Source organism: Odontesthes bonariensis, chromosome 8 (genome assembly GCF_027942865.1).
Source record: "Odontesthes bonariensis isolate fOdoBon6 chromosome 8, fOdoBon6.hap1, whole genome shotgun sequence".
Taxonomy (NCBI): Eukaryota; Metazoa; Chordata; class Actinopteri; order Atheriniformes; family Atherinopsidae; genus Odontesthes; species Odontesthes bonariensis.
In genome coordinates, this window is record NC_134513.1 from 29,570,477 (window position 1) to 29,642,565 (window position 72,089).

Sequence of the window (72,089 nt, forward strand, 5' to 3'; positions counted from 1 at the left end):
AGGACAAAACCAAATCCATTTTATTTACTAGGAAAAGGACAAGTGATGCATTTAAGCTGAGGCTGGCTGGGAAGGAGGTGGAAAGGGTTGACTCCTTCAAATACCTGGGTGTGTGGTTTGACCGTCAACTTACATGGAATGTGCACATTAATAAGATGGTGGACAAATGTAAGAGGGTGCTGAATGTTATGAGATGCTTATGTGGAGTGGACTGGGGTGCATGCAGGTCAGCACTAATAACCATATACACAGGACTGATAAGGTCAGTGTTTGACTATGGGTGTATGGCGTATGGGTCAGCCGCTATGACATCGCTTAAGCGATTAGATGTAGTCCACAACAAAGCCCTCAGAATATGTTGTGGGGCGGTGAAGACAACCCCGGTAGCGGCGCTACAAGTTGAAATGGGGGAAATGCCCCTCCACCTACGGAGAGAGCAACTCGCCATAGTATATTGGGCAAACTTGAGGGGGCATAGTGACGGCCATATGACACAAGCAGTGCTGATACACACTCAAGAAAGAGAGAAGGAGGCGAAGAGCTTTGGGTGGACCATTAACCAAAAGGTGAATGAGATGGAGCTGAGTACTGTTAGTATATCCCCCACAGTTGTGTACCCAGCAGTCCCTCCTTGGCTATATGAGGAACTCAGAGTGGATCTATGGTTGCTTGAGGAGAGACGAAACAATGAAGTGGACAGCGGCACAGTGATGTGGTACATGAGGGAAAAGTACACAGAATCGGTGGCTATCTATACAGACGCCTCTAAAATTGATGAAAAGGTTGGTGTAGCCTATGCCGTTCCAAGGGCTCAGGCTGTAATGGCAAAACGAGTAAGTAATGACCTGGCAGTGTACACAGCTGAGCTAGTTGCGATAAGGTTGGCAATACAATGGATTGAGGTCAATAAGCCACAGAAGGTGGTGGTTGCATCTGATTGTAGCTCAGCACTCATAAGCATAGGGAATGCTCAGTCTGAATCGAGGCAAGACCTCATATATGACATAATGCAGAGAGCAAATAAGCTGAAAAAGGCTGGAATAGAAATGGTCTTCCTATGGGTACCAGCCCACATAGGTGTCAGAGGCAATGAGTGGGCGGACAAACTGGCAAAGGAGGCTGTAAAGAAGGAGAGGGTTGAGCTCGAAATACAGTACAGCAAGGCCGAGATAAAAAGTGTTGCCAAGGCCAGGGTACGGGAGAAATGGCAACGCCTATGGAACAATGGAGACACAGGACGGCAGTACCATGCCATTCAGAATGAAGTGGGGAAGGCTAGGAACACAAAAAGAGAGAAGAAGGTGGAGGATGGGTTCTCCAGAATGAGGTTCGGTCACACAAAACTCAACAGCACACTTAACAAGATGAAGAAGCATGGTGATGGGACATGTGAGTGCAGCGACAGCCAGGAGACTGTAGAACATGTTTTGATTCAGTGTCCAAAATACCAGACAGACAGGCAACTACTCATCAGCCAGCTACAGGAAGAAAAGGTGTCCTTTAACTTACAGAACTTACTGCAGCTGAGCACAGGTCATGTGGGCTTTAACCACCTTTGCAGGTTCCTAAAAAATACAGGGTTAATTAAAAAAATTTAACAGACAAATCAAATGATCTCTCTTTTCTTTTTCTTTTTTCTTTTTCTTTTTTTCCCATTAATACTATTTTGTTTTGAGGGAGGGTAGCTATTCCTGTCTCACACTCCAGTCCAGAGGTGGCGGTAATGCACCAACTAAGCTGGTTTGCCAACTGCCATAAAACCACAAAAAGAAGAAGAAGAAGAAGAAGAAGATCTGCTGACTCAGGTCAGATAGTGGAGCCCAGAGTTCAAACTGAACACGGTGAAGCAGCTTTTAGCTTTTATGCTGCACACAACTGGAACAAACTACCAGCAGAACTGAAATCAGCCACAACTGTAAGCACTTTTAAATCCAGGTTAAAAACATTTCTCTTTCGGTGTGCTTATGGTTGAGTTTATATTTTTCTTTTTCCCCTCTTCTTTGATTGCTTTTAACTGTGTTTTTAATTTTTATTCTATTTTTTTCTCTTTAAATTGCTGCTTTATTCTGTTCTTTTAAATGCCTTGTCTTTATGTAAAGCACATTGAGTTGCCTGTGGTATCGCAGGGAATCGCAGGTGCAGGGCTCATTTAAATATGATTTGCATATTTAGGTAGGGGCGTGGACCAGGAGAAGTCAGGTACTCCAACATGTGCGCTCAATTCCACGTTGATGGGATGTACAAAGGAAATGTGCTTGGATTGATGCGTACGCACAGATTCATACATCCGGATCTTTTTGTGCGTAGGAAGGCATTTGGGTTTGAGCCCCTGGTCTACTCCAGCGACCTCGTCTTGGCTAATAGTTATATCATTTGCCGTTGCCTGTTATACGTCTGTAGTGGGTAAACATGAAAGATAAGCAGTTTGGGGTACATTTAGAAAGTGTTTATCCATCCCACAATGTATGTATGTATTCAATTCAATTCATTTTTATTTATATAGCGCCAAATACAACAAATGTCATCTCAAGGCACTTAGATAATAAAGTCCAATTCAAGCCAATTGAAATTCAATTCATTGTAATCATAATTATTCATAAAATAATCCAATTCGTTCATATAGAGCCAATTCAAAAATAATTTCCTAGCTAAGGAAACCAGCAGATTGCACTGAAAACTTTTTGTTTTTCGGTCCAATCTCCCGTCCTGAGCGTGCCTGAGGCGACTGTGGAGAGAAACGACTCCCTTTTAACAGGAAGAAACCTCTGGCAGAACCAGACTCAGGAAGGGTGGCCATCCGCCGTGTTTCCCTGTTGGAACAGGGAAACACGAGTTAATGTCCACAATAATGTCACATATACATAAAGAGAGTAAAGTGAGGAAAGGTGTGACAGATGAGGCCCCCCAGCAGTCTGGGCCTATAGCAGCTTAACTATGGGATGTTTCAGGATCACCTGAGCCATCCCTAACTATAAGCTTTATCAAAAAGGAAAGTTTTAAGCCTGGTCTTAAAAGTGGAAAGGGTGTCTGCTTGTCAGACATTTACTGGCAGCTTATTCCACAAGAGAGGGGCCTGATAACTGAAGGCTCTGCCTCCCATTCTACTTTTAGAAACTCTGGGAACCTCAAGTAAACCTGCAGTTTGGGAACGAAGTGCTCTGTTAGGAAAATATCTTACAATGAGAACTTTAATGAGATAAAGAAGAGATCAAAGTGCTCAGTTGAGCAGGATTTGTAAGGCACACTTCAGAATTAGATATTTTAATTTTCCTAGAGTTTAGCAGTGGATTAAATTTTCTGATAAGTCAGCACATATGAAAATAAGTGCATGACACATTTCAGGTGGTGCCTCCACTATGCCTGTAAAAATCTTTTTAATGCAACAGAAATAAGAACATACAGACTAAAAACTGAAAATGTGTTGTTTACATAAACCATCTAGCATCAATTTTATGAGGACCTGGGAGTACCTGAAGGTGACCTCATGAGAAGATGAGAGCTGACTCCAAAGCTCCACCGTGAGCTGCGGAATCCGCAACTATGATAATGAGGGGCTTTGGCCATATTTAAATCCTCCAGATCACATCAGTCACAGATACTTCATTTTACCATAAAAAAAGTGGCTCACCTGCTTGACTGAAGTGCCGTTAGATATTAATCACCCTGAAAATATCACAATGTAAATATTCATTTACAGTCACTTCTAAACATGGCTGCAATATCTCATCTGATTGTGCTCGTCACAAAAAGAGGTTAAGAAAACTTCATAATTAAGCCGTGGTTAAAGATTAGAACAAGGGATCTCTGTAGACCTCGGTCCAACCACCGAACCAGCTGAATTTTATACATTGTTCAGTTTGTCCAATATATACAAATTCAACTGTTGCAGATTTAAAAAAAAAAAAAAAATTCATTCCAATTTTTTTTTTCCTCAAACAATTATGGCTCCTTACTTTTTAGTTTAACTGAGCTGTGTGGTGACCCCCAGTTGAGCAGTACTGGCGTGGTGTTTGTAGAGACAGGACAAGTGAGTGTGAGCATCTCAGTAGTATTTAATTGTCCATTAGCAACAAGAATGAGGCTGCAGTCTCTGAAACTGAGTACAACTAAATCACCTCAGCTGAACACCTTGGTTAACATTTCCAACTGGAGTCCATGATGTGTGCAATGTAGGGAAAAAAAAAAAAAAAAAAAAAAACTAAAAATATCAAATGCACATATAAAACTGCGTTTCCTATAGTCATGCATATTTGAGGGGATGTTGATCAGTTTAGCCCTCAGACTGTAAAGAACGCTATGGATAGGATGTTTCACAATGCTTGCATGGAGGCAGTCACAGGGCACATAGTACACCATACAAAAGAGCACAAAGTGTAATGAGGACATTTGTCACAGTACATGACCAGGAGGAGAGTCAAGACTCAAGGCAGGATTTAGAATATAAAATTTAAATTTTATTCTTATCCGTTTAAAATAAATGTATGGAAGGGGATTTCTTGAACCATTAGAATGACAGATACAAATGGGTTGGTCACTGAACAGAAACTACAGAGTTATTCTCTGGCGCTGGCTGAACCTGTTCCATTTGGATTCTGGATTAAAACCTGGGAGCTGTGGCTTAAATTGCACCATCTGCTGTGGCTTTTGGACCTTCACTTTGTTCTGGTCTGCAGGTTCTCTCAGCCGTCTTATAGTTGAACCACCGAAGCTTTGAGGGATCTCGTAGGTGGAGACCGGGGCAAAGCCAGGAGCAGAAGCTCCCACTGTGCTGCTCCTCCTGGGAACAGGCAGTTTGTGAGCTTCCTGAACTGAGAACCTGCTGCTGGGGTTCTGCACAGTGGAAGCAGAGCGGGATCTGTAGCTTCCTTGGGTTTTTGCACCAGTCCCAGAATATGGCTGGCTCATGTGCAGTTCTCCCATCCAAACCTGAGAAGAGAAGCCTCTGGGCTTTGGTTTGTCAGCTCTACGGCCTAAAGACACCTTTCTTGCAGGGGCACGAGCATATGTCTGCATCCTCACAGAGCTTCCTGGTGGTGCAGCACCAACTGGGCTGAACAGTGTGGAGGATGAGCTCAGCTGACCATGAGGAACTTTAGCAGAAGACAAACTGGAGAAGCCTTTCCCAGGACTACGAACAGATGTAGGGCTGCTGGATAGATACTTGTTGGTACGCGGTGTACCCTGCTGGACTGGCTGAATTCTTTTCTCACGGAGGTCCTTCTGGTTCTGACTGCGCTGACTCACAGAAGATCCACTTGAGATAGCAGTAGAAAGTGGAAACGACTGCTTTGGCACAGTTTGAGCATTAATCCTGTTTGAATATGGGCTTTGCCAGTTAGGTTTTGACACCAAGCTGCTCTGTATTCTCACTGTACTCTGGGCTGGCTGTGAAGGAGCTTGTATGTAGCTACTAGCTGAAAGTCCTTGGCGAGAACCTCTTTTGGCTGCAGCTTGTGTGTCGAGGCTACTACTCTGGACTGAGCGTGGAGAAACCACTACTTGTCTGACTTGATTCTGGGGATAGACACCAACATGTCGTAGTCTGCCAGCTTGTTGAGTAAAGCCAGCATATTTGTTGCCATTTAGGGAGCTCTGTGCTGTAGGACAGAAAGAGACATCAGTCTACTTTTGTAGGGAGTTACAGTAGCAGGTTAAATGTGTTGTGCTCACCTTCTGAAGCCCATAGACAACATACATGCTCTGCTTGAGCTAAAACCAGCAAGACCCTGCACAGAAAATAAGACACTACAGTTAAAAGAAAGACAACTCAACACTTCTAAACATGGCTGCAAACACTTACCCCAAACCAAGGCCACAAGTCATTTCTGTGCGCCTACAGTCCAGTCAAAGAAACCGTAGCCTAACTCCCCTAAAGCTACCTGCTCTGCATGTGTATCCAGCAGTGATTTGGTATTTATTTCAACCTGCAACCAATCAGTGCTTAATGAACTGATTGACTGCAGGTGCTTCTGCGGTGGAGTAAGGGTGATTGCTGATGCTTCGAAATAAAATCTTCTGTCCTTTAACAACATGGCTGCAAACTTTTGGAGCTTTCAGTATCTAGTCATTGACTGGAGGTTTAACATTGATAATGTTAATAAATCCATCTAATATGACCTTTCTTTGAGCCAAGCTTGATTTAGAGAGGATAATTATGAGGAGATGCCCACTTTAAATGGAAGTGTCAGCACTCACCTTTGGGATTGTAGGAATGTCACACACACACACACACACACACACACGCACACACACGCGCACACACAGACAAACACGCACACAAACACACACACACACACACACACACACACACACACACACAGACAAACACGCACACACACACGGACACCTGTGTGACGCCAGTCATGTTATGAGGTCGTTAGACTGAGAAATAGTTTGGGTGTATTTGATGTAACATAATAAAATAATTTAGGTGTCTTTGAGGTAACATGAAAGCACCCTCGTTTGTCAACGACAGCACCAGCATGAGAATACATAAAAAGCTGAGCACATTTCTCATTCTCCTGATTCACCTCAGAGAAGGAAGGTTGGAAGGCATGGCACAAAAATTCAGTGTTGCCCAAGCCGTGGACCAGGGCACAGCGACTCTCTCTATTCATCCTCCTCTGACTCTTCAATTCAATTCAATACACTTTTATTTATATAGCTCCAAATACAACAAATGTCATCTCAAGGCACTTCGACAATAAAGTCCAATTCAAGCCAATTAGAATTCAATTAATTGTAATCATAATTATTCAAAAAATAATCCAATTCGTTCATATAGAGCCAATTCAAAAATCATTTCCTAGCTAAGGAAACCAACAGATTGGACTGAAACTTTGTTTTCGGTCCAATCTACCGTCCTGAAGGTGCCTGAGGCGACTGTGGAGAGAAACGACTCCCTTTTAACAGGAAGAAACACCATTCAAAGGATATCTGTTGGAACAGGGAAACACGAGTGCCACATATCAAAGAAATGTTTCTGAGATTCAGTTCTCACAGCCTGTGGATCTATCAGCAATACCATTATTTCCCTTTCTTGTAAATTTGTGTGAGTTTACAAAGGTTTTCCATAGGTGTGCTAGGAAAAAACAAAGGATACTGCTGTAGAAATAAAGTTATTTTTATTTATATTTACAAACACACTGACAAACATACACACACACACAGACACGCATGCAAACACGCACACACGCACAGACACGCATGCAAACACGCACACACATACACTCACACGCACACACACACACACGCACACACACACACACACACACACACACACACACACACACACACACACACACACACACACACACACACACAATAACAGTCAATGAAAAGAATGAGTACATTTTTTTTTCTGCCCTCTTCCTCTTCATCTCCTCCATCCACTGGTCAAGTGGCACAACAGCTGTCTGTGGGCAGTAAATGTGGCCATAATACTGGCTGTGGCCAGGGGCTGGTAGCACAGACTACACTTGTTTTTCTCCACAGTGCGGACATAGGGCTTACGAGCAAGTGGTGGAGAGGGAATGGGTCCAGCAGGAGCAATCTGCCGGACAGCAGGAACTGGAGTTGGACACACAAAAACAAATGGGCCAGAGGAAGGACTGGGGTTGGGGATGACAGGTGAAGGAGCAGAAAGGTGTGAAGGTGTTTGGACCATGGTGGGACATGCAGGACGGGTTGTGGACAACAGGTACGGGAGCGGGATCAGCAGGGAACAGCTGCCTTGGGCTTGGGCCTGTTTATCAGTTAAATAAACACAAAAAGTGATGAGAAACCATCAGTTTCAGATGCGTTTCAGATCAAATCAGCCCCAGTTTCTATCATGCATTTAGTCGTTACAGAAACATATCTGGCATCTATCTGGGAAAGTCTCCACATCGTCCAACACAGATGTTGATCCTCAATATACCCTCACATTGTCCAGCGCAAAAGTCCAGCCTTTTTGTTTGGTTCTTTTTTGTCAGGTCTATCCATCCATTCTTTTGGCACATGATTTTCATCTTCTGTTGTTAGGATGTTTATACTTTGGGTGTGGCGGTGTGTGAAAACCCTCCCTTTAGAAGAGCTAAAAAACACAGAACATATGCGGCCTTGGCGACTCATTAAAAAGGCACTATTTCTCATTGGGGCCTGTTTGATACTTTGACCCTTTTTATGCTCTTTAAATGGGCAGACCTTCTACATTTGTGCTGTTTGATTCTTTCAGACCTTTGATACGGGACAGAGGCCTGTAGACAAAATTATTTTTTTAAAACGTATAGGAACTCCAAGTTGAAAGTGGGATCTTTTTTCAGCGATGCAAACAATTTCGGTCGGGGGGTTGCCGTGACCCGGATTCGAACCGGGGTTGCTGCGACCACAACACAGAGTACTAACCACTATACGATCACGGCCGGTTGTGGGTTTTTGTCGTGTGTGGCTTTGATGTGATCCGAAACATCTTCGTATCCCAAGGACTGCATATGTAGCTCTGCGGCATGTGGCTGGCAGGCATGTTTTTTTTTTTTTTGTGTTTGTAGCAAAATCATTGACAGCAGAGATAAAGAGGAAGACGAGCTTTCCTTACGGTGTGGGGTCAGCCAAATGTGTTGCAAGACGACACACTGTGAGGTATTTTTGGGGCGTAAGTGAGCTGGGATACCCAGGGAGTAGAAGGTTTAAATCGATCCTGTTCTAAAGCAGTGGGAGAAGTGAGAGACTAAAACCAGCGTGTCGAGCTAGCCAGGAGTTCAACCTAGAATCTTCTGATCCGTAGTCAGACGCGTTATCCATTGCGCCACTAGCCCTTAGCAAGTTCGATAGAGAGTGGAACAGTCTTTCGTAAAACTGCATATTCCAAAAGCTTTGAAAGGATTGACGGAGTTGGCCAAAAGAGCCTTTGTATACAAAAGGTTGGCACATCCTTCGAGCCAGAATTGAACCAGCGACCTAAGGATAACTGTTGTTGGGCACCTACAGTCCTCCGCTCTACCAACTGAGCTATCGAAGGGAGCAAAGCTAACATCCTTTTCATGAATCCTGTATGAATGCATGTAACCAGGCTTAAGATGCGTATCATGGGACACCTGCAGTTCTCTGCTGTACCAAATGAGTTATGGAAATGAGCCAGGGGCTTGGGCCTGTTTATTTGTTAAATAAACACAAAAAGTGATGAGAAACCATCAGTTTCAGATGCGTTTCAGATCAAATCAGCCTCAGTTTCTATCATGCATTTAGTCCTTACAAAAACATATCTGGCATCTATCTGGGAAAGTCTCCACATCGTCCAACACAGATGTTGATGCTCAATATACCCTCACATTGTCCAGCGCAAAAGTCCAGCCTTTTTGTTTGGTTCTTTTTTTGTCAGGTCTATCCATCCATTCTTTTGGCACATGATTTTCATCTTCTGTTGTTAGGATGTTTATACTTTGGGTGTGGCGGTGTGTGAAAACCCTCCCTTTAGAAGAGCTAAAAAACACAGAACATATGCGGCCTTGGCGACTCATTAAAAAGGCACTATTTCTCATTGGGGCCTGTTTGATACTTTGACCCCTTTTATGCTCTTTAAATGGGCAGACCTTCTGCATTTGTGGTGTTTGATTCTTTCAGACCTTTGATACGGGACAGAGGCCTGTAGACAAAATTATTTTTTTAAAAGTTTGAGAAATCCAAGTTGAAAGTGGGATCTTTTTTCAGTGATGCAAACAAATTCAGTCGGGGGGTTGCCGTGACCCGGATTCGAACCGGGGTTGCTGCAACCACAACGCAGAGTACTAACCACTATACGATCACAGCCGGTTGTGGGTTTTTGTCGTGTGTGGCTTTGATGTGATCCGAAACACCTTCGTATCCCAAGGATAGCATATGTAGCTCTGCGGCATGTGGCTGGCAGGCATGTTTTTTTTTTTTTTGTGTTTGGAGCAAAATCATTGACAGCAGAGATAAAGAGGAAGACGAGCTTTCCTTACGGTGTGGGGTCAGCCACATGTGTTGCAAGACGACACACTGTGAGGTATTTTTGGGGCGTAAGTGAGCTGGGATACCCAGGGAGCAGAAGGTTTAAATCGATCCTGTTCTAAAGCAGTGGGAGACTAAAAACAGCGTGTCGAGCTAGCCAGGAGTTGAACCTAGATTCTGCTGATCCGTAGTCAGACGCTTTATCCATTGCACCACTAGCCCTTAGCAAATCTGATAGAGAGTGGAACAGTCTTTCGTAAAACAGCATATTCCAAAAGCTTTGAAAGGATTGACGGAGTTGGCCAAAAGAGCCTCTGTATACAAAAGCTTGGCACATCCTTCGAGCCGGAATTGAACCAGCGACCTAAGGATAACTGTTATTGGGCACCTACAGTCCTCCGCTCTACCAACTGAGCTATCGAAGGGAGCAAAGCCAACATCCTTTTCATGAATCCTGTATGAATGCATGTAACCAGGCTTAAGATGCGTATCATGGGACACCTGCAATTCTCTGCTGTACCAAATGAGTTATGGAAGGGAGCCAGGGGCTTGGGCCTGTTTATCAGTTAAATAAACACAAAAAGTGATGAGAAACCATCAGTTTCAGATGTGTTTCAGATCAAATCAGCCTCAGTTTCTATCATGCATTTAGTCGTTACAGAAACATATCTGCCATCTATCTGGGAAAGTCTCCACATCGTCCAACACAGATGTTGATCCTCAATATACCCTCACATTGTCCAGCGCAAAAGTCCAGCCTTTTTGTTTGGTTCTTTTTTTGTCAGGTCTATCCACCCATTCATTTGGCACACGATTTTCATCTTATGTTGTTAGGATATTTATACTTTGGGTGTGGCGGTGTGTGAAAACCCTCCCTTTAGAAGAGCTAAAAAACACAGAACACTCGACTCATTAAAAAGGCACTATTTCTCATTGGGGCCTGTTTGATACTTTGACCCCTTTTATGCTCTTTAAATGGGCAGACCTTCTGCATTTGTGCTGTTTGATTCTTTCAGACCTTTGATACGGGACAGAGGCCTGTAGACAAAATAATTTTTTTAAAAGTTTAAGAAATCTAAGTTGAAAGTCGGATCTTTTTTCAGCGATGCAAACAAATTCAGGCTTTCCCTATTTCTTCATCTGTTATAACATCAATTGTTGATTTGAATGAGGGCTGGCCTGCAAGATATTGAACAAAGTCTTCCGACAGGAAATGGGGTCCTGGACCCCTCATGTACAATTGACACCGCAATCATCTTTCCTGCCAGGAAGTATTCATCCTCCCTAACAGCTGTGAATGAATTCACATTGCAAAATAAAAACATGCAATACATTATATACTTTAAGATAGTGGAAAAAAAACATTTGCTGTGTCATATACATGTTTGATGATCTTAAACCAACCATTAGTATGGCACACCACAAAAACCTATGCATACCATTTGCATTGTACACCAAGAACCGATGACCTTCTGGTCCATCAAAAATGGGCCGGTCTTTCAGTTGTTTCATGAGGAGAGTTAAAAATTCCCGCCGTGGACCACCAGTGTCAATCCCCTCCTCAAAAACGCCAGCATCATCCGTGAATCTGACGAGCATGTCACAGGCTTCAGAGTACGTTGAACGCTTAAAACCTCTGACGGCTCCATCCCATACATTGGCCCTTGTAATGTTGAACCTGCTGACTTTTTTTTTATCAATCGGAAGCGACAGGTTGGCAATAATGTCAGGCAGTGTACTTCCCATCTCCTCCCTGTAATGACCAAAAGTGATTTAATTAATCGATATCCCATAGAGTGCACACTTTTATTTAAATACCAGCAATATAGTACAGTGAAAAACTTGAATGCCACACTCAAAAGCTAATTTTACACTGCTGTGTGTTGGATATCCTCCACATTGTCTGCCAGCTCCTCATCCTCTTCCTCAACACCTGGTGAATACAGGTCTGTGTATTTTCTGTTTCGAAATAAAAAATTCATGTTGAACCATCTTACACACAAATTTCTTCCCCATGAATAAAATTGAAAGTATGCAAGTCATCATTTTTTTTTACCTGTAGCAAGTCTGGTCGGAATGTGTTTCAGATGGATCCACATCCTCAGCATCTGATATGACAACAGTGGGCCCAATTGCCTATCCAGGCCAAATCGCTGATGAATGTCCTGGTTCATCTCTAAAACATGATAATAATAATAATAATAATAAATTATTACATTTATTTATACTGTTCTTCAGGCCTACAATAGTCATCTAGTAATGTAAATACAGGCAAGATTCCGACTGGTTGATTACCACTAGAAAGGACCTCTCATTCAAATTCTTTGACTGTGACAAAGATTAGATCCCTAAATGTACCAACCTTTCATCTCCAGGTTTGTGCTTGGGAGTACTTTGTTTTTGTGGTTCAAAAACCTGAGGGGGACAGGCATACATTTATCAACAATTTGTAGCAGCTTCCATAACTGTTCCCTTACCACATACAGTGTTTATATATCTCAATGGTGAAAGGCTGTTAGTATTGTCATAGATAAACAAATAAATACATTTATACGTAAATAAGTATTAAAATAAATGATAATTGATGTACCACTGTGTCAGCGCGATTGAATTCCGCTGTGCTTTTTGAGGCAATAACAATTTCTGAATCAGATGATACTGAGGTATCATCCACTACTGTAAAATCAAACAAATAACAGCTCATGTAGATAAATACTTCAGTAGAGTATCCAAAATGTCAAAATATTTAAAAATGAGATCCACAAACCTCCTCTAAAATCCATCTTTCATGCAAAGGAAAAAGGTGATCCTGTTGTATGGCCTTCCAAGTTCCTTTTTGTACTCAGACAATTTAAATGGCCTTTCTGATCCAGGCACACTGACCACTTCCGATCGGTCTGGATATAGAAGGATGAATTTTCCCACTGGCATGTCCTTATTGAAGGTTCGCATTTTCTGTACAGCTTGAATGAGCAAATTAGGTGCCGCTAGCTCTGGTACCACAAGTAACGGGAGAGTTTTTGGTTTCCGGTTAGCTCAGCTGGTCAGAGCGTGGTGCTAATAATGCCAAGGTCATGGGTTGAATTCCCATACTTGCAACGAACATCCGCAAAAACAGCACATAAGACATGCCTTTTAAAGATATCAATATATTTGATGCTGCTTGTCCTGGAACGGATCACAGGGGAAGCAATGTGAGCAGACATCCCTAGCCCCGTTTCTCACAGGACATAATCTACACCTCTTCTCGGGTGGACACACAGAAATAACAATTCAAGACCAGCATGGTTTATTTCTTGTGAGTCCTGGACCTTCCCTCAGGCCTCCTTACCGTGCAACTGATCCAAAATATCTCCCCTGGGGGGAATCTACATGATATTCTGACCAGATGCCCATACCGCCTGATCTGGCTTCATTCAAAGAAGAGCGGCAGAGACTGTATTCTCAGCGTATTCCAGATGACTACGCTTATCACCCTGATCCAAGAGGGTGAGCCTAATCACCACAGAGTGAAAGATGATTTCATCCCTTATGCATTCGCAATCTCATTCATTTAGTCACCACTCATAAGGAGTGACCAGAGGTGAGCGTTGGAAGGAAGATCGACTGGTAGAACGAGATCCTCCAGTCGTGGTCAAAATGGTCTGATCCCTAAACTCTTCCACTTGAGGCAGCAACTGGTTCTAAGCAAGGAGAGGGCCCTCAACCCTTTTCCAACTGAGGATCAGAGCCTCAGACTTGGAGGTACAATTTTATTCCTGACTATTTCAGACTTGGCAGGAGACCACCCCTGTACCGGCCGGATGACTCAGGTGAGACCATGTGGCCTAACGGACAAGGCGTCTGACTTTGGATCAGAAGATTGAGGGTTTGAGTCCCTTCGTGGTTGTCTTGTTTAGTTGTATGCTGTCATTACTGTACAGAAATCAAGAGCACTGTACTGAGTACTAACCAAATAAACACATGGTGAAAGCTGGTAAGTACTTTTCTAGTTATACTCCATGTCAGAAATCCTCTGAATGGAATGCCATTAAAGTCGGAGGATTTTACCAGTCTGTTACTGATAAAAAATTCAAAGTTAAGCTGATGTTGCGCAATGATCTTGGCTTCCCCATACTGCCTACACTCAAGCTATACAAAAAGATGAGAGACTTGAATAAGTAAGTTCTATCACGTCAAGTCATTGCAGCATATAACAAATGGTAAAATAATTGCATTGAAAGCAGTTTTTTAAGAAGTAAAAGTTTTTCAACTCACCTGCTGATAACATCCAAATCCGCAATACCAAAGGCAAGCTGTATAGAATGTTTGTGTGACTTAATTAGGTAACAGAGAAAACACTGAGAGCACTTATTCTGGCACAAATTTGCTCCTTGGGAAACTCAAAAACTGGTTGGTTAGCTCAGCTGGTCAGAGCGTGGTGCTAATAAAGCCAAGGTCATGGGTTCAATTCCCATGCTGTCCACAAACATCAGCAACAACAGCACATGTGAAAGGCACCCTTCCGTAACACATGACTTTTAAAGATATATCAATATATTTGATGCTGCTTGTCCTGGAACGGATCACAGGGGAAGCAATGTGAGCAGACATCCCTAGCCCTGATTCTCACAGGACATAATCTACACCTCTTCTCGGGTGGACACACAGAAATACCAATGCAAGACCAGCATGGTTTATTTCTTGTGAGTCCTGGACCTTCCCTCAGGCCTTCTCACCGTGCAACTGATCCAAAATATCTCCCCTGGGGGGAATCTACATGATATTCTGACCAGATGCCCATACCGCCTGATCTGGCTTCATTCAAAGAAGAGCAGCAGAGACTGTATTCTCAGCGTATTCCAGATGACTACGCTTATCACCCTGATCCAAGAGGGTGAGCCTAATCACCACAGAGTGGAAGATGATTTCAGCCCTTATGCATTCGCAATCTCATTCATTTAGTCACCACTCATAAGGAGTGACCAGAGGTGAGCGTTGGAAGGAAGATCGACTGGTAGAACGAGCTCCTCCAGTCGTGGTCAAAATGGTCTGATCCCTAAACTCTTCCACTTGAGGCAGCAACTGGTTCTAAGCAAGAAGAGGGCCCTCGACCCTTTTCCAACTGAGGATCAGAGCCTCAGACTTGGAGGTACAATTTTATTCCTGGCTGTTTCAGACTTGGCAGCACACCACCCCTGTACCGGCCTGATGACTCAGGTGAGACCATGTGGCCTAACGGACAAGGCGTCTGACTTCGGATCAGAAGATTGAGGGTTCGAGTCCCTTCGTGGTTGTCTTGTTTAGTTGTATGCTGTCATATATGTACAGAAATCAAGAGCACTGTAGTGAGTACTAACCAAATAAACACATAGTGAAAGCTGGTAAGTACTTTGCTAGTTGTACTCCATGTCAGAAATCCTCTGAATGGCATGCCATTAAAGTCGGAGGATTTTACCAGTCTGTTACTGGTAAAAAAATCCAAAGTTAAGCTGATGTTACGCACTGATCTTGGCTTCCCCATACTGCTGACACTCAAGCTATAAAAAAAGTATCGGCCATCGATCTTGCAGATGATTCTGCCTTCCCTGATAAACGTGTGTTGACATTTCTCCTTGGCATACCAAAAGAGCTTATACCTCAAGCGTGTGAGGTCATCACTGATGAAGATATCCTTGTACTTTTCCTTTTCGCTCAGTTTCGCTTTATTCCTCATCAGTTCAGCTTTTTTCCTCCTGCTCACGAATCTTACAATAGTTGGTCTGTTCATGCTTTGCTTTTTTGCGTCCCCCACGCGATGCGCCGTGGAGATGTCACTCTCGGTGATGGCTGCACCTGCCGCTGCAGCAAGTTGACACACTTTCTCCACGAGTTGGTCCTCCGTCTCATCATTAGTTTCCTCAGTCCCATTGATACGGACATTTTCTTTCCGGCTGTACTGCTCAAGTTCATCTTCTCTGTATCTGCTTTCCAGTATACTTTTCTCGAGCTTGTAGCAATCCACCGATGCGCAAATTTTCTTCTGCACCGCTTTGACTATTGCTGGCACTGCTGCTTTGATAGTTATTAGCACCACTTTACCCAGATCTTCAGTACCGAAGTTAGTCAGAACTGCGTCCGATTCCGCCTCGATTGCTGCCACTATATCCGCATGCATAGCTTCGTCTTCTTCCTCGCCTCTCATGACTTTGATCAGCGCCTCCTCTACTTCGCTTGTCTCAAACCTGTTGGTTGTAGGGAGGAATAACCCGCGATTTGCGACAATACATCTCCACTGGGATGATTTTCTTAGGATTCATTGCATCAAGGCTTTAAACAGTGCAGTATTAATGGTTTGCCCTCTTAGTCATAGTGTACAAATGTTAGACCTACTGACTGACCACCATAGCATCTCGCTGTCCTCAGCCATATACATGACCTGCATTTACAAAACCCCAAAGAGTAACGGCCAAAAACAAACATGAGCCTTGGAAAAGATAGCTTGCCAGCCAGCTGCCACTGTCACAGTGGTAACATCCATTTTTTTTGCATGTGCTGTTTCACTGTTTATTCTGTGACCCTGAAGGGACTCTTTAGTTGTGTGTGACATTAACATATAAGCTTTATTAAGGACTCTCTGTAGTTCCACATATAAAAATGATTTCTGACCAAGGTCCCCTTTATCTCTGGCAGTAGAAGAAACTGAAGTTCTTCAAAATGTCAGTAACAAGTGAGACTGGGTAAAATGAGCTTTCTTTCTGTTGTCACACATTAAGACTGAAAGGGGCACCTAAAAGGATTTGGGATTCATGTTTGAACCTTATCAGAGGATGAAAGTGGAAGTGGACTTGACATATGGGTTACCTCCCCAAAGGACCAGCACATGTGTATGATTTCCTGTGAGTTCCATCTTCTTCATGGCGATGTTTGTGGGATCAAATAAGGGTCAGAAAGATTTTGTACTTGTACAATGATGTTCAAACGTGTAATAAAGTTTTGAAGTTGTAAAAGTATGTTGTGTCTATGTAAAAAACATTTTGTGCATGTGTAACAAAGTTTTGAAGTTGTAAAAATAGTTTGCGTATGTGTAACAAAGTTTTGAAGTTGTAAAAACATTTTGTGCATGTGTAACAAAATTTTGAAGTTGTAAAAATAGTTTGTTTATGTGTAACAAAGTTTTGAAGTTGTAAAAATAGTTTGTCTATGTGTAACAAAGTTTTGAAGTTGTAAAAACATTTTGTGCATGTGTAAAACTAAAACCTTCAAGTACGACCCTGAAGTTACAAGTTTACAAAACTCAAGTTACGAGTACGAATTTTGACCCTGTTTTGACGCCTGAGTGAATAGCCAATCAGCACGTTGCTTACTGACTTGCCAATCAACCCGGTGCCCACCCACGCGCCAACCAACCATCCAATCAAGGAGCAGCAATTTCTGCCGGCCGGGATCTGAGCGCCAACGACACTCAGCGGGCACACGTTGGTACTGATGGAGGAAAAACAGGATGGAGTCAAACGCTTCTGCTCAGGTAAGTTCATTAAAGATGTCGGCAATTTCACGATGTAGCAAAAGTTTCTCAATGTCGTCATATAAGCGGTCATATAGGCCTAACGATGTGAAATGACAGCTCTTCTGACAAAAACTGTAGTTTCATGCGCGCGTGCGAGAGGCGCTAGTCCGTGTCACCGTGTCAGCCGACTGTGTGAGTGTATGTGTGTGTGTCCGTGTACGTGCGTGTGTGCGTTCTTGCACTTACTGCTGAGTAAGGACCAGCTCAAGTTTTTAACCGACAGAGTGAGGTCATTTTGACAAAGTGAGGACATTTTGACCGGTCCTCACTTTGTTTCCCTCTAGATGACCTCCTTAGGTTATATAGATGCTATCCTCTAATTTTCTCAAGACCTCAGAATGTCCTAAGTGTGAATTTTTCACCCCTAAAGTTTCACACAGATTTTACTCTCTGGCTCCCCCATCATGCGGTTCTCATATTGCACAGATTTCGCTCTCTGGCTCCCCCATCAGGCGGTTCTCAGATTGCACTCAGATCCCTTATACTTGTCCGTAGCTCAATAGCTCAGGAAATTAGCAGTTTTGTGCCAAACTTTTATAGTTCTTAAATCCTTTTGAATATTCTTAGAAGTAATATTTTCATTCTTTCAACAGGAAAATGAATGATTAATATTTGTATTAATTACTATTTAATAATTAAGGTATTTCCAACATTAAAAATTGTTAACTAAGAATGAGCAATAATACCTGAGGCATAAATCTTTTCATTTAGTAAATGTTAATCATTTTCATCTACAGATACAAGTTTTTTTTTTATACAAGTAATAAGTGAAACTCCTTTTTTTCCAAATTCTATGCTTCTTAAAAGGTTATGACTCACTATGTGAATGTTTAATATGTTTGTAGTTATGTTTTTTATGTATTTACACTTTTCATGAGTTACAACCATTTTTATACCCAGAATCCCACTTTCAGGGCTCAGAAGTAAAAATGATCAACGCAACTGTTCCATATCTAAATGTCAATTATTCCCTCATTAGTCTATTTGCAAGAAAGCAAATAAAACATTTAAAACTGATATCCTGTAAGTATTACTATCTGAAATCTGTCAACTGTCAATATGAAGTCCACAAAGCTGTCACTACCAGTGAAGTATGACAGTATTGAAATATTAAATTCCTAACCCATCAGAAAGAAAAAAAAACAAACATGAACTCTTACCAAATAAACTACTTGGTACATTATAACATCAGAGGGTTACAGATGTTAAATTCTAAATTTCACATTCCTGTGAATGATTGTTAAGGACTGTGTCTACTTTGCATACATATATATATATATATATATATATATATATATATATATACATATATATATATATATATATATAATTTTTCTGGCTTCATCTTCATCTAGGTCAATCAGTTGAAACAATTCAACATTCATGCACAAACTATATAGTTTGAATTGTTTCAACTGATTGACCTAGATGAAGATGAAGCTAGACAAATTTTTGGCCCTGAAAAAAAATCTAAATCAAATCCAAGTCCTGCGACACAACAATAGCATGATGTATGAAGACACCTACAAGGAGTCTGGAGTGAGACAGCAGCTTGCAGGAGGACAAGAAGCTAACATCCAACATCAAAGTTTCCAGTACAAGCTGTGGAGCTGCAGGTCAACCATTATATAGTAAAAACAAGCTGCAATACAACTACACTCTGACAAATTAAGGGCCACCAAAGCCAGACTTAAATCGGATGAAGAAGATGTTCAAGCCATAGATAAAACACCTGATGAATTTCATTAAAGAAGGCAGGGTGCCTCAGAAAAACTATGTTCAGTGCCCCGAGGCTGAGTCACACATGCTAAGGGCCCGGTTGTGGAGAGGTGTAAAGGACTACGTCAGACATAGGATCACTACTGTACAGAAACAGAGGGACTCTGCTCAGCTGCGGCTGCAATGGCTCCTGAGAAGATTGGACATTTAACGGAAAATAATTTTACAAAAAGAAAATACTTACTGTACCTAACATTAGTTGAATTGGAAAGAGAATGTATATTAAAATAAACACCAAAGCAAGAGAGTAAAATACATTAAATTAAACATTCAGCTCTTCATTTGAAATATGTTATTAACTAAAACAGAGTAGTTAAACAGTATAAACTTTTACCAGGTGCATTTAATTATATTCTAGTCCACTGAAATGCATGTTAGTGACCCCATTTTCGACACTAACAATATGCTAATTGTGTTAGCATACGTCTATGGGGTTTTACATTGTAACCGTTAGCCTAGCGGCTATTAGACATTCTTGCTTCCTATTTACCTAAAGTTAAACTGTTATCAAAGTTTCCTGACTCTACATTACTCACCAGTGAAGAGACTCTCTCTGAGTAATGGATTTCATTGAAACGTCACTCCGTAACTGGAAATAATGAAGATTCAATCAGGCATGTCTGTAGTAGTAGTATGCATTGGAAAAATGCAGACAGTTGCTTAACATGCCAAGTTTCTCAGGAAGGAATTAGCAGCTCTGCTCTGCTTGGTTAGATTGAATTAAAACAGACTGCATTGAGTGGCCCATCCGAATGTCAATCATGTAGCAGTTTGAATGAAAAATGTCAGGATGGTCCTGAATCCAGTCTGATATGAAGCAAAACTATACTATAATACCTCGCATTTTTGTGAACATCATTTTTTTTTTTTAGTTTTGTAATATAATTTGCATTATCTATAGATTGTTGCATATTTTGAATATGATAATATGGTTGTCCTTCTGCATCATATCAGTACAATTTTGTCGCTTTGTTGCACTGTTTGCTTTAGTTGTTTATGTTCAGTTGACGTGTCAAATTATCTTAAATGACATCTGTCATGATATGATAATCTTGGGAAAAAATGGAATTATCTGGACTTAAACACAAGGTTTTACTGAATTAAATTATGCATAGCACTGATACTAGCTGCCTAAATAGGTTAGACAAAATTGATTCAATAGGTGACAGTTAGCTGCCCACAAAAAGTCCTAGAGTTAAACAAGTTATAATATTTTTTGACAATTCATTTTTTTGAAATTGTAAAAATTAAATATGTAACCTTGGGTTAGACTGTGTTATTTGGTATCTCTGAACATGATGAAATGGAATCATCTGGCACTAACGTTTTTGTGCTTTGAATGTTGTGTGTGGTGGTAGTGGTGATATGAATCATAAACCTTCCTCTGAAATGCCCTACTATATTCCTTTACGTAGACCCCAGATGAAAAAAAAGGCATAACATTCTTATTGTGAGTCAGAACACTATCTAACTGTTACTATTTCCTCTCCCTGTGACCTGAAGAAGTTGTTTCAACTTTGCAAGTTCAAACATCTCACTTGCTGCATAAGGTCAACCAAAGGAGTGAGAATGTGCCCATCAATGCATCAACAGCAGAACCACGTTATTTTGACCAGTTGAATGTGCATAGCCAAATGCCTGTGAAGGTATCTGATAGGCTAAGTCAGACTAGATAAGGATGACTGAGGACCACCTGGAGAGCAACAACAACAGGCAGGTGTGGACAGGTGTCCAGCGTATTGCCAACTACAGGACCAATTTTGGAGTTGTGGGAGGTGACATATCACATCTTTGCCAGGCTTGAGGCAAAACCACCAGAGGTGGCCAGACCTCACCCAGAAAGCAACATCAGCCCCATCTTCACAGTGGAGGAATACAAGGTGAGGCGCATGCTGCAGGATGTCAGCCCATGGAAGGCAGCTGGACCTGATGGTATCTAAGAATGCATGCTGAAGGAATGTGCAGACCAACTGGCTGGCATCTTAACCAGGATATTCAACCAGTCTCTGTCCCAGTCCACTTTCCCACCCTGCCTGAAGACCTCTGTCATCGTCCACCTGCCTGAAAAACTAGCCATTACTAACAGCCAATGACTACAGGCCATAAGCACGGACCCCTATGGTAATGAAGTGCTTTGAGAAGCTAATCAAGAACCACATCATGTCATTAATTTATCCCATGTTTGATCCATTTCTGTTACCCTACAGGAGCAGGAGGAGTGCTATGCTCAGCTGCACTTTATAGACTTCAGCTCTGCCTTTAACACCATCATCTCCTCTCATGACTGCACTCCTGCCCCCAACAGTAACATCATCATTAAGTTTGCTGACAATACAAAAATTGTAAGCCTCACCTCTCATGGAGATGAGTCTGCTTATAGGAATGAGGTGGAGCGGCTGACAGAGTGGTGTTGGGACAAAAACATGTTCCTCAACACAGCAAAGACCAAGGAGCTTGTTGTGGACTTCATGAAGAATGCAAACAACATATAGCCCCTCATCATCAACGATGACTGTGTGAAGAGGGTCTCACACTTCTGCTTCTTGGGAGTCAACATCAGGGAGGAACTAAACTAGGTAAGGCCCTCTGCTGAACTCCTGAAAAAGGGCCAAAAGAGATTCTAACAAAATCCCGGAGAAACTGCTGGTGTCTTCCTACCACTGCGCAGTAGAGTGCGTCCTGGCCTACTGCCTTTGTGCAAAGTTCTCCAGCTGCACAGAGGGGAAGAGCTCCACAGAGTCATACACGTCACCCAGTGGATGGTCAGCTGCTCTCTTGAACAACTGCACCATTATTCTTGTCTCAGAGATGTAAAGAGGATGCTGCAGGACCTTTCACACCAAGGATACAAACTGTTTGAGTGCCTTCAACTGGACATTTCAGATCCAGGTGTCCAACCCAAAAAAGTAGTTCCCCAATCAGGATGTTTTCACAGGCCTGTCTCAGTACAGGTACCCCATCTGTCAGCTCCAGGGGAGTTAATAACTTCTACAAGGTTTGGCTATTTTGCCAATCAGCAGAGCTCAACTGACCCATCTGAATTATTCTTATAATGCTGATCTGATTATTTGATCAGACATGGGTCCTCTGTTGCCACTGCATAGGTTAGAACTAATGGCAAGGTCTAGCAAAGTGCCTGTAACATCAAGTTCATGAACTCGATCTTCCTGTTCAGCAGAACAAAACTTGCAAAATCTTTACTCTCCATAAGTGTGTTGCTTTTTCCAGCCAGCCAGGACATCTGTCACAGTGTTGAAATATGTTTCTACGTCAACGGTTGTCTGCAGCATCTACAGAACCTGCTGAAGGGATGGCAAGTAACCTGGAGACCAAACTAGCTACAGATGGTTTCAAGATCTGCCAAAGGGATAGAAACTACTTGGATGTGCTGTGCAACCCTTCCACTAGAAGACAAATCTGATTAACAAAAGGCAGTTTGCTTGTCTGGAAAATTCAGGTGTGCATTATGCCAAGTAATAAAGACATCTGACAGCTGCAGTGTGCATTGGGTGGCTTGAGAATGTGTGTGCCTGGGCATGCCAATTCCAGGCATTGCCAACCCACAAAAAAAAAAGAAGACATCCTGGAGCCATATGACAAATCAAATAGGAAGTCAGCCATTTTGACTCAATTCAGAAGTGAAGTAAAGAGAAGATCTGAAGTTAACCAAAGTGAAGTGAAGTGAACAAATTTTTCAGGCCTCATATTTCAACACAATCCTATAGATTTTATCATTTAACCCTGAACCTTGGTCAGGATAACAACAAAACTCTACTCATTAAAAGTTACTGAAATCTTTACCCTTTGTGAAAGGCTGAAAGCTGAAACGGCTCAAATTTTTATGTTTGGTTATTTGATAAGTTGTTCATTTGATCGTTGACTTATTTCCCATTAACTTCTTCATGATACCAACTTCAAATGGAATCAGACAACAAATAAAATGTCAACACTTTATTTAGAAAACTGACTTCACTAGAGGGCATGTTACTTTTAGGAGGTTTTTTTGAGGGGAAGATCTTCTGATGTTTTCAGTACCAACATAATACATAGGATCAATGAGGCTGGAGACAGTGTCATTAGTGGTGAATATTCTTTAAAACTGTACAAATGGTCATACAACTCACATGCCATACATGTAAGACCAAGAACAAAGAAGCCAATTCCTGTTTATAACAAGAAAAATGTGAAGAGAAAAAACACCATCTATCTTCTGGTCCTGTTTTTCAAAGTATCATTTATTTAATTGTTTTGTTGACTTTCTGGCACCTGAATTACATATAACGACTGAAATATCTAAGGGTTCCATATTGCCCATAAAGCAAATACTGCAAACTCCTCATGCACTGCAACAATTTGTGCTGCCTCAAAACACCTACATGGCTAAGTGACTGGATAGTGTAGTGGTAAGATTGACCACCTTTCATGTCAGGTCATCTGGGTTTGAATTCTGACCCTGCATGAAAGGTACTACCTCCAGTAGGGGTCCTTAAGCAAGACCCCCTCACACAACCTACCTACCTGGGATATGAGTGTAAGTTGCTTGGGATAAAAGCATCTGCCATATGGAGAAACATAAACATCCATCAAAATCCTTACTGGCCAGCTAGCTTAAAAGCAATGTCATAACAAAAATAGGAATAATAATAAGTTATGAGCACAAGTTTTTTCAACACTTTGGCGTATTATGACTAAATTAACTGTCATAATTAATCAGAATTCTAACCAATGTAATGTATGATGATTCACCTATTGTATTTCAGCTGATGCAGATATCTTCATTAAAGCATCATTATTCAAATTGTTTTAGTATTTTTACTTTCATTTTTACTTTTTACTTAATTCAGCCAGTAAATTGGTGTGGTGGATTCATGTCACTTGTGTCATTTTTCACTTATCAGTTTAATTTTAGAGATCCTTCACAGATCATAGATCACTTCCCACCCGGGAGCAATTTGTCATGGACCCCCCCCTCCAAAAAAAAAAAAATAGTGACAGTTTTGACAGAAGCTTGCACAATAAGGACATGAATAAATAAAAAAAAAATAAAATTATAATTTTGCAATACGTGGTTTAAATGTAATTTTATTAGTTGAGTTAGTTTCCTTAAAGCTATGGTAGGTAATCCTAGAGAGCTAGCAAGAGAGCTAGCAAGATTCGAAAGTGTCCACTCCTCAAAGCTCCACCCCCCCCCTCCCCATTCCGTCAGTGCTTCATCCAAAGCCGGTAGAACCGCATGCGCACATGGAGCAGGAAGCCGGCAGAGGGGGGCGTGGGCAGAGCTATAGAATAATACAGAGTTGCGACACGCTTTGAAGTCGCCGCTAGCGCTGTCACGTGGTTCATGTAAGCCTCCGGAGTTCCAAACAAACCGCAAGCTGTCATTGTCTCGTATGGTACAGCGTGTGCTATTGCATGGTAAATATCAAAGTCAAAGTAAATGTATGTTGTATGTTAGTGTCATTATGCTTTTGAACTGTGGGGTTGACAATTGAAAGTGAATTAATGATATTTTAATAATGATAAAAATTAATAAACTTTTGGAGGGAAAAGTTCATGTTAGCTTAGCTAGTTTAGCTTCACTTACGTGAGTGATGCTAACTTCATAACGGTTCGTTGTTTCTGCATTTGTAAATAGAAAAACAAGTTACCATTTATTTTTTACTATTATTGGACTGAGCACTCTCAGCACTTTCCTGTTTTGTGAAATAAATGCTTTTCCAAAGTACTTTTTATCTTTATTACCAACTTTAGTTTTTTGAAAGAACACGTAGGAGACTAAAAGACATTTAGTTATATTTGTAGGACAGGCATCAGAACGGTTAAGATTTTAAGATGGAGCCATGTACCAGATCAAACTAATATGCTTGAATATGATCAGTCAATAGTAATAAATCTAACTCTACAAGCTACTCTACAAACTATTCACACTTACAATTTATGTTAGAGCTGATGGACTGGAATAGGTATGACTTGTACAAAAGTTGTTCAATAAACAAGATTTTTATTGAAAAATTATTGAAACAAGAACAAATGTGTGTGTGTGCAAGAAAAAAATAAGAATAATAAAACTGTATTATTGTTATTACTATAAATAATATATTATTTATCAATAAGAACAAACTAGAACAATAACAGCAGTGTGTGTTAAACATAAACCATTAACAGACAAAGTGGGGCAATGAAACCATAAACACACACACACACACGAGGGCTCTGGAAAAAAGGGAAAGAATGTCCTCACTGCCACCTCACTCAAGACTGCCTGGAAAAGGGCTCCTGCATGTGTCACAGGTGATCTTTGATTATTTCCAAGTTCAAGACAGCTATGGTTACATCATTTTTAGATCAGTGGATTTACCATGGTTGGTTGTGCAGCCTTTGGATGCAGCAATCGCTCTGAAAAAGGAATCCGGATGTATGGCTTCCCCAAGGATATTGATCGCCGGAAAAGATGGTTGGCAATGGTCAGCAGGCAAAACTTTCAGGTTAAAAGTGACCACAACAACAGAAAACTTTGTGAAGTAAGTTATGGCCACAGAGGTTTTATGATAAATTTCAAAGGGCATTGTACACCTGAATGTAAAGAATAACAGTTCAACAGAAATGTAAAGTATGTAAGGGAAACTGAATTTAGCCTACGACTTATGACATCATTACCTCCCGGCAGTTACACTTTGAGGACAACCAGTTTATGGTCACAAAAAGAGGCACACAGAAGTTGAAACCAGATGCTGTCCCAACCATCTTCATCCATCGCCCCAAGCCCAAGAGGAGGAAAACACCTTTGAGGATGATGGCTTCTGCAGAATTTACAACACCTGATGACCACACTTACTGCACAAAATCAAACCTTGGTATGATACTAGTGAACACAGTCTTTCCACAGTTTTTCCCATTTCATGTATTTTTTTTAATAAAGCTATCGTCAAAAGACATGTCAATTTCACTTCTAGAGATGTAGTGTAGGTGGAATATAACACCAACAATATGTTGTTATTACAGATATTGAGGGAGAAATTGAAGTGCAGTTAGAGGCAAGTGAGAGGGATACATCAGGTGACAATGAAGACAATAGACTACCAGGGGCCACTCATCCAGGGACCAGTCAGCCAGGGACCAGTCAGCCAGGGACCACTCATCCAGGGACCAGTCAGCCAGGGACCACTCATGACAGGGCCAGTGTGGAGGACCTGCTGAGGGAATTAAGAAAGGAAAGATTTATGAGGATAAAAGCAGAGAGGGCTCTAACACAACAAAAAAAAATAAAAATTTGGCACTTAGGAGGAGAAACAACAACCTTCAACAAAAGTTTACCTCAATTTTCAATCAGGACCAAATTAATGCACTCGGCCAAAAGAATAAAGGGGCAATTCGGTGGGGAAATAAGACCATCAAAAAGGCAATTCAAATTCGATTCACAGCAGGCACAACAGGATACAAAACCCTGCAAAACATGAAGATCCCTCTGCCAGACATCCGCACTGTCCAAAGACGAATGCAGCATGTAAAACTCAAGCCAGGAGTGTTGGAGGAGGTTTTTGACATGCTGAAGCTAAAGGTTAGTAGCATGAATCAAATGGAGAGGGATTGTGTGCTAACCTTGGATGAGATGGCCATCACCCCAAGCGTAGAGCTGCATCTGGGGACAGGAAAGCTATTTGGCAATGTTACACTGCCTGGCCACAATGGCAGAGCAACTCACGCTTGTGTCTTCATGCTGGCTGGAGTAACAACAAGGTGGAAGCAAGTTGTGGCATACCACTACAGCAGTAATTCCACCAATGGTGCCGTCTACCAGCCTATCATCATTGCTATAGTGGAGGCAGCAGCATCTGTAGGGCTTCATGTCATTAATGTCACAAGTGACATGGGGAGCCCCAATAGAGCAATGTGGCGAGCTTTTGGAGTGACGTGTGATAAGCCCTGGATTCCACATCCCATAGAGTCACACCGGCGGCTCTATTTCATGGCAGATGTTCCACATCTGGTCAAGAACTTGAAGAGTGCCCTTGTCCGTGGTCAGACCATCACCATTCCACAAGATGTTGTGACCAAAGAGCACCTACCGTCCAGTGTGGTGTCTGTTGGTCCCTTAAAGGATCTAGTGTCCTACCAAGAGGGCATGGCCCTAAAGCTGGCTCCCAACCTCTCCAGGGGCATTTTGGAACCTAACCACTTTGACAAAATGAAAGTTAGCTCAGCCATGCACGTATTCAGTAAGTCGACAAGTGCTGCCTTAAAGTACCAGGTACAGGAGGAGCAGCGTCCTGAATCAAACCTCACCACATCATGGTTCCTTGAGAAGATGGACCACTGGTTTGACCTTATGTCGTCCCGCCATGTTGTGACTGCCATCTCTCGTTTAAAAATGGGTGAGTACGAAAAGGCCATCAGCTTTCTCCAAGAAAGCATCCATCTTTTTCGTGGCCTAAAGATAGGGGAAAAGAGCAGCTGGAAGCCGGTACAGACAGGATTGGTTATGGCCACAACAACTATACTGCAGGTCCAGGAAGATCAGTTAAGTCAGGGTCACAAATTTGTCCTCACAAGCCGGTTCACGCAGGACTGCCTGGAAAACACGTTTGGATGCATACGTCAGAGGAATCCCGTGCCAACACCTGTGGAGTTCCACTATGCCCTGCGTGCTGTCACTGTTGGACAGTTCCTGTCCACAGTGCATACAGGCAGTTACCTGGATGACAGCTGTGACCACCTAGCAGACTTCCTGGAGACCAAAACCAATACCAGTAGTCCTGAAGGTCTGAGAGTGGAGCAGCTGGTCGACCTGACATCACCACCCACCTTCTCAAAAACAGATTCCTGTGTTCTGTACCATCTGGCCGGATATATCGTGAAGTGCGTCTTCAGCTGCTCACTCTGTCAGACGTGCAAGGATGCACTTGTGCAAAATGCAGATGATGCACATGAAAATTCTGTTCTGCTGCAGTTGAAGGAATTCAAACAGGGTGCACTTTATCGGCCATCTGATGAGGTCTTCACTGTCATCCAGCATGTGGAGCAGCTGTTTCGTTCGAGGACAGATGATTCTCTCATGGAGTGCTCCAATGCAGTGGAACAGCTGAAAGAGGAGGCCATTCTTCTGGATAGCAGCCTTCCATCATGCCATGATGTGAAGAGAAAAATCATCTGCAAATATGTCAGGCTGAGGTTAAGGATTGCAGCAAAGTGCATCAGGGCTAAAAGGAGAGAAGACAAGAGTAAAGGTTACCTTGGCAGCAAGAGTCAGAACAAGAAGGCCAAGAAGGCTCAACCTCCTGCACCACAAACCATAACATCGATGCCACTACCAAATACTTTGCTTATTGCCATGGATGTACTTGGCCTCTCCATTCCTTCTCAACCTCCAGCAACCAGCAGCATCTTCTTGCAGCCATCAGTGAGGCGAGCAATCACCACTAGCAGCTTCCAATTGCAGCAGCCACCACCAGCAGCAGCAGCCTCTGCCAGCACCAGCCACTTCCAGCAGCAGACACCAACAGCCTCCGCGAACAGCAGCAGCCACCGCCAGCAGGAACAGCCACCACCAGCAGGAGCTTGCAGCTAAATCTGGAAAATTATATGCATTATAAGCTTTGTTCCTGTTAAACAAATAAATAAAATGTATTCATATTTTTATTGTTAATGTTCTATTGTTTTTTTATGTGCTTTGGAAGATGACATTGAGTGCTTTGAAAGGCACCTCTAAAAAAATTCATTATCATTATTTTTGTAGTAGTAGCTATAGTATAGGGATGTCCAAAGTCGGTCCTCGAGGGCCGACGTCCTGCAGGTTTTAGAGGTTCAAGACATCATTAACATGCTTGTGTAGAACTTAACAATCTGTTGAAGAGATCCATTTAATCTGAATCAGGTGTGTTGAAGCAGGGCAACATCTAAAACCTGCAGGATAGCGGCCCTCGAGGACTGACTTTGGACATCCCTGCTATAGTAGCATCAGAAGTAAAACAGCTAGCATTTAAGTAATGGTAGCAGTATCATTTTTTGTATTAGCAGTATTGGTAGCATTTTGGTAATGTTTTAAAACCTAACAATCAAAACAACTTTACATAATGTCACCTGACAACAAAAAGTTAACGGACTTTGGTGAAATGATCCCGTTAATTACCTCGTGTTAGCCCCCGTTACCAAGATTTAAGCTAGGTCCCTAAATCCATTACATTTTTAACATCAACACCGATATTTCATGCTAACCAAATGTAAGAATAACGATGTCTAAGAGTATACTTCTGATAGCTAATGCTTAAAAATGTAAAAAAAACGTTTGAAATGCTGTTATTTTATTAACTTACCAGTGATTGTTCTTGACGAGCAATTCAGGTTAACGGAGCAGCGTCTCTAGTTTGGAACTGTGGGTAGAGCTGTAACAAAATCCGGGTTATCCGGTTTTCAACCCAGATAAATACGTCACCCGGGCAGACCGGATGGTGGCATGCATTTGATCCGCCTTAAAAAAAAAAAAAAAAAAAAAAAAAAAAGATACGCCCAAGTTGAGCCAGACGGCATTTCATTATGTCAACAAATGGCAGTTACAGCGCTCTTGCACCTTTGTCGTGAGAGAAATGATGAAACCGGAATATATATATATATATATATATATATATATATATATATATATATATATATATCCCTCTTTAGTTGCCTACTAGTTCAGTCACGAACACACAGTCACAGGCACACACTGAGTGAAACGAAACCTAACTCCCGCCCCGTTTGTCACGAGCCCGTTTGTTGTTGGTTAAGTGAGCCATGCCCCCTACTGATCCGTCCTGATTTGCGATCCGTCCGGACGGGACGGATCCCCGCTGACTCGTACTGCTCGAACGGATCACTCTGCGAGTCGCGGGTCGCGGCGCATTCGGCTCTGCTCGCTCGCAACTCCTAGTTGTATAAATGAGCCACGCCACCAGCCAATCACAGACTGGTAGTTTTCACAGACTGGTATTTGTGTGATAAATAATAAAAAAATAAAGAGGAAGAATTGTAATAATCATGTTAGAACTGGTGTAGTTGGGTGCTAGCTAGCTAGTCCCGCCCCGTTTGTCACGAGCCCGTTTGTTGTTGGTTAAGTGAGCCATGCCCCCTACTGATCCGTCCTGACTTGCGATCCGTCCGGACGGGACGGATCCCCGCTGACTCGTACTGCTCGAACGGATCACTCTGCGAGTCGCGGGTCGCGGCGCACTCGGCTCTATCTCTCTGCTCGCTCGCAAGCTGAGTCGGGCGAATCATGCCGGCTCTGGGTGACTCACGGCCAGTCGAGTCACGCGGCAGAATCGAAACTTAAAAAGATCCGAGTTGGCAGTGATCCGCTACTTGCCCGTCTGACCCGCTGAGTCACTCAGAGCCAGCGATTCAGTGGTCAGACGGGCAAGTAGCGGATCACTGCCAACTCGGATCTTTTTAAGTTTCGATTCTGCCGGCAGCAAGGATTGTCGTCGTCAACCCGTCTGCTGAAGCCTCTGTAGCTCACTACAGGCTTGGTTAGCGTGGCTTCATGCATCTTGTACAGTCGTTGAAAAATAATCATTTCATGTCTGGCTTTCAGATAAAATGGCATTGAATTATTACTTGACAAAAATAAATGAGTGAACTTGTAGCCGTAGGCTGCTCTTTGATTTATCAAAATGAATTGACAAATGGGACAAAAAAAAAGGCGAGGTACATAGCCACTTAACGGCAGAAAGGTTTTTTTTTTTTTTTTTTTAATAAGTGACTCAAGTGATTCAAGTGATCCGTATAACTCGAATCACCTCCTTGAAATGATCCGATCAGCCCGGATCACCCAAAAGATTCGAGTTAAGGCGGTAGCATGGTTGCCGCGTCTGTCACGGCGGTGGTGGACCGTGACGTCAAAATGACGTTTCAGGCCTGGCGCTTCCCTTGAAAAGACGGCGCAGCGCGTTGTCGTGCACCAGTCGATTTTTGTAACTTGGCGGCGCCGAGCACAACGAACCGGATGCACCGATGTGAGACCAGGCTCAGTGAGGAGGTGCGTTTGTACAGGCAGCTGTAGGAAACTGCAGTGAAACAGCACAGGGAGCACGTAAACTCCCAAAACTGGTACACAGAGATTGACAGAACTTTGGGGAAAGAGGGAGAGTTCTGTAAGAATGTGTGGAAGCAGCTACGGGACAGATACGTGTAGGCAAAGAAGAGGGCAGAGACTGTTGATGCCGGGGGCTTCAAACCTTTACCTCTTTTAACTGAATTAAAAAATTAAAATGATCCGAAAACTGCAGCAGTATCATTAATTACAGTATTCTTGCTCTTGACAGCGGCATTGTTTTCTTCTCCACTTTCGTGGTTGTAGAGTAGAGGTAACCTTCACGTAGCAGCGCCACCTCTGTGACGGAGAAAATTGCAACTACTGGCGCGCAACGACTTGCGCCACTATATAGGGTCCTATGGCGGGCACGAACTCACGACGTCATCAACACCGCTCGCGCGAGCAGACGCGGCAACCATGCTAGAGCCTTTAAGCATCTCTAACTGTGGGCGTCTCCGTGACCCACGTGACTTCCGCATTCCTTTCTTTCTATGGGAGTCTATGGGAGTGTCGTCACTCTCTTTTTACACCACTCTGGGCGTGGGCAGAAAGCAGAGGCATCTGATTGTTTTTTTGTAGGCGACCAATCCGAGATCAGCGGGACGCTGATCTCGGATTGGTCAGCTTTTTCTCAGTCCTGCAGCTGCCACAGAGGTCTGATTATTTTCGTCCCTTTTTCTAAATACATCTTGTATAGATTTCTCTCAGGATAGACGGACCATTTCACCCAGTATTACAAAATGTGTTTCTGAACAGGATTACCTACCATGTCTTTAATTTACCCTTTTTTTTATTTATTTAAATATTTTTTTTTTTTTTTGCTTGACTTAGACTCTGACCTAAAACTCTTTAGAGCACACAAACTTTCAGTTTTTCAACCTCTCGGTGAGGTTGCAGGTGGCTCCCATCCCCCCACTTAATTAATGGCCCATCAACCATTTAGCCAATCAGAGCTCTCCAGCAGGCAACGAGATGAAGGGGTCACTGGGTGAAATGCGTTTAATGAAGACCGAACACAGCGGAGGAGGTACTGTTCAGTTGGATTAATGGAAATGGACCGTTTTAAAAGAAGACTACGAGTTTTACGGAGTCACCACAGAAAATCTGAAACCAGATATACCGAAGCCCAGGTAAGTTGTTTTAAATGATTGACTTTACTTCGCTTATTATCTGTATAAACTAGCTAATGGAGTTATGAGCAAGATGCTAGCTGAAGCCATTTTCACTCGTGCACTGCTGACCTGAAGTGTTAGAGGTGGTTTGGAGTAGTGGCTCATGCCAAATTAAATGTTCGTAGAAATTTTAATCACATGCCTAACATAAAATGTGTGCGCGGTGGCGTGTCTTCTGGAGCAGACGTTTTATTTGGATCGGCGCCGGGTCCTCGTTTTGAATGTTAATTGGAGGTAGAGCAGGACGTAATTGGACTGTATAATTGAAGGGCTTTGAGATGACATTTGTTGTAATTTGAACTGAATTGAGTTGAATAAGTTTATATAGGGTAGGGCTGAACGATATGGACAAAATTTCATATTTCGATATCCGGCTGTCCGGCTCGACCACAGGTCCGTGGTTGTGGCGAAATGATCGATTTCACGGAGCTCAGATTCAACGTTCATTTTACACTCATTATAGAATTTTGGAATAGCCACTTGATTAAAATGTGTTCTGGATGGTGTTTTATAACGCTTGTCCAGCGTCTATATAGTGTATATCGTTACTTTTTTATATTAATATCTTGAATGTTCATATCTAGATATAGATATGATGACAATATATCGTACAGCCCTACTATAGGGGCCAAACAGCCCTCAGTGCTCACAGTTAGGGTGTACCCAACCTACCCCTGAGAGAGCAACATGGTTTAAGTTGCAGCAGTTAATTTTTCAACAACTGTAAGTGAGCTGAAGTGTCAGGAGGAAAGATTTAATGAAAGGTAAATTCATGTATGTTTCACATATGGCAGAAACATAAATGGTAGGTGAGCTTTATATGCCACAGGAATGTTTTGGATGATAATGCAGAAACCAGAACAGCTGATTCATGTAAACATCATATTTACCTGTGGCAGCTGTCAGGTGGAACATCTCCTGTCTGTCAGTTATGTTGCCATGGTGACAGGACCTGCAGCATACTCTGAGAGTTTGGGCTGAGAAATGCGCTTAAACTTTGTGCCAATCCTCCACATTTTGTGGAAAAACTGCACCTCCATCTGTCAAAGTTTTAACTCCGTAGGAACAACAAGGTTTTGCTGGTCAGATCGATTTAACATTTTTGTTACTGAGGCAAAAATTGTGGATATTAGAGCAAGTTTAAAAAGAGCCGTCTCCTCAGCTTTGGGTAGTACACGCTTCTCCCACTTTGTATTGCAGTCTATTGGGCAGTTGTAAGGTACTCCTGTGATTTAGAGGCTTCTAGTTAAAAAAAAGTCCAGTTCTGATGGCTATGAAAGTCACATTGTGAGTGACAGGACATATTTTCCTACGTTTTGATGGTAAAATCATGTCTGTGGGTTAAAGATTGTGGACACAGTGACAAGTTAAAAACTTCTTTCTGAAGAATATTTCTCTCCTCTTCCACTCTGCCAATTGGAGCCTCCACTCTACACATGAACATTTCGTCTCATTGACTTACATTGTAAACTCAGAAATCACCAAAAAATTTCATGTCACATTTCAAAATTGGTTTAATATTTGAAAAAGCTGAACAATTCTGTAATAACTGAATGATTAACAGAATTTTCACAACAATTACTCTGTAAATGATAAGATTATGTTTCTGTGAATACAGCAGCAATGTACAGCTAACACAGTTACTGCATCTTATATCATTAGATGTCAGCATTGAAGTATATTTCACAACTTTGGGCATACTCACTTTAAAACATAGTCAGGAATCATTGTTTCAGAGAGGCAGGATAACAGGGAGTAAGAGGAGAGACAGTGCTGCTGAAGGCTGACATTACTCTGAGAAAGTAGAATAATTTAAGAAATTAAAATATGATTTAGCGCTGTTCTGCTCTGTCACTGTCAGCCTTTGATTGTGTTGTTTTTGCAGCATGTAAATGCTAATTTAAGAGTTTCTGGTTCACTGCAAACAGGATATTGGGCTTAGCCTATGATAAAAAAAACTTTGAAATGTCTTCTTTTCATACCTGGGCCGGTATCTGAGGCTGCCTTGTATTCAGACTCACATGCTGCAGCATTAGATGTCATTTCCTTAACCTCACTTCACCTAGCCTGTGCTTCTCTGCCTCCTCAGTCATTCTTATTGAAAGGGCTCCAGGTATCCGTGCTTTGCTTTAGCTAGTTTGCTGGCAGATTATTTTGTAACTCTGCTAGATCCTTGGACGTTGTAATGGCTGTTTATGGGACCAATCAGCACTGATGGAGAGTGGCTTCTGTATTTTCATCGAATCAGACGACCTGCAGGATGGATGCAGGGAGAGAATTGATATACTGTTATTGGTTCTTAGGAATAGGTTTTTCTGAAAGAAGAAATGAGAAATTAAGCACTAGTCATTTCCAGGAGTATTGTAGTTTTACAGCAGGTGGCTGTGGACAAATATTTCAACCAAACACCTGTCAAATATTTGATTAAGAATTAAGCTGGATTTATAGTTGACGCGTCACTCACGGTGTGGAAGGCGTGTGACGTCAAAATTACGTTTCAGACCTGGCGCATGCCATGAAAAGGCGGCGCGTTGTCGTGCACCAGTCGAAATTTGTAACTTGGCGCGCGCGGAGAACGACAAACCGGATGGACCAACTCGAAAACAGGCTCATGACTGACGTTTGTATCATGTAAAATACTTGCTGTTTCATTGACTGGAAGCTGCTTTGAGTATTCAGCGCTATATAAAACCGATCTATTATTATTGCATCTTGAAAGGCAACGATAATTCCCAAGTGTGTCCACTGAAGCACACTATTCCATAACGAACAAACAAAGAAAAGGTAACACCATACACTTAAAAGTCCTATAACAATATTCTAAGTACTATATCAGACTATATGGTGATAACACACCTAATGAAATGTCAACTTCTGCAGGCTCATCAGATATTATGCAAGTAATCTTTCTCTTTCGTCGCCTTTTCGCCGGCAAGGTTCTAAGCAGCATTTTATCTTCCAGATACTGCAGCAGCATCATTGATGACAGCAGCATTGTTTTCTTCTCCACATTCGGCGTTGTAGAGTAGTTAGCGGTAACCTTCACGTAGCAGCGACACCTCTGTGAGGGAGAAAATTGCAACTACTGGTGCATCGACCAGCGCCATTATAAATGGTCGTGATGTCATCAACACTACTCGCGCGAGCCATTGCAGCTACCATGCTGGGCCCTTAACTGCCTCTTTTTAAATCTGTGGCTATTCAGAAAACATTCGGGTTGAGGCCCAGAGCTAACAGCATCCATTACAAGAACTATGTATTTATAACTTGATGTATCAGTTCAGCAGTGCACATGTAATGCGTTTGGCTGCTATAATTTGCCATAAGCTTAGCAACTGTATGTATTTATGGTTGTGTAAAAAATACTTGTATACATACATTTTAACAGGTTTAATTAAACCATTATTCTACTTATACTGATTAGCAACTGTTACCAACCTGTGTAATTCACACCAGCCTGTCTGCTCAGCTGTATTCTTCTGTAGCATGTAGCTAATATGCATCTACGGCATGGGTAGACTGGAGAGGACACGTAGCAACTGATCCATACATGTTATAACAAATTAATATGTCATCATGTGGCAGTCAGCATTGAGATTGTGATTCCTTGACACAAATAAACGTATAGAAAATGGAATTAATGACCTTACATGTTAAAGTTGTTTGGTAAGCAACAAAATAAATTGATCTTTCTATTTTTTCTGCCCTGCAGTTAAATTCTGCCGAGGCAGTCTTGAGGAATGAGATGGACAGATCCAAAGAAGACCACTCCTCACCAGGCAAACCTGCACTTACTGAAGAGACAGATTTATCTGGATACAGTGGATCTGTTGAAGACAGCAATGTTTCATGTTCCACTGAACGTGACGAGTCAGACATGTCTGAACAGATGAAGCTAACCAGCTGCAGTGATTCTAACAAAGGTCCCACCTCATCATATGAATCTGCCCTTGATGAAGAAACAGAGGTTTCCAGCAACAGTGGATCTGACGCGGACTACAACCCATCATCAACATCATCATCCAGCGAAGAAGAGGTACCCGCAGGAAAGTGTGAGCCAGAGAAAGCCAAGTGTCGGTTATCATCCAGTAAAGATGATGCTCAGGGAACTGAAGAGCAGGAAACCAAAAGAAGGAAGAGGAGGGAGCCAAGTTGTAAAAAGAACCTGCACATTGCCATTAACACTAGCAAAAAAAAACAAGGTAGTGGAAGAGCCTGGGACAAAGCACATTACTGTTTGTATTGCAAAAAGCCAAATTTGAAGATAGCAAGACACTTAGAAAGAAAGCACAAAGATGAAACTGATGTTGCTCATGCTTTTAGTTTCCCTGTTGGCTCCAAACAAAGGAAGGTCCTGTTGGAATCCCTTCGCAATAATGGTGATTGGCAACACAATCTGAAGGTTTTAAAAGGACAGGGGGAGATAGTGACATGGAAACGGCCATCTAAGAAAGCATCTGTAAAGGACTACCTACCATGCCAGCACTGCTATGCAATGTTTAAGAGGACAGAACTCTGGAGACATGTGAAGTCATGCAGGGACAACAAAGTGCAAAAGGAGAAAGGCAAAAGAGGAAGAGTACAAAAAGCTTCCTCACAATTAATTCCAATCAGGGAATCATCAGAGGGAATTCAAAACATCATTCACAATATGTTGCAAGATAAAATAACCTGCCACATCAGAAGTGACGACATGATATGTACATATGGAGATGCATTATTTGCAAAAAAGGGACGTGAACAATCACAGCATAGATACATTGCACAAAAGATGAGAGAACTTGGACGATTTGTGTTAGCTGCCAAAGAGATTGACAAGAGTGTCAAAGGTCTCAAAGATATATGTGACCCAAAACAATTTCAGCTGGCAATTAAAGCAGCAAGGAAAGTGTCAAACTACAGTACAAGCACTAATGAATATGAAAAGCCATCTACTGCAGTCAAAATTGGCTTTTCTCTCAAAGGGGCAACAGAATCCTGGATTGGACATTGTTTAATGTCGTCAGACATTTTGACTGAAAAGAAGGCCAAGAAATTTAAGGAGTTGCTCGAAAACTGTTGGTCCAACTATGTGTCAGCTAACGCACACAGCACAATGGAACAACGGAAGTGGAACAAAGAGGACTGCATACCTCTAACAGAAGATATTATTATTCTTCAGAACCACTTGAGGAAAGTTGAGGATGAGGCAAAGACAGAGTTGACGAAGTGTGCTAGCACTGCAGCATACAAGATGTTAAGTGAGAGCCTTCTCGCACAAATCATTGTGTTCAATAAAAAGCGTGAAGGCGAAGCATCACGCTTAACCTTGGAGACGTATCTGAAAGCAGACACGGGTCCTGTGAATAAGGACATATATGACACCCTGTCACCAGTAGAAAAACAAATGAGCCACAGGCTGACACGTATAGTGACGCGTGGAAAAAGAGGTAGAAAAGTGCCCATTCTTCTTATTGAGCGGACAAAAATGTCTCTTGATTTCTTGATCAAAAAACGGACTGAAGTTGGGATTCTTGATGGCAACCCATACCTGTTTGCCAGGATTGGTACAACAACAAACATTCGTGGATGTGACTCCCTTCGGAAATATGCTGAACAGAGCAAGGCAAGCAATCCAGAACTCCTTAGGTCAACAAAACTGAGAAAACATGTTGCTACCTTATGCCAGCTTCTTGACCTTGATAATCAAGAACTGGAACAAGTGGCTCGCTTCATGGGACATGACATACGAGTCCACTGTGATTATTATCGCCAAACAGACAAAACGTTTCAAGTGGCAAAGATTGGAAAACTTCTTTTTGCCATGGAGCACGGAGCAGTGTCACTTAAAGGACAAACTCTGAATACCCTGGACTCTGTCGTTCTTGGTATGTTCATGTTTTATTTTAAAATTCTGATTTTTATTTTTTTTTTATTTTTTTTTTATTTTTTTTTCAGTTATTGTTCATGGATCTGTTTAATTGTCTCTCAGTCCATCTGTTTTTATGTGTATGTCTTTTAATTTTAATCTATTTCTCCAATATTTTTTGTTTCCTAACTGTTTTCTACTGTGCCAAACTTTATAGATGAAGGACGTTCAGCTACCTCAACCAAGGCCGTGAGAAAGGCCAAAGAGGGAGGAACAGATGATGATGGTGAGTATTAAACATCCAGTGTTGTGAAAGTGAACACTTCACTGCAGTTTAGAAAGTTACATTCACACTGATTGATATTGAGCTATTCCATGATTATAAAGTCGATAATCTCAAAATGAACTGGTTCATGTTCATTTTCTCACTTTATGACCTCTTTTGAAATGTTCTCTTAGAAGAGCCTCATTCTTTTTTCCTCTTTTGTAGCTCTTTTCTTTTGATGAGTCACTTTTTTGCATGCTGTCAGTCGTGGGAATTTAACTTTATAGTTCTATACATGTCAATAACAACTCAGCTGTAATTGTCCTAATACAAAAACATTAGTTGTAGGTACAGTATTTAAGCCAGCGACAGGAGCATAAATCATTGCAAGTTTAGTGGGCTTCACTAGACTGTGGTGCCTTCAGACACAATTTATCATGACAGTCAGTGTTGTGAGAGAGAACTGCGTTCACATCAAATTCGTCAATTTAAGAACAGCCTTGTATGGTTCGATATGAACGTCACTCACGAACAGCTCATTTAAATGTGTTTCAGAACAACACTTATTCACAATAATCAGTTCAGCTGTTTCATTCAAGACTTCAAGAGGAGAAATTCCACGAGCACCTAAATCTTAAAATGTTAGTTGTGTATACTGTAGTGGTAAGATTGCCACCTTTTATGTTGGTGACCAGGGTTCAAATCCCCTGCATGAAAGGTACAACCTCCAGTAGGGGTCCTTAGGCAAGACCCCCTTACCCTTCCTGTCAGTTGCTTTGGATAAAAGCGTCTGCCAAATGCATAAACATAAATTAAGTAAGTTCAAGTTCAGGACTGATGGTATACCGTGTCATTATTTTTAGATGGAGAGGAACCCTCAACCTCAAGACCACATGTTAAGAAAAGACCTCGGTCTGCAAGCAAAAGACATGATGATGATGATGATGGGTCGGGTGAAGATGGAGGTATGTACAGACACCTTTAACACAGGTAAACTTCTCAGTCTGAGTTCAGGACTGATTGTATAATCATGTTATTATTTTTAGATGGAAAAGAACCCTCAACCTCAAGACCACATGTTAAGAAAAGACCTCGGTCTGCAAGCAAAAGACATGATGATGATGATGATGGGTCGGGTGAAGATGGAGGTATGTACAGACACCTTTAACACAGGTAAACTTCTCAGTCTGAGTTCAGGACTGATTGTATAATCATGTTATTATTTTTAGATGGAAAAGAACCCTCAACCTCAAGACCACATGTTAAGAAAAGACCTCGGTCTGCAAGCAAAAGACATGATGATGATGATGATGGGTCGGGTGAAGATGGAGGTATGTACAGACACCTTTAACACAGGTAAACTTCTCAGTCTGAGTTCAGGACTGATTGTGTATCATGTCATTCTTTTCAGATGGAGAAGAACCCTCAACCTCAAGACCACATGTTAAGAAAGCCATGAAGAGAATGACCAGAAATGGTAAAATTCATACATTGTCTGATTGCCGTCTAGCTGTAAAGTGGTACTAGATGACAAATCATGGGACCAGATGACTGATTCTACTGTAGGGTTTTAATCATGTTGGAAGGTTAGGTGTCATTGATTCGTAGACATATCAATATCAACAAAATGTTTTTATTTTCATTTAAAGCATTAGCTGGGTGAGGCTTGTAGAGATGGCGTTCTAGTTTGTCTTCAGCTTGTAAAACAGATAATTAATGAATTGTGCATATTGTCACCCTTTGTTAGAGATAGACAATTATTAATGTATGTTTTAATTTTTCACCAGAAAAATAGATCCTCACATCTATTTAATTATCTCTGTTGTTAGAATTCAGTGAAAAGAAATCAGATTACTTAAGTTGACATCTCTCAAAAACCACTTGTTGAATTATCACTAAAGTTTACTTTAGTGATAATTCAACAAGTGGTGATTACAAATCATCACTGTTGGTGATGACAATCTTAGTTTACCATTTCATTAACATGTTTAAATCTTTAGTGAGAATACACATAAAGCTGCAAATACCTTCTTGTTAACTTCTTGCTTTAATTCCTGTATCTTACCTTTCACCTGGATATCTTCTAGCTACTCTGCAGTGCTGCTCCTCTAAACATTGAAAGAAATAATGTGGATGATGCCTTCAACACAAACTACTGCTATTTTATGCCCTCGTCCTTGTATATTATTGTATATGATGTCCTAAAGTGAAAGAAACAGAAAAGCACATTGTCCAAAGAAAATGGGTTGTGCAGAATATAAACAAAATTTTATTTGACTAGAAAGTAATCTCAATAACCAGAGAGAATGAAAGCAACAGAGATTTTATAGAAACCTTTTGAGCAAGGCTAAGCCAGCTGCTACATCTGTGGGATGGCTTTGAGACTTTTGGGTGCATAGAAAGTTGTTCTGTTGAACAGTTGACCTAAAATAATTTTTTAATTGGTGGAAATTTTGTCAGCCATAACTCTGAAGAAAAGTAACGTTATTGGAGTGTCAGAAGACAGCAAAGTAAAAAAAATTGCATAAATGTAGGTTATTGTAATTGACACATTATCAATATATTGGTTTAAAATGGGTAAACATAAATTCTAATCTACTCTTTTGTTTCCTGATTCATAGAAGCATCTAAAAAGCACGAGAAAAGACCATGGACGAACCAAGAGAGGTCTGCAGTGCAAAGACAGATGAACAAATTTATTGCACTGAGGAGGGTGCCAGCAAAAGACGACTGCGTGCTGTGCATTGAAAAAGAGGAACCAACTCTCAATGCACGAACATGGAAAGATGTTAAATATTTTGTTTATAATGACATTGTCAAAATGAAAAAGAAATTGGCATACTAAAAGGCCCTTATGCCTTGAACTAAACAGGACTTCTGAAATGCTCTTATGCCTTGAACTAAACAGGACTTCTGAAATGCTCTTATGCCTTGAACTAAACAGGACTTCTGAAATGCTCTTATGCCTTGAACTAAACAGGACTTCTAAAAAGCCCTTATGCCTTGAACTAAACAGGACCTTTATGCCTTGAACTAAACAGGACTTGTAAAAGGTCCTTATGTGTTGATTATAGAAAGAATGATTTTTTTTTCAATGCCTTGAACACAACAGGAGTTCTAAAATGCTTTTTTGTTGATTATATAAAAAATGTATTTTTTTTTTTAAAGGGGAACTCCGGGGCATTTGAAGCGTGTTTCCATTGCTAGAGGTTGTCAAATACTGCCAGTAGGACACAGAGAGGTGCGTATCTGCGCTCCCTGTGTGGAGATCGCTCTGTCCGCACAGCATGTCATGCGAGGCTAATACGTGGTGGCTAAGGGGCAAGCGCTAACCCTTCCACGTAAAACAACAACTTGCACACTGCAGAAACGTCACACCACTTTATAACCCATCCGACAATAAAGTCACAAGCCTTACCATCAAAACCATATGCATGGTTCTCACATTACTGGCATGGGGACGTTACAAAACAACTTTGTAAACAGCATGTAACTCACTAGCTGGTTGTAGGCTCGCGCATGTGAAAGCCCAAAAGAGTCGATGGAGAATAATCCCATATACAAAACAATTATCTTCTCTAGAAAAACTGCGTTCAAGTATTTAAAACATTACAACAATATTACTGGGCATGTATTGTTGTAATGTTTTAAATACTTGAACGTAGTTTTTCTAGAGAAGATGATAGTTTTGTATATGGGATTATCCTCCATCGACTCTTTTGGGCTTTCACATGCGCGAGCCTACAACCAGCCGGCGAGTTCTATGCTGTTTCTAAAGTTGTCTTGTAACGTCCCCATGCCAGTAATGTGAGAACCATGCATATGGTTTTGATGGTAAGGCTTGTGACTTTATTGTCGGATGGGTTATAAAGTGGTGTGACGTTTCTGCAGTGTGCAAGTTGTTGTTTTACGTGGAAGGGTTAGCGCTTGCCCCTTAGCCACCACGTATTAGCCTCGCATGACATGCTGTGCGGACAGAGCGATCTCCACACAGGGAGCGCAGATCTGGACCTCTCTGTGTCCTACTAGCAGTATTTGACAACCTCTAGCAATGGAAACACGCTTCAAATGCCCCGGAGTTCCCCTTTAATGCCTTGAACACAACAGGACTTCTAAAATGCTTTTTTGTTGATTTATATAAAAAATGTATTTTTTTTTTTTAATGCCTTGAACTCAACAGGACTTCTTTGTTATTGTTAATGTTTTCCATGTTTAAATTTGGAAATAAAGAACTTGATTGACGAGAACTAACAGGAGAGATCTTATTTCTCCAGTTTTAGCTTCTCTTCATTGGCTCCCTGTTAAATTCAGAATAGAATTTAAGATTCTTCTCCTTACATATAAAATTCTTAATGACCGAGCTCCATCATATCTTGAAGATCTCATTGTAAGATATTTTCCTAACAGAGCACTTCGTTCCCAAACTGCAGGTTTACTTGAGGTTCCCAGAGTTTCTAAAAGTAGAATGGGAGGCAGAGCCTTCAGTTATCAGGCCCCTCTATTGTGGAATAAGCTGCCAGTAAATGTCCGGGAAGCAGACACCCTTTCCACTTTTAAGACCAGGCTTAAAACTTTCCTTTTTGATAAAGCTTATAGTTAGGGATGGCTCAGGTGATCCTGAAACATCCCATAGTTAAGCTGCTATAGGCCTAGACTGCTGGGGGGCCTCATCTGACACACCTTTCCTCACTTTACTCTCTTTATGCATATGTGATATTATTATGGTCATTAACTCGTGTTTCCCTGTTCCAACAGATATCCTGAATGGTGTTACAGTGCCGCCGTCGCGGTGCCCCCCCCCCCCCCCTTTCTGTCTTCTCAAACCCCAGCTGGTCGAGGCGGATGGCCACCCTTCCTGAGTCTGGTTCTGCCAGAGGTTTCTTCCTGTTCAAAGGGAGTCGTTTCTCTCCACAGTCGCCTCAGGCACGCCGCTCAGGCCGGGAGATTGGACCGAAAAACAAAAAGTTTTCAGTGCAATCTGTTGGTTTTCTTAGCTAGGAAATTGTTTTTGAATTGGCTCTATATGAACGAATTGGATTATTTTATGAATTATGATTATTATTAATTAATTGAATTCCAATTGGCTTGAATTGGACTTACTAAGTGCCTTGAGATGACATTTGTTGTATTTGGCGCTATATAAATAAAAATGAATTGAAAAAAAAAATGAATTGATTGATGCAGGCAATTTGCCTTAACTATAGAATACCAATCCTTGTTTTGTGAATTTAATTTTTTTTAAAGCCATTATGTTTTATTTGGATTATAATATTAATTATTATATTCTTTACGATTTTGATAAATGTGTCATTTCAGATTATGAAAATGTATATTCTGTGAAGAACCTGACAACTTGTTTGACCAAAACAGGGATGGAGCGTAGTATTAAAGTTATCATTTACATGAACAATATGAAATGATGATAGACTTTATCACAATTATTCCAGTTAAAGTTTATTTCAATTCATATTACCAGTAAAATACTGTTAGTCCTCTAAAGACAAACACCATATGTCCGGTCCTCACTCTGGGAGTTAAAAACTTTTTCCGAATCTTTTGTGCTTCTCAAAATCTGAAGCAGTGTATTGGATCACTATGCCACCTAGTGTCTAGAATGACACTTTGTTTGTTTCTAAGTGAACCAGAAATACTGGTCCTCACTTTGTCAGTAGTTTTACTCGGTCCTTACTCAGCAGTAAGTGCGAGAATGTGTGTGAGTGTCTGTGTGTGTGTGTGTGTGTGTGTGTATGTTTGTCAGTGTTTTTGTAAATATAAATAAAAATAACTTTATTTCTACAGCAGTATCCTTTGTTTTTTCCTAGCACACCTATGGAAAACCTTTGTAAACTCACACAAATTTACAAGAAAGGGAAATAATGGTATTGCTGATAGATCCACAGGCTGTGAGAACTGAATCTCAGAAACATTTCTTTGATATGTGGCACTCGTGTTTCCCTGTTCCAACAGATATCCTTTGAATGGTGTTACACCCCCCCCCCCCCCTTTCTGTCTTCTCAAACCCCAGCTGGTGGAGGCGGATGGCCACCCTTCCTGAGTCTGGTTCTGCCAGAGGTTTCTTCCTGTTAAAAGGGAGTCGTTTCTCTCCACAGTCGCCTCAGGCACGCTCAGGACGGTAGATTGGACCGAAAACAAAGTTTCAGTCCAATCTGTTGGTTTCCTTAGCTAGGAAATGATTTTTGAATTGGCTCTATATGAACGAATTGGATTATTTTATGAATAATTATGATTACAATTAATTGAATTCTAATTGGCTTGAATTGGACTTTATTATCTAAGTGCCTTGAGATGACATTTTTGTATTTGGAGCTATATAAATAAAAATTAATTGAATTGAATTGAAGAGTCAGAGGAGGATGAATAGAGAGAGTCGCTGTGCCCTGGTCCACGGCTTGGGCAACACTGAATTTTTGTGCCATGCCTTCCAACCTTCCTTCTCCGAGGTGAATCAGGAGAATGAGAAATGTGCTCAGCTTTTTATGTATTCTCATGCTGGTGCTGTCGTTGACAAACGAGGGTGCTTTCATGTTACCTCAAAGACACCTAAATTATTTTATTATGTTACATCAAATACACCCAAACTATTTCTCAGTCTAACGACCTCATAACATGACTGGGGTCACACAGGTGTCCGTGTGTGTGTGTGTGTGTGTGTGTGTGTGTGTGTGTGACATTCCTATAATCCCAAAGGTGAGTGCTGACACTTCCATTTAAAGTGGGCATCTCCTCATAATTATCCTCTCTAAATCAAGCTTGGCTCAAAGAAAGGTCATATTAGATGGATCTATTAACATTATCAATGTTAAACCTCCAGTCAATGACTAGATACTGAAAGCTCCAAAAGTTTGCAGCCATGTTGTTAAAGGACAGAAGATTTTATTTCGAAGCATCAGCAATCACCCTTACTCCACCGCAGAAGCACCTGCAGTCAATCAGTTCATTAAGCACTGATTGGTTGCAGGTTGAAATAAATACCAAATCACTGCTGGATGCACATGCAGAGCAGGTAGCTTTAGGGGAGTTAGGCTACGGTTTCTTTGACTGGACTGTAGGCGCACAGAAATGGCTTGTGGCCTTGGTTTGGGGTAAGTGTTTGCAGCCATGTTTAGAAGTGATGAGTTGTCTTTCTTTTAACTGTAGTGTCTTATTTTCTGTGCAGGGTCTTGCTGGTTTTAGCTCAGGCAGAGCATGTATGTTGTCTATGGGCTTCAGAAGGTGAGCACAACACATTTAACCTGCTACTGTAACTCCCTACAAAAGTAGACTGATGTCTCTTTCTGTCCTACAGCACAGAGCTCCCTAAATGGCAACAAATATGCTGGCTTTACTCAACAAGCTGGCAGACTACGACATGTTGGTGTCTATCCCCAGAATCAAGTCAGACAAGTAGTGGTTTCTCCACGCTCAGTCCAGAGTAGTAGCCTCGACACACAAGCTGCAGCCAAAAGAGGTTCTCGCCAAGGACTTTCAGCTAGTAGCTACACACAAGCTCCTTCACAGCCAGCCCAGAGTACAGTGAGAATACAGAGCAGCTTGGTGTCAAAACCTAACTGGCAAAGCCCATATTCAAACAGGGTTAATGCTCAAACTGTGCCAAAGCAGTCGTTTCCACTTTCTACTGCTATCTCAAGTGGATCTTCTGTGAGTCAGCGCAGTCAGAACCAGAAGGACCTCCGTGAGAAAAGAATTCAGCCAGTCCAGCAGGGTACACCGCGTACCAACAAGTATCTATCCAGCAGCCCTACATCTGTTCGTAGTCCTGGGAAAGGCTTCTCCAGTTTGTCTTCTGCTAAAGTTCCTCATGGTCAGCTGAGCTCATCCTCAACACTGTTCAGCCCAGTTGGTGCTGCACCACCAGGAAGCTCTGTGAGGATGCAGACATATGCTCGTGCCCCTGCAAGAAAGGTGTCTTTAGGCCGTAGAGCTGACAAACCAAAGCCCAGAGGCTTCTCTTCTCAGGTTTGGATGGGAGAACTGCACATGAGCCAGCCACATTCTGGGACTGGTGCAAAAACCCAAGGAAGCTACAGATCCCGCTCTGCTTCCACTGTGCAGAACCCCAGCAGCAGGTTCTCAGTTCAGGGAGCTCACAATCTCCCTGTTCCCTGGAGGAGCAGCACAGTGGGAGCTTCTGCTCCGGCCTTTGCCCCGGTCTCCACCTACGAGATCCCTCAAAGCTTCGGTGGTGCAACTATAAGACGGCTGAGAACCTGCTGACCAGAACAAAGTGAAGGTCCAAAAGCCGCAGCAGATGGTGCAATACAAGCCACAGCTCCCAGGTTTTAATCCAGAATCCAAATGGAACAGGGTCAGCCAGCGCCACAGAATAACTCTGTAGTTTCTGTTCAGTGACCAACCCATTTGTATCTGTCATTCTAATGGTTCAAGAAATCCCCTTGTATACATTTATTTTAAATGGATAAGAATAAAATTTAAATTTTATATTCTAAATCCTGCCTCGAGTCTTGACTCTCCCTCCTGGTCATGTACTGTGACAAATGTTCTCATTACACTTTGTGCTCTTTTGTATGCTGTACTATGTCCCCTGTGACTGCCTCCATGCAAGCATTGTAAAACATCCTCTCCATAGCGTGCTGTACAGTCGGAGGGCTTAACTGATCAACATCCCCTCAAAGATGCATGACTATAGGAAATGCAGTTTTATATGTGCATTTGTTTTTTTTTTTTTTGTTTTTTTTCTACTACATTGCACACATCATGGACTCCAGTTGGAAATGTTCAGCTGAGGGGATTTAGTTGTACTCAGTTTCAGAGACTGCAGCCTCATTCTTAATGGACAATTAAATACTACTGAGATGACGAAATACGCTCACACTCACTTGCCCTGTCTCTACAAAACACCACGCCAGTACTGCTCAACTGGGGGTCACCACACAGCTCAATTAAACTAAAAAGTAAGGAGCCATAATTGTTCGAGGGAAAAAAAAAAATTGGGTTTTTTTTTTTTTTTTAAATCTGCAACAATTGATTTTGTATATATTGGACAAACTGAACAATGTATAAAATTCAGCTGGTTCAGTGGTTGGACCGAGCTCTACAGAGATCCCTTGTTCTAATCTTTAACCACGGCTTAATTATAAAGTTTTCTTAACCTCTTTTTGTGACGAGCACAATCAGATGAGATATTGCAGCCATGTTTAGAAGTGACTGTAAATGAATATTTACATTGTGATATTTTCAGGGTGATTAATATCTAATGGCACTTCAGTCAAGCAGGTGAGCCACTTTTTTTTATGGTAAAATGAAGTATCTGTGACTTATGTGATCTGGAGGATTTAAATATGGCCAAAGCCCCTCATTATCATAGTTGCGGATTCCGCAGCTCACGGTGGAGCTTTGGAGTCAGCACTCATCTTCTCATGAGGTTACCTTCAGGTACTCCCAGGTCCTCATAAAATTGATGCAAGATGGTTTATGTAAACAACACATTTTCAGTTTTTAGTCTGTATGTTCTTATTTCTGTTGCATTAAAAAGATTTTTACAGGCATAGTGGAGGCACCACCTGAAATGTGTCATGCACTTATTTTCATGTGTGCTGACTTATCAGAAAATACAATCCACTGCTAAACTCTAGGAAAATTAAAATATCCAATTCTGAAGTGTGCCTTACAAATCCTGCTCAACTGAGCACTTTGATCTCTTATTTATCTCATTAAAGATCTCATTGTAAGATATTTTCCTAACAGAGCACTTCGTTCCCAAACTGCAGGTATATTTGAGGTTCCTAGAGTTTCTAAAAGTAGAATGGGAGGCAGAGCCTTCAGTTATCAGGCCCCTCTCTTGTGGAATAAGCTGCCAGTAAATGTCTGGCAAGCATACACCCTTTCCACTTTTAAGACCAGGCTTAAAACGTTCCTTTTTGATAAAGCTTATAGTTAGGGATGGCTCAGGTGATCCTGAAACATCCCATAGTTAAGCTGCTATAGGCCCAGACTGCTGGGGGGCCTCATCTGTCACACCTTTCCTCACTTTACTCTCTTTATGTATATGTGACATTATTGTGGTCATTAACTCGTGTTTCCCTGTTCCAACAGATATCCTTTGAATGGTGTTACAGTGACCCCCCCCCCCCCCCCTTTCTGTCTTCTCAAACCCCAGCTGGTCGAGGCGGATGGCCACCCTTCCTGAGTCTGGTTCTGCCAGAGGTTTCTTCCTGTTAAAAGGGAGTCGTTTCTCTCCACAGTCGCCTCAGGCACGCTCAGGACGGGAGATTGGACCGAAAAAGAAAAAGTTTTCAGTGCAATCTGTTGGTTTCCTTAGCTAGGAAATGATTTTTGAATTGGCTCTTTATGAACGAATTGGATTATTTTATGAATAATTATGATTACAATGAATTGAATTTCAATTGGCTTGAATTGGACTTTATTATCTAAGTGCCTTGAGATGACATTTCTTGTATTTGGCGCTATATAAATAAAAATGAATTGAATTGAATTGAATACATACATACATTGTGGGATGGATAAACACTTTCTAAATGTACCCCAAACTGCTTATCTTTCATGTTTACCCACTACAGACGTATAACAGGCAACGGCAAATGATATAACTATTAGCCAAGACGAGGTCGCTGGAGGAGACCAGGGGCTCAAACCCAAATGCCTTCCAACGCACAAAAAGATCCGGATGTATGAATCTGTGCGTACGCATCAATCCAAGCACATTTCCTTTGTACAGCCCATCAACGTGGATTTGAGCGCACATGTTGGAGTACCTGACTTCTCCTTGTCCACACCCCTACCTAAATATGCAAATCATATTTAAATGAGCCCTGCACCTGCGATTCCCTGCGATACCACAGGCAACTCAATGTGCTTTCCATAAAGACAAGGCATTTAAAAGAACAGAATAAAGCAGCAATTTAAAGAGAAAAAAAATAGAATAAAAATTAAAAACACAGTTAAAAGCAATCAAAGAAGAGGGGAAAAAGAAAGATATAAACTCAACCATAAGCACACCGAAAGAGAAATGTTTTTAACCTGGATTTAAAAGTGCTTACAGTTGTGGCTGATTTCAGTTCTGCTGGTAGTTTGTTCCAGTTGTGTGCAGCATAAAAGCTAAAAGCTGCTTCACCGTGTTCAGTTTGAACTCTGGGCTCCACTATCTGACCTGAGTCAGCAGATCTCAGAGCTCTACTGGGTTTATACTCTGCTAGCATGTCATTCATGTATTCTGGACTTAAACCATTCTGTGATTTGTAGACAAGAAGCAGAACTTTAAAATCTATTCTGTATCTGACCGGGAGCCGATGTAAAGACTTGAGAACTGGGGTGATGTGATGTGATCTCTTTGTTCTGGTTAAAACTCGGGCTGCAGCGTTCTGAATGAGCTGCAGCTGTTTGAGACTCTTTTGGGGGAGTCCAGTCAGAAGACCGTTACAGTAGTCAAGTCTGCTGGAGATGAAAGCATGAATCAGCTTCTCCTGATCTGTTTGGGACATGAAACCCTTAATTCTGGATATGTTCTTAAGTTGATAAAAGGCTGATTTGGTGACTGATTTGATATGATATTTGAAGGTCAGGTCTGAGTCTATCAGCACGCCGAGGTTCCGGACTTGGTCTTTAGTTTCTAGAGACAGTGACTCAAGATGTTTACTGACAGCAAACCTCTTCTCTTTGTTGCCAAACCCAATGACCACAGTTTTTTCTTGATTTAACTGAAGGAAATTTTGGTTCTTCCACTTTTTGACTTGCTCTAAGCAGTCGCACAATGACTCTATAGGACTGCAGTCATCTGGAGACAGTGCGAGATATATCTGTGTGTCATCTGCATAGCTGTGGTAGTTGACTTTAGAGTTCTTCAGAATTTGACCCAGAGGCAGCATGTATTGGGTGAACAGAAGGGGTCCAAGAACTGACCCCTGAGGAACTCCACATGTCATAGCCACTCGATCAGATTGATTACTTCCAATAGTCACAAAATAACTCCGCTCCTCCAAGTAGGACCTGAACCATTCTAGGACTGTCCCGCTGAGTCCTGCCCAGGTTCCCAACCTGTTCAGCAGTATACTGTGATCCACAGTGTCAAATGCAGCACTGAGATCCAACAAAACCAGAACTGACACCTTGCCTGAGTCAGTGTTCAACCTTATGTCATTTAACACTTTAATAAGAGCCGTTTCTGTACTGTGGTGAGGTCGGAAGCCTGACTGAAATTTGTCAAGGAGTCCACTGGAGTTCAAGAAGTTACTGAGTTGATTAAAAACCACTTTCTCAACAATCTTGGCTATAAAAGGAAGATTTGAGATGGGTCTGTAGTTGGTTAAAATGGAAGCATCCAATGTTGTCTTTTTTAGGAGTGGCTTGATGGCAGCTAATTTTAAGGGTTTAGGAAACGTGCCTGATTGAAGTGAGCAGTTTATTATTTGCTGCAAATCTGTTTGGACAGAGCTTACAATAGTTTTAAAGAAGTCAGATGGCATTGTGTCAAGACAGGATTTCGATGGTTTAAGATGCTGGACTGTTTCTTCTATGGTTTTTTGGTCAACTGTATTGAATTTTGACATCATAGTTGATTGATTCCTAGGTGGTTTTAAGGTTTGCGTCATTTTATTATTTTGCTGATTTATGTTGATATTTAGCCTTATAGATTTGATTTTTCATTGAAAAAACAAGCAAATTCATTGCATTTTTCTGTGGAACAGAGTTCTGAAACTATCTGATTTGGGGGGGTTGTCAGCTTATTAACCATAGCAAACAGAGCACGAGTGTTGTTGATGTTCTTATTAATCATTTCAGATAAGTGTTGCTATCTAGCGCGGAGTAACCCGTGGTTAAAATTACAAAGACTTTGTTTGTAGAGGTCATGGTGAATTTGAAGTTTAGTTTTTCTCCATTTACGCTCTGCTTTCCTGCATTCCGTTTTCAAGGCCTTTATCATCATAGTGTTCCTCCATGGTGTTCGCTTTCTGCTCAAGATCATCTTATTTTTAACAGAGAAGACTAAAAGTCTAAGAAGACTAAATGGACAGAGATGATTTATAACTTTCCACACGTTTAGGTCATGGCACCCCACTGTGAATATAAATGTAAAAAACACATTTCTAACACTTTGCATGAACCGTACAATAATGACAAGTTTGAGTTCAAGTTGTGTTGAATTGTTTAATTATTATTACATGTTTCTCAAGCTGTGGAGAGAAAACAGAATTAAATACAGTTCACAACACGAAATTCTCCTTTATCTGAATTTATACTAACATCCCTCTCCAGTTTCATAATCTCGAGCTTGATCTTTTTTATTTTCAGTTTCTTGTGTTCCATATCTAGTTTGGTGCTCTCTTTATTGGACAAACACATTTCTTCAAAGGCTACTTACCACTCTGAAATATTTTCCTGTACTTTACCTTCACCTGCTGCTAGGTACGCTTTTGGCTGTTAAAGGGGAACTCCGGGGCATTTGAAGTGTGTTTCCATTGCTAGGGGTTGTCAAATAGTGATAGTAGGACACAGAGAGGTGCGTATCTGCGCTCCCTGTGTGGAGATCGCTCTGTCCGCACACCCTGTCATGCGAGGCTGATACGTGGTGGCTAAGGGGCAAGCGCTAACCCTTCCACGTAAAACAACAACTTGCACACTGCAGAAACGTCACACCACTTTATAACCCATCCGACAATAAAGTCACAAGCCTTACCATCAAAACCATATGCATGGTTCTCACATTACTGGCATGGGGACGTTACAAAACAACTTTATAAACAGCATGTAACTCACCGGCTGGTTGTAGGCTCGCGCATGTGAAAGCCCAAAAGAGTCGATGGACGATAATCCCATATACAAAACAATTATATTCTCTAGAAAAACTGCGTTCAAGTATTTAAAACATTACAACAAACATGCTGTTTATAAAGTTGTTTTGTAACGTCCCCATGCCAGTAATGTGAGAACCATGCATATGGTTTTGATGGTAAGGCTTGTGACTTTATTGTCGGATGGGTTATAAAGTGGTGTGACGTTTCTGCAGTGTGCAAGTTGTTGTTTTACGTGGAAGGGTTAGCGCTTGCCCCTTAGCCACCACGTATCAGCCTCGCATGACAGGGTGTGCGGACAGAGCGATCTCCACACAGGGAGCGCAGATACGCACCTCTCTGTGTCCTACTATCACTATTTGACAACCCCTAGCAATGGAAACACACTTCAAATGCCCCGGAGTTCCCCTTTAAGATTGCTCCTGTTGAGATGTAACAGTGAAAAAATAATATGTGGGTCACACACTCATGATAATATAGTCACAAAGTATGATGATGCGTGTCGATCATTGTGTTATTAATTAAGTGAGCAGGGCCAGTATATGTGTGCTGTACATCTCATACAGAGACAATTCAGCATGCTTTATGGAAACACATTATAACACAAAGAGGAGAGCATAAATACATGAGGACAGTAAAATGAATGTCAATGGTATGAAACTTTCATAACTTACGCATTTAGTCTGTCTGCAGTTAGCCTGGCCATGCCGTTTCTTCGCTTTTTTGATAGCAGCTGTATTACCATTTCTGGTTATGACACTTTTAAAATCCTCATACAGCTCCATCAGCATTATTTGTTCAGCTGCCGAAAAAACAACAGCGCTTGTCTTGCTTTCCTTTTCACACAGATCTCCATTTTTCCACCATCCACTCGTCAGGGCTTCTTACGTTCCTCATGCACTCGCACTAAGCTAGGCTATGTAAGCCTCGCTTGGATTAGCCTCACTGAGATGCAGCTGAAATATCTTCGAGGAACGACTTGAGGCTTAATTGGGAGATGGCGCTAGTTCAAGCGACGCTTTCCGGCTATAGCCTGGCTTTCTTTAGCTACTTTCTAGGAACACCCCCCAGGGGCCCGTTGCACAAAACTAAGATAAGGGATTAAGCCGGGATATGTTGGCTATCCTGGCTCAACTTATCCGTAATCCAGTTGCACAAAAGTGGGATAGAGGGAAGTGGGATATGTTCAGACCTAAATTACCATGGAGATTTATTCTGTGAAGCTAGCCTGCTCCAGACCAGGCTAAGTTCCAGGATCTATTTAATCTCATTCCTTATCTCAGTCAGCGGTCGCCAGAAATGGAAACCAATATTTATTCCACTGCCTAGAACATATTGTTAAAACATTTAACTATACCCACTATCATTATTGAAACATTTGTGATCATTAATTGCAATCTTTTTAGAAAACTGATGATTTTAGATTAACTTGCAATCATTAGACAATTTAGTTTCCCACAGACTACACATAAAGTACATCACCATATAAATATAAATACACATTAGAGTGTACCATGATGTTCCTTTATTGAACAAGGATGAATCAAAGCAAGTAAACCATCAGCTCCTTTCAAAACTGAAGTCACACAGTGCTGTACAAGACAAAAAGCACAGAATCAAAGCATGCAGTTTGAGACAAACTGTTTGTAAAAATGGGCTATACAAATAAAATTGCCTTGCCTATACAGCACAAAAACCTAACAAAAATTCCTCTGCCATTGCAGGCCCAACTTAAATCAACATGCATATTAATTAAAATAATTTAACACATATTGGTCTCTGACCAGCCGACCACAGTCGTCATCCGGGAAGATGGCAGGATTGTCCCAGTCTATGAGAGCTGGCACTCTGGGGGCCCTCTCCTTTCTCAGGCAGGCCACATTGTGGAGGACAGCACAGGCCACAATGATATCACATGCCTTGTCTGGGCTGACTCTCAGGTGGTTCAGACACTGACAGTGTGCCTTCAGTAGGCCAAATGTCATTTCTATCCGGGCCCTTGTTCTGGCATGGGCATGGTTGTGTGCCAGTTGTGCCTCCAGAGGGTCTGCAAATGGAGTGAGCAGAAAAGGCTGGCAGGCATACCCTCTGTCACCCAGCAATACACCCAGGAATTCACCTGTGAATACAAAATGTTACCATCACAACCTCATGAGTAGTGACATTCTTAACACAGCCATGATGTTAAAAGTGGTTATCAATAGAGGTTCTGTGGCTCACCTTGTGATAGGCGCCAATAGAGTTCCGAACCACTCGGGAGTCGTGGACCGAGCCGGGCCACTTTGCCACAACATTACTGATCAAATAGTCAGCATTGCAGACCATCTGAAATGATGAGATGTTAAACCAATGAATGCACAGTACAGGCAATGTGACGGCAGGCACATTCTTAATAAAAAAGTACACTTGTTAAGTATTTGTCAGGGGACTTACCATTCTGCAGGATGTTCTTATATTTTACTTTGACTTGCTGCCATGTCCGTTTTGGCCCAGTCATGTTAAATCTACACACACACACACACACACGATGAAACAGTGGAGGAGCATGGAGTTACATTTAGATAGTTTCACTCACATGCAGTCAATTTCAACTTATTCATAATCAAAGTAGGTTACAAATATGTTTTCAAATATGTTAATTAACATTTTTTTGGCTTGTAGCCTAATTGTGATAGTTTCAGTGGAGTGGTGAGTGTGTATTTGTGCACTACTTACGCATTCAGGCGGTTAGCAATGGTTTGCCACGCTTGCTCCCTTTGTTTTTTAACTGTGGCAGTATTTCCTTTTTGTTTTATTTTCTCCTTCACCTCTTCATATGCTTCCATTAATAGTTCTTGCTCCGCTGGGGAGAAATACGCCACCCTTGTTGCCATGGTGAATAAGTGAATCTATGATCGATCGTGGGGTCTATTTAAGCAAGCCGTGTGCAGCACTTATCCAGGATCGCTTTCACCTGGCTTAATGAATCCGTGTCTGCTCATCCTGGCTTGGCCTTTGTGCAACACACTAAGCCTGGGTGCCCATGTTTTGGATTCCTTGAACCTGGCTAAGTAATTCATCCTGGATGTCTAAATCCTACTTTTGTGCAACGGGCCCCTGGTGTTGCTGGATCTTAGTGCAGCTTTTGACACAGTAGAATCACCAGATTTTATTAAACAGAGTTAGAAGTCTGGTGCTCTGGCACTGTTCGTAAATGGCTTTACACCTCACAGATTGACAGTTTTTCATAAGTATGGATACATGCTCCTCGAGAATTCAAATTAAGTGTGGGGATCAATTTTAGGCCCATTGCTTTTTAATCTGTACATGTTGCCTCTGCAGTGTGAGAGTCCACATCAGCTGTGATCCCATGTAGAAAGATCTGAGTTAGTCCTTTGGCACATGAAGGCACTACAGCCTGCACAGGAGCTATATTAGAATCAATAAATTCCTCGTTTATACATATGTCTTGCAGTGTTTTAATCCTCGAGTTGTGTTATCCTAACAGAGGAGCTCACACTGTGCAGCTTACTGATACTGCAGGGTGAGGAGACATTGTTCTATTCGATTATTTTTGTAAACAGGAGGGCCAATACCGTTTACAATTATACAATTAAAGGAATAAAAGAATAAAATTATATCCAAGACTTGTGGAAAGTAGAATGATTTAAAAGTGAATAAAGCTGTAAGCAGCAGGAGGAAGCAGAGACATCTGCACTCTTCAGGAGGAAGTAAAAACCATTGCAGGCGCCTACATCTTCGTCACCATTTAAAAAGGAGTTGTGGCATAATATTTTACTTTCAGATGACTCCGAGACAAACTAAAAATACAGAGACAGCTGTACACAGTTTTAGCTTCAGTCATTGCTCCTCCCCATGTGGAGAAAAGGCATTGCAGCTCACTTCCTTGATTAAGGACATTACATTACTTTGTTGTTATGGCTGGGGGTGGTGTTACTTGGCTGAAAACTGGATAGGACCCTGCTGGCAACTGGCTGTACAGAGCCATGATTTGAGTAGCTGCATCTATAAGAACATGCAGCTCCAACTTAAATCCATTTCCAAACATCACAGGATGTTTCTCCCTGGTTCCCTTCCTTAGGAAGGCCTTGGACAGCCACCCTTCCATCGAGACAAATTATTCAGAGCCAAGGAATTGGTTTCAGCAGCACACATTGTACAATACCACCGTTTTATTTAAAAAGAGGTTCAGGCTGGCAAGTTAGACAGCGGCAGCCTCTTCCGTCGGATTGGCCGCGGCAGCCTCTTCCGTCGGATTGGCCGCGGCAGCCTCTTCCGTCGGATTGGCCGCGGCAGCCTCTTCCGTCGGATTGGCCGCGGCAGCCTCTTCCGTCGGATTGGCCGCGGCAGCCTCTTCCGTCGGATTGGCCGCGGCAGCCTCTTCCGTCGGATTGGCCGCGGCAGCCTCTTCCGTCGGATTGGCCGCGGCAGCCTCTTCCGTCGGATTGGCCGCGGCAGCCTCTTCCGTCGGATTGGCCGCGGCGACCGCCACTGCAGCGGCAGCTTCTGTCGGATTGGCGGCGGCGACCGCCACTGCAGCGGCAGCTTCTGTCGGATTGGCGGCGGCGACCGCCACTGCAGCGGCAGCTTCTGTCGGATTGGCGGCGGCGACCGCCACTGCAGCGGCAGCTTCTGTCGGATTGGCGGCGGCGACCGCCACTGCAGCGGCAGCTTCTGTCGGATTGGCGGCGGCGACCGCCACTGCAGCGGCAGCTTCTGTCGGATTGGCGGCGGCAGCTTCCGTCGGATTGGCCGCGGCGACCGCCACTGCAGCGGCAGCTTCTGTCGGATTGGCGGCGGCAGCTTCCGTCGGATTGGCCGCGGCGACCGCCACTGCAGCGGCAGCTTCCGTCGGATTGGCCGCGGCGACCGCCACTGCAGCGGCAGCTTCTGTCGGATTGGCCGCGGCGACCGCCACTGCAGCGGCAGCTTCTGTCGGATTGGCTGCGGCGACCGCCACTGCAGCGGCAGCTTCTGTCGGATTGGCGGCGGCAGCCAGAGAAACATTCACTTCTCTTTTAGCCTTCAGATTTACTTGTGAGATGTCAGCTTGCTTATATTTCATGTCGCCAATGGATGCAGCAGCTTTAACTTCTTTGCTATCCATTAAGACTGCAAAGAAGTTCAAAAGTGGATTAAGAAATATAGACAAGTTAGTCATAAACAGAAAATGCAAACACTTCAGACCTGCCCCAATATATGGCATTAAACTCAGTTTAGTTGCTTTTCTTGCAGTGTGACAAAGCTTTAAAGGGCTTTACCATATCCTGACACATACTATACAACTATGCAGAAGTCAAGTAGACAGCAGCAGATGGAAACGGGTCACTGTTCAAACAGAAGTCTTCTGAAAACCGTTTTCCAGTCGATGCTCAAACACAGTTTATAAAGTTTCACCATCCAAGGAAGACTCAAACTCATTTTGCATACCTTCTTTTGAGTTCTTCCCCAACATGGAATCCATTGGCTGGACAAGTTCAAGGGGTTTCCTTGAAGACAAGTCTATGACACAAAAGGCATTGAGTCACTATGAAAACCTACAGCTTTAAAACATTTATTACAGCTGTCCTTACCGCTTTGCTTTTTCTGAACCTCATTGGCAGCTCCATGATTCATCCCAACTATTGGCAAACATGATCCTATGGGGAGAGCATATTTTTGCACAAATGCTAATCATGAGAAAGAACAACAGACACAATCCAGTTTTAGGACTTAACACCAAAAAGAGCAGACAAAATGCAAAACCTTTGGCCAGCCAAGCCGTCAGCACAGAAATCAGCAGGACTCCAACAGCTCCCATTGTTCCAGTTAGCAAACAACATCCCAACCCACCTGTGAGGTTTAAATCAGCTCCTCGTGGAGGTGACACAGCTGTTGCTCATCAGGTATAATTAGATTTAGAAGATTCAGGGCTCATTCAGATAATAGTGAATTAAAAATACCAAAAGTGGATTTAAATAGTAGTATTGAGGATTTTAATCTTTATATATGTAATGCTATTGTAGAAGTGGCTAGTCAAACTATAAGGATAAAAGGTGGGAAAAAGGAAAGGAAGTTGGTACCATGGTGGACAATAGAATGTACTGCAGCTATTGAAGAAAAAAATAAAGCCTTTAAAGTATTAAAAAGAAATCATAGCCCTCAGAATTTGAATGAAAACAAAAAATTGCAAGCGAAGGCAAGAAGAACTGTTAAAAGTGATTAAAAGAATGAAAGGAATTAAAAGAGTGAATGGATATCCAATATTAAATAATGGAGAAACAACAGCAGTGAAAAATAAAGATAAGGCAGAGATGTTGAGAAAAGTGTTTGTTAGAATTCATAGTTCTGAAAATATCAGTGTAGTAGGGCGAGAAAAGACAATTCTGGAAAATAAGGAGTTATTGGAGAAAATGGTCGAATCGAATGATTTATTGAATATGTCATTTACAATAATGGAATTGAATAGGGCAGTTTAAAAATATAAATTATCAACTCCAGGAAAGATCAGATTTGTTATGTAATGGTAAGTAATTTAAGTGAATTTTCTGAAAATATTTGATTGGAAATGTATAATAAAATTAGGGAGGAGAGAGAAATACCAAAAAGTTGGAAAGAAGCTGTGGTTATACCAATTAGAAAGCCAGGAAAAGATGAATCAAAACCAAAAATCAAAAATTATAGACCAAGAGCTTTAACATCCAATATATGTAAATAATGGAGAGAATGATAAATGAAAGATTGTTCTATTATATAGAAAGTAAAGGACTTATATCAAAGTATCAAAGTGGATTTAGGAGAGGGAGGAGTACAATGGATCCAGTAATATGTCTAGAGAATGAAATAAGAAAGGCTCAAGTAAATAAAGAGAGTGTTGTAGCAGTATTTTTTTATATTGAAAGAGCGTATGATATGATGTGGAGAGAAGGGTTATTAGTTCAAATTAGAAGAATGGGTATAAATGGTTGTATGTTTAAATGGATTAAAAAAAATTTAGAAGGAAGAAAAATACATGTGAGAATAGGGAAGGAATATTCTGAGAATTTTAACATAGAAAGCACAGTAAGTCCATTATTATTTTCTGTGATATGTTTAAGGCCTCTCACCAGAAGAGCACCTAAAAGATTTCTGAGGAGTGTGGACATAAATCCCGCCACATTTTACCTGGAAAGCAAGCCCTTTATAATTTGACCTCATTTGCCTTCCACATTTGGGTATATACTGAAGAGATTGTAATAACCCCAACCCTAAATTGGACTTGTCCTAAGTGTAATTGCTTTTGTTTCGCCCAATTTTAAATCAAACAACCTCAAACATCCCTACATGAAACCACATTTAGATAATAATGATTCTATTTTTGTGAAAGGGGGATGAATTCATACCCTCTGTACACATAGCCTAGCTTTACATTAACCTGTTTTATTAATGTTTGCAGATGACTAAGACAGGGAAACCTGATGCTTACTGGAGGGACATCTGTGTAAAATATGCCCAGGGACAATACCACTTCTCTACTGGCAAACGTCCAGGGGCCAAGAAGTGGAAAAGAGCCCTGGAGAAAATTGATACTTGTCCCCTGCAGAACCACACAAAGGATCTGTTTGGGGGAATTAGCCTTCTGTGCTCCTGTGGGTTCCACAAGGTAGGTGAAATGATTTACTAAGTCCTGATAAGCCACTGCAGCATGTGGATTTATTTATAGAACAATATATATCTGCACTATTCTGAAGAAAACTGTGAGTGTAGGATTCTGAGTTGCATGTAGTACAGCCTAGTCAGCCAAGGAGGAGGAAATAGTCCACCGCTACACAGCTCTCCATGCCATGGACAAGAAGCCTTCAAGGTACAAAATAGTAATTATTTTGTGCACCAGAATTAAACATACATTCCATGGGCTGAATGAAGAATATGGATTTCTCTTTCACCATTTAGCTACACCCAGAAGGCTAGGAAGAAAGCGCGGGCATCAGGAGGACCGTGGAGAGCACCGAGGAAGCCGAGTGGCTCTGCTCCTGGACAGCAGGCGGCAGAGAGGTGCTTTCTATCATTTTGGTTCAATACAAATCATTGATTAAGAGACAGCACATGTTATTAAGTGTAAATTACTTTATTGCAATCCCTACTGACATTGTCACTTGGTTCTTCGTGGCTTTACAACCTTGTTCACAGTCCAGATCATATCACACTTCTCTCCCACAGACTGTACATGACTCACGGCCAAGCAGCCCGGGACCCCGAAGTCCACAGGGTCAGTGAGTGTGTCTGCCTCAGACTAGTGATGTGTCGGTCGCGAACGATCCGGCTCTAAGAGCCGGCTCTTTGAAGTGAACGACAGGAACTGGCTCCACAATGGGAGCCGTTTTGGGATCCTATTTGGGAGCCGTTTTTTTTTTCTTTCAGTATCTCGCTGTCTCGCTTGTGCTCTGCAAGTGCCACAGAGCCGACAGTTTTGTCCCCACGTCGTTTTTTTTGTCCTTCATACCTCGCTGTCTCTCCCCCCCCCCCCTCACTCTGCTCTGCTTCTGCCAGTGCTAGACGGAGAGTTTTTTTTCCTCGGTCTCCACTGCCCTCATGGAAGCGTGTGCTCCACACATCTGACTAATCACACGCAGCTTTCAATTAATAAGGTGACGGGGCTGCTTTTATACTTTTTCGTACTGGGGTGGGTATTTGTATTTAATACAATGAGTTCTTCATCTCTAGTGGTTCAAAACTTGTGTTGTTCACATGTTTTTTATCCTTCATAGTTTTATACTTGAATTTAATAGCACTGAAAGTGATACTTGTATTATGGTGCCTTTTTGTTATGAAGCTGCTTTAATACTTTTTCGTACTGTGGTGAGTATTTGTAATACAGTGAGTTCTCCATCTCTAGGCCTAGTAGTTCAAAACTGGTGTTGTTCACATGGTCTTTTTTATCCTTCATAGTTTTATACTTTAATTGAATAGCACTGTATTTGATATTTGTATTGTGGCACCTTTTTTGTTATGAAGCTGCTTTGATACGTTTTGGTATTGTGGTGGGTGTTTGTATTTATAACTGTTTAATTTATTTTAAGTTATTTTTGTGGAAGTGGTGCTATTTTGTGGTAATTTAATTGGTTATAATAAAAAATGTATTTATAAAGCACTGTTATGCAGCATTTTTACTCATCATAAGTGCTTAACAATGTCAATAATGAAACAAAATGTTATAAAATTTGGTTTAAGCTATTAATTAATTAATAATGTAAAAATATATATATGGGGAGCCGTTTGGGAGCCGAAAGAGCCGGCTCTCCACAGTAAGAAGAGCCATTAGAGCCGCATCTTGAAAAAGAGCCGAAAATCCCATCAGAGGTGTGTAGCAGAGTGGCGCAGCGGAAGCGTGCTGGGCCCACAACCCAGATGTCAATAGACCAAAACCATCCTCTGCTATGTATACATTTTCAAATCAAACTCGACATCTCTCATTAAAAAACCTGGAAAAGATGATGTAACATTCATAGGATCACAGTTGACACTTGACCAACTCTGAAAACCTTTCTACACACTCTTAATTAAAACCAGTTTGGTGTGCTAACAAGTGTTCTCCAAAGTCCACAATTCTGATATAAGTAAAAAATAAGAATTATTGTTGTCAAAAGACTGAAATCTTTCACTTTTGTTAAATGGATTAGAGGATCGTTTACCCGATCTCTTTAAGTTGTGTTTTTTATTTTGAATAGTCACGTGGATAAGGCACTGGCCTCCTAAAGCTGGGCATACACTGTGCTATTTTTGGCCCGATGTCGACAAGACTTTCACTCGTGCGACTATTTTGGAGATCGGACCAAGTTTTGGCTCAATCGTGCGTCTCACATCGTGTAGTATACATGGGGTAACAACAAACGATTAAGCCCTCCCGACCACCTCCCGATCGTTCGGATGAAAATCAAACTTGTTTGAAATCCTGGTCGCCGCTCGTGAGGCTCTCGCACAGTTGAAGCAGTTGCACGCGGCGATTGACCTCATCCTGTCACACTACGCATGCACGAACATAGATGCGGAAGAGAAAATTGTCAACAGAAGAAGAAGAAGAAGACAACAGAACAGCATGGCAGCACAACGTGTCACCTGGACGCCAGCAGTGGAGGGTCGGCTTGTTGAGCTATGGCAGGCACAGCCGTGCTTGTTTGATGTGGCCTCACAGTCCTACCATGACCGCAACAACAGGGATTGGACGGCAATTGCAGCTGACTTGTAAGTTTTTTTCCGGACTAGCTATTTAACGATGTGGACAACAACTGTTATCAACAGCTGTTGTTGTTGTTGTTAGTGTGTGTGTGTGTGTGTGTGTGTGTGTGTGTGTGTGTGTGTGTGTGTGTGTTGAATTCAAGATATATAGTTTGACGGTTGGAGTGGAGGAATGTTAACATGTCAACATGATCCGGCGTCAGACTTGCCCTTTTTTTGGTTACAATATGTCCAGCATCTGAAAAGAGACGTTCTGATGGAGTGGAGGTTGCAGGCACAGACAAGTAGGATTTGGCTAGAACTGCCAGGTTGGGGAACCTTCCTGCATTTTCCTTCCACCATTGAAGTGGGCTAGTATCCCTTGGAATGCAATTCTCCCCAAAATACAAAAGAACCTCATTTCTCACAGATTCACCCTCACCACTGTCCTCCTGGCCAATATCCTCAGTGCTGCCCTCCCCCTCAGAGTCAGAGCCAAGCAGAATGTCCAGCAAAGAGGTGTTCTTTTGCTGGGGACTGGCCGAGTGCTCCTGCTCAATCGTTTCCAGTTGTTGCTTGGCTCTTTTGATATAAATTATCAGAGCCTGAATCTGTACTTGTACCTTCAAAGCATTCTCGGGTGACAGGAACTTCATCCTACGAAAGCGGGGGTCAAGGGCAGCAGCAATGATGGCCACATTTTGTCCATTCTCTTTGAAAGCAGACTCAGACTCCCACCTTGCCTTCATCTCTTGGTCTGCAGCAATCTGAAAAGAGTTCACAGAAGCAGACCCGTATGTGGTTTTCTTTGTAGATTTATGGAGACCCTTCAGCAGTGGAGGTAAAACAGATATTGTGACATAGGACTCTCCACTGAGAAAAACAGTGGCCTGTTCGAAAGGCTTGAGGACCTGCTCCAGTTCCTCTAGTAAGATCCACTGATCATTCCTCAAATCCATGTATTGCTTCCCACGCTGTGTAACGTCTGGGTCAGAAAGTGTTGCGGCCACCGTTGTTCCAAAAGGCGACTCACCATGTAGTATGAGCTGTTCCATCTTACAGACACATCCTAGAGCAGGGTATGCTCAGCTGTACCCCACTGTTTTTGTTTCTGTTTCAGCTTGGTGCTAGCCGGCTCACTTTTCTTGAAATGCTTCACAAGAGACCGTGCAGCCCCGAGTGTCCTGTCGATCATGGGGTTGTTCTTCAAGGCATGATTTACCACCAACTGAAGCGTATGGCCGGCACAACGATGTGATGCTACCCCATGTTTCTCCTCTAGGATGCGAAGAGCTGCAACAACATTTGCTGCGTTATCATGTACAATCGCCAGTACATCATCTCGAAGGGAGAAATCAAATTTATCTGCCACCATCTCAACCCAAGAGGCAATATTTTCAGCAGTTTGGAGCTCCTCAAGCGGCATTGTAGTTAAGCTAAACGAGGTCAGCTCCCAATTTTCATTAATGAAATGACAGGTGACACCTAAATATGCCTCAGTGACCAGACTGGTCCAAGCATCAGTTGTTAGGGTTAGTTTGGAAATGCTTTTTTTCTAGTTCACTTTTCACTTTGTCCATGGTAACCATATACTTCTTCTCCATTAAAGACATGGTTGGTAATCCTGTTCAGAAACACATTTTGTAATACTGGGTGAAATGGTCCATCTATCCTGAGAGAAATCTACACAAGATGTATTTAGAAAAAGGGACGAAAATAATCAGACCTCTGTGGCAGCTGCAGGACTGAGAAAAAGCTGACCAATCAGATGCCTCTGCTTTCTGCCTACGCCCCCCTCTGCCGGCTCCCTGCTCCTTGTGCGCATGCGGTTCTACCGGCTTTGGATGAAGCACTGACGGAATGGGGAGGGGGGGGGTGGAGCTTAGAGGAGGGGACACTTTCGAATCTTGCTAGCTCTCTTGCTAGCTCTCTAGGATTACCTACCATAGCTTTAAGTCAGTGAAGTGGCGCCTGGATGGAAGGGTGTATCCTGAGTGGAAAGTGTTTATCATTTCACGGAAGCCTTCACCTTCAACAATCGCAAGGGGCCTCATGTCCTTCACAATCATAGAGACGATCCTGTTTGTGTACACACTAGCCTCCTGGGGTGTGCAAGGTGCCTGGTTCTTTTTATGAAAAAAGTCCGCCACACTGCTTTGCTTACTCCTGTAAAGGCAAAAAACATAAAGTACATGAATATTCACAGCAGCAAATCAAAAATATAGCATCGTCCACATAATTGCTGTTATTATGATACATTTAGCTAACAGTAGGCTATACTACAGCCATCTCAGAGGCTCAACTTAAAAAATGATTTATGTAATTTAAATTGTCAACTTGTAATGCGTGTTTACTACTTGGATCTGGTTGCTACTAGATCGTGGAATTTCGACAGTCAACAGGTAGACTAGAACTACATAATGGCAGAGTATAAAATCCACCGTCCGGTGTTAGCAAATAGATAACACAGAAGAAACCTGTCGGGACTGGTAACGCTAACAGCTTTAAACTAGGCAAACATGGGACCTGTTCTAGTCATAATTAAAAGACGTAAATTTTACGTCGAGAATATAACTAGACAACAACTCAACAGTCTAAAGTAGCGTTTATTCAGAGAGGATCTTGAATGAACAGAACCTACGGTGTTTTGCTGCCATCCTAACGAGCTCCAGGGTGCTTTCGTTTTAAGTGTTTGTGCATCGCTGATGTACTGCTGCGGTACGCCAAATTAAATTTGCATAGTCTGCAAACAACCACATTTTTAGCAGCATTAAGGGTGAAAAATTCCCAGACTTTGGAAGACCGTGTGCGTGATTTTTTAGCTATATGCTCTTCAGTGCTCCAACTACTGCTTGCCGCCGCCATCGTTATGAATTCTTCTTCTTCGTGTTTTAAACTAAGGCATCTACACCGATTGGCGACTCTGGTGCATATTTACTGCCACCACTAGACTGGAGTGAGAGTTCATCTAGTAGGTCGTTTGGAACTGGGACTTCAACCAAAAAAAAATAAAAATTAGCGACGTGTAAAATGTAAATTATTCATGTCGACGAATTTATGACGTCGAATAAGTCGAATACGTCGAGTATTTGACCCAGCTCTAGTGCCAAAGCATGCTGAGCTGTTTGATGAGAGATATTACAATTGTATTGTATCTGGTAATCTTGCTGTATAGCACCACCTACTTTTCGGTTCAAGTTTGACATAGATTTAGTCAGCAGTCAAATGTTCACTCAAGTCTCATCACGCAAAAATACAGAACACTTGCATCTACGGCCATGAGGGAGCAGTCAAGCTCGAAGCCACGCCCACTGCTAACAAAGCTAACAAAAAGGCTGAGAGACCAAATGAGGGCAGTTGGGAAAAATTTTGACATTAAATCTCTTTCTTTAAAGCTGCAGTCGGCAGGTTTTCAAAATTACGAGTCTAAAAATTCGAACTGATACAACTTTCAGGTCCCTCCCCCAACCTCTAAAAAGCTCCGAATCGCCCCCCAAACCCCTCCCCCTCTGTGGACGAGGTTGAGCACGTGAGTTCACACCAGTGTGAGCGCACACAAGCTGTGTGATGACTCACGCTCAGCAGCGTGTGCACAAGCTGTGATTGACAGGTAGGATTCCTCCACCCTAACTTGATTGGTTAAAAACAGTCGGGAGCGCTCGGTTTTTGCAAGCATGATTACAGGCTTCAGAGGGAGGTACAGATTTCGTTATTTTTCCTAAACAGACTATTTAATATTCTACTTCCAGAATCCAATGACAGTTCAAGCTAATATGACAAAAAAAAAGTTGCAGACCGCAGCTTTCTTTAATAAGTCGCACCAATTCATGACTCAACCTGGAGGCTCCTCTGTCTTTCTTCAAAATTGCACAAGCAAAGTGAAAAAAGAACCTTTTTGTCATATTGCTATGAAAGTCACACACAAACAAGAAAAATTCAAAAAGGCTGAGAGACCAAATGAGGGCACTTGGGAAAAAATTTGACATTAAATCTCTTTCTTTAACAAGTCCGACCAGGAAGTCATTGACTACTTGTTGTGTGCTACTTTACTTGTTACCTACACAGCAGATATCAACCTTATGACAAACATAAATAAATCGAACACATACGCTAATGAAGGGATGAGAGGTGGTAATGATCGAGGCCACGCCCACAGACAGCTGCAGCAAGTCACTGTGGCGCAATCGGCCAGCGCGTTCGGCTGTTAACCGAAAGGTTGGTGGTTCGAGCCCACCCAGCGACGAGTGTGTGTACAAACAAATCTACCGGTCAGCAACCAGTTGTAGGTTTGGTAGCAAATCGATAGCTCTAATGGGTGACTTGTCCCACTGAACTTGGAAGTTATTCTTTAAGTCATTTGGTTGACAAGAGTTAAGGTGCCAAAGCCTGCTGAGCTGTTTGATGAGAGATATTACAATTGTATTGTAACTGGTAATCTTGCTGTATAGCACCTCCTACTTTTCGGTTCAAGTTTGACATAGATCAGCAGCAGTTCACTCGAGTCTCATCACATAAAAATACACAACGCTTGCATCTACCGCCATGAGGGAGCAGTCATGCTCGTAGCCACGCTCACTGCCAACAAAAGCCAGGCAGAGTCTCTGTGGCGGAATCGTCCAGCGTGTTCGGCTGTTAACCGAAAGGTTGGTGTTTCAAGCCCACCTAGGGATGTTCTCACTTACGCGTATTACGTGAGTTAAAGTAAACATTCTGCCGCCAAAACGCTCTCCTTACGCATTATACATGCTCCTTGGCAAAATATTTCTCCAAGGGTGACCTGTTAAGTACAGTGTAATGCATGACTCAACCTGAAGGCTCCTCTGTCTTTTGTCAAAATTGCACAAGCAAAGTGAAAAAACAACCTTTTTGTCATATTGCTATGAAAGTCACACACAAACAAGAAAAATTCAAAAAGGCTGAGAGACCAAATGAGGGCACTTGGGAAAAAATTTGACATTAAATCTCTTTCTTTAATAAGTCGCACCAGGAAGTTATTGACTACTTGTTTTGTGCTACTTTACTTGTTACCTACACAGCAGATATCAACCTTATGAAAAACATAAAGAAATCGAACACATACTCTAATGAAGGGATGAGAGGTGGTAATGATCGAGGCCACGCCCACAGACAGCTACAGCAAGTCTCTGTGGCGCAATCGGCCAGCGCGTTCGGCTGTTAACCGAAAGGTTGGTGGTTCGAGCCCACCCAGGGAGAGTGTGTGTACCAGCAAATCTACCGGTCTGCAACCAGTTGTAGGTTTGGTAGCAAATCGATATCTGTAATGGGTGACTTGTCCCACTGAACACACAAGTTGTCCTTTAAGTCATTTGGTTGACAAGAGTTAAAGCTATGGTAGGTAATCCTAGAGAGCTAGCAAGAGAGCTAGCAAGATTCGAAAGTGTCCACTCCTCTAAGCTCCACCCCCCCCTCCCCATTCCGTCAGTGCTTCATCCAAAGCCGGTGGAACCGCATGCGCACATGGAGCAGGGAGCCGGCAGAGGGGGGCGTAGGCAGAAAGCAGAGGCATCTGATTGGTTTTTTGTAGGCGACCAATCCGAGATCAGCGTCCCGCTGATCTCGGATTGGTCAGCTTTTTCTCAGTCCTGCAGCTGCCACAGAGGTCTGATTATTTTCGTCCCTTTTTCTAAATACATCTTGTGTAGATTTCTCTCAGGATAGACGGACCATTTCACCCAGTATTACAAAATGTGTTTCTGAACAGGATTACCTACCATGCCTTTAAGGTGCCAAAGCATGCTGAGCTGTTTGATGAGAGATATTACAATTGTAGTGTAACTGGTAATCTTGCTGTATAGCACCTCCTACTTTTCGGTTCAAGTTTGACATAGATCAGCAGCAGTTCACTCGAGTCTCATCACATAAAAATACAGAACGCTTGCATCTACCGCCATGAGGGGGCAGTTAAGCTCAAAGCCACACCCACTGCCAACAAAAGCCAGGCAGAGACTCTGTGGCGCAATCGGTTAGTGCGTTCGGCTGTTAACCGAAAGGTTGGTGGTTCAAGCCCACCCAGGGACGGTCTGACTTATGGATTTTACTTGAGTTAAAGCAAACATTCTGCTGCCAAAACGCTCTCATTACTCATTATACACGCTCCTTGGCAAAATATTTCTCCAAGGGTGACCTGTTAAGTGCAGTGTAATTCATGACTCAACCTGGAGGCTCCTCTGTCTTTCTTCAAAATTGCACAAGCAAAGTGAAAAAACAACCTTTTTGTCATATTGCTATGAAAGTCACACAAACAAGAAAAAATTCAAAAAGGCTGAGAGACCAAATGAAGGCACTTGGGAAACAATTTGACATTAAATCTCTTTCTTTAACAAGTCCGACCAGGAAGTCATTGACTACTTGTTGTGTGCTACTTTACTTGTTACCTACACAGCAGATATCAACCTTATGACAAACATTAATAAATCGAACACATACTCTAATGAAGGGATGAGAGGTGGTAATGATCGAGGCCACGCCCACAGACAACTACAGCAAGTCTTTGTGGCGCAATCGGCCAGCGTGTTTGGCTGTTAACCGAAAGGTTGGTGGTTCGAGCCCACCCAGGGATGAGTGTTTATACCAACAAATCCACTGGTCAGCAACTAGGGGTAGCAAAAGACAGCCTGGCTATATTCAGAAATTGTCACTTGAACTAGCACCATCTCCCAATTAAGCCTCAAGTTGCTCCACGAAGACATTTCAGCTGCATCTCGGTGAGGCTAATCCAAGCGAGGCTTACATAGCACTGGCTAAGTGCAAGTGCATGAGGAACGTAAGAAGCCCCGACGAGTGGATGGTGGAAAAATGGAAATGGCAGAAAGACAACAGCTCTAATTTTTTCGGCAGCTGAATAAATAATGCTGATATAGCTGTATGAGGATTTTAAAAGTGTCATCACCAGAAATGGTAATACAGCTGCGATCAATAAAGCGAAGAATAAGGCATGACTGACAACTGCAGACAGACTAAATGCGTAAGTTATGAAAGTTTCATACCATTGTCAATTGTTAGACATTTATTTTACTGGCCTCATGTATTTATACTCTCCTCTTTGTGTTATAATTTGTTTTCATAAAGCATGTTGAATTGTCTCTGTATGTGATGTACAGCACAAATATACTGGCCCTGCTCACTTTATTAATAACTCAATAATCGACACGCATCATCATACTTTGTGACTATATTATCGAGAGTGTGTGACCCACATATTATTTTTTCACTGTTACATCTCAACAGGAGCTATCTTAACAGCCAAAAGCGTACCTGGCAGCAGGTGAAGGTAAAGTACAGCTACATATTTCAGAGTGGTAAGTAGCCTTTGAAGAAATGTGTTTGTCCAATAAAGAGAGCAGCAAACTAGATATGGAACACAAGAAACTGAAAATAAAAAAGAACAAGCTAGAGATTCTGAAACTGGAGAGGGATGTTAGTATAAATTCAGATAAAGGAGAATTTCGTGTTGTGAACTGTATTTAATTCAGTTTTCTCTCCACAGCTTGAGAAACATGTAATAATAATTAAACAATTCAACACAATTTGAACTCAAACTTGTCATTATTGTACGATTCATGCAAAGTGTTAGAAATGTGTTTTTTACATTCATATTCACAGTGGGGTGCCATGACCTAAACGTGTGGAAAGTTATAAATCATCTCTGTCCATTTAGCCTTCTTACACCTGCTCTGACTTAAACTGCTACTGTGTCAATGCTAACTTATGAAAAGAAGTTCTAAGTAAAAGGTCACAACAATAAGGATCAAAGGAAATATGTGTCCCTGTATATAGGTCCCTCACTGTGTCAGGAGAAACTGAGTCCTTTCAGGCACTGGAACTCAACGAAGAAAAGACTTGAGCCTGAAAAGTTGTCCACAAGACAAAATGTATAAAATATTAAGTATACTATAAAATTTAAGATGGCTCTGTCAGAAGTCAGCCATGGTGCCTGAGAACTTTAAGCAATGAACCTGTATTTAATTTGGCCAAAGGTCATTTCTATCCGTGCCCTTGTTTTAGCATGTGCATGTGCATGTGCATGTGCATGTGCATGTGCATGTGCATGTGCATGTGCATGTGCATGTGAATGTGAATGTGCATGTGCATGTGCATGTGCATGCCCTTGTTCCTGGATCAGGATATGGCGTGAGGAGGTACGGCCAGCATGCATAGCCTCTGTCCCCAAGCAGGACACCATTGAACTCTCCTGCAGAATAAGAGAAATGTTGGATGGATATACATGTGTTAAGACTTTAGGCAATTTGATGCAATATGTGCCTTATATGGCTAACTATAATAAAGTATGACGAGCACTTTGAATTCCTTAAGATGACCTCTACACCTGACCTCTCATTACATTACCAAAATTCTGCCTATGCTACACCTTACTTCAAAAGTACACTCCTTCGGGTAAGTAAAATTCTTGCGCCTTGTGCAAACCTCTGTGCCAGTGAGGATGCTCGGAAGATCCTAGAATCATGAACTGATCCCGGCCATTTAGCCTCAATGTTGGAAATGAAATGACCTCCATCACAGATCATCTGTATGCACGGAGGATAGGAGTCAATGATGAGCTTTCACAGGGCATAAATGTAACATTGCTCAGCATTACTCAAAGGGGTTGAAGTGGTATTTTTCAAAATGAGAAATCCAGTTCAGAGTCTATGGACAATTATCCCCAAGTGTACCTGTACAATTAGGATATGGAAAAATGTTCGGTTTACATAGTCAGCCTCTACGGGTCCAGCATCTGTGGTGCCAGGCTGGACGTCTGCTGCAGTGCTGTGCCCGGTCTGCAGGGCGTTCCCTCCGCCTGGTGGAGAGGTGCCTGGAGCTGTGGAGGGGGAGGCTGATGGAGAAGGAGAGGGGCCTTCTCCTCGCATACGGCAGGGGAGAGGCGGACCCGGACCCCAGGGACCTGTACCCTGACATCCACCTGAGGCCTGGGTTGGCAGAGCTGAGCGGGCCTCTGCTGACGTCCTGCAGTGCGGTGAAGCTGAGCCTGCACTCGGCAGATAAGAAGGCACTGTACATGTCCTATGTTAAAGACATCCAACAGAAGGGCCTGTGCGACAGGGCAGAGTGTGTGTGGACCGGGAGGCTGCGTGAGCTGAGCCCACAATGGAGGGTCCTGTACAAACCACCTCTGAAAAAGAGAACAGGGGATCTCCAGTGGCGACTTCTACATGGCGCCATCGCGACAAACGCCTTTTTATCTAAGTTTAGTTCCAGTGTTATCAAAGTCTGTCCTTTCTGTAACCTGCCCGAAACCCTCTTCCACGTTTTCACTGAGTGCAGCAGATTAACAAGTTTCTTTAGTGTTCTCACTCATGTTTTTGGTTTGTTTGATGTTCTTTTTACTGCACCCATCTTTATTTGTGGAGTTAAGTATTGTAAAACAAAAAAAGGAAAAGTGTACACTCCTTAATTTTTTAGTTGGGGAAGCTAAGTTGTCCATTTATTTAACTCGCAGAGACAAGCTGAAGGGTGAGCCGACCCTTGCCCCAGAAACTCTGT

General features: G+C 42.1%; 7 non-coding genes and 1 pseudogene across 7 annotated transcripts; 4 read left to right on the forward strand and 4 right to left on the reverse strand.

Moving 5' to 3' along the window:
• Positions 1-8,330: 8,330 nt before the first annotated feature.
• Positions 8,331-8,402, reverse strand: trnah-gug (transfer RNA histidin (anticodon GUG)). Its single transcript has one exon. It is a non-coding gene; the product is annotated as a tRNA-His (tRNA).
• Positions 8,403-8,909: 507 nt separating this feature from the next.
• Positions 8,910-8,998, reverse strand: trnay-gua (transfer RNA tyrosine (anticodon GUA)). Its single transcript is given in 2 exon segments — positions 8,910-8,945; positions 8,962-8,998. It is a non-coding gene; the product is annotated as a tRNA-Tyr (tRNA).
• Positions 8,999-10,284: 1,286 nt separating this feature from the next.
• Positions 10,285-10,373, reverse strand: trnay-gua (transfer RNA tyrosine (anticodon GUA)). Its single transcript is given in 2 exon segments — positions 10,285-10,320; positions 10,337-10,373. It is a non-coding gene; the product is annotated as a tRNA-Tyr (tRNA).
• A 692-nt stretch (positions 10,374-11,065) lies between these two features.
• On the reverse strand, positions 11,066-16,111 carry LOC142385712 (uncharacterized; annotated as a pseudogene).
• Positions 14,340-14,413, forward strand: trnai-aau (transfer RNA isoleucine (anticodon AAU)). The gene has a single exon. It is a non-coding gene; the product is annotated as a tRNA-Ile (tRNA).
• trnar-ucg (transfer RNA arginine (anticodon UCG)) lies at positions 15,152-15,224 on the forward strand. Its single transcript has one exon. It is a non-coding gene; the product is annotated as a tRNA-Arg (tRNA).
• A 50,625-nt stretch (positions 16,112-66,736) lies between the features above and the next one.
• On the forward strand, positions 66,737-66,810 carry trnan-guu (transfer RNA asparagine (anticodon GUU)). Its single transcript has one exon. It is a non-coding gene; the product is annotated as a tRNA-Asn (tRNA).
• Positions 66,811-67,707: 897 nt separating this feature from the next.
• trnan-guu (transfer RNA asparagine (anticodon GUU)) lies at positions 67,708-67,781 on the forward strand. Its single transcript has one exon. It is a non-coding gene; the product is annotated as a tRNA-Asn (tRNA).
• The last annotated feature ends 4,308 nt before the right edge of the window (positions 67,782-72,089 follow it).